This window comes from Leptodactylus fuscus, chromosome 8 (assembly GCF_031893055.1).
Source record: "Leptodactylus fuscus isolate aLepFus1 chromosome 8, aLepFus1.hap2, whole genome shotgun sequence".
NCBI classification, from domain to species: Eukaryota; Metazoa; Chordata; class Amphibia; order Anura; family Leptodactylidae; genus Leptodactylus; species Leptodactylus fuscus.
Window position 1 is genome coordinate 37,588,800 of NC_134272.1, and position 60,948 is coordinate 37,649,747.

A 60,948-nucleotide genomic window follows, 5' to 3' on the forward strand; every position below is an offset into this window, starting at 1 on the left:
GTGGGTGCACGTAACCCCAATATATTCTTTGAATTCCCAGTCAGAAACTGGCACTATATGGCAGTAGCAAGAAATGAGGGTATTTGTATTCCCAATATACTCTTTGAATTCCCAGTCAGACAATGGCACTGTATACCAGTAGTAAAAATTGTGGGTGCACGTAACCCCAATATATTCTTTGAATTCCCAGTCAGACACTGGCACTATATGGCAGTAGCAAGAAATGAGGGTATTTGTATTCCCAATATATTCTTTGAATTCCCAGTCAGACAATGGCACTGTATACCAGTAGTAAAAATTGTGGGTGCACGTAACCCCAATATATTCTTTGAATTACCAGTCAGAAACTGGCACTATATGGCAGTAGCAAGAAATGAGGGTATTTGTATTCCCAATATATTCTTTGAATTCCCAGTCAGACAATGGCACTGTATACCAGTAGTAAAAATTGTGGGTGCACGTAACCCCAATATATTCTTTGAATTACCAGTCAGAAACTGGCACTATATGGCAGTAGCAAGAAATGAGGGTATTTATAACCCCAATATATTCTTTGAATTCCCAGTCAGACAATGGCACTGTATACCAGTAGTAAAAATTGTGGGTGCACGTAACCCCAATATATTCTTTGAATTCCCAGTCAGAAACTGGCACTATATGGCAGTAGCAAGAAATGAGGGTATTTATAACCCCAATATATTCTTTGAATTCCCAGTCAGACAATGGCACTGTATACCAGTAGTAAAAATTGTGGGTGCACGTAACCCCAATATATTCTTTGAATTCCCAGTCAGAAACTGGCACTATATGGCAGTAGCAAGAAATGAGGGTATTTGTATTCCCAATATACTCTTTGAATTCCCAGTCAGACAATGGCACTGTATACCAGTAGTAAAAATTGTGGGTGCACGTAACCCCAATATATTCTTTGAATTCCCAGTCAGAAACTGGCACTATATGGCAGTAGCAAGAAATGAGGGTATTTGTATTCCCAATATACTCTTTGAATTCCCAGTCAGACAATGGCACTGTATACCAGTAGTAAAAATTGTGGGTGCACGTAACCCCAATATATTCTTTGAATTCCCAGTCAGACACTGGCACTATATGGCAGTAGCAAGAAATGAGGGTATTTGTATTCCCAATATACTCTTTGAATTCCCAGTCAGACAATGGCACTGTATACCAGTAGTAAAAATTGTGGGTGCACGTAACCCCAATATATTCTTTGAATTACCAGTCAGAAACTGGCACTATATGGCAGTAGCAAGAAATGAGGGTATTTATAACCCCAATATATTCTTTGAATTCCCAGTCAGACAATGGCACTGTATACCAGTAGTAAAAATTGTGGGTGCACGTAACCCCAATATATTCTTTGAATTCCCAGTCAGAAACTGGCACTATATGGCAGTAGCAAGAAATGAGGGTATTTGTATTCCCAATATACTCTTTGAATTCCCAGTCAGACAATGGCACTGTATACCAGTAGTAAAAATTGTGGGTGCACGTAACCCCAATATATTCTTTGAATTCCCAGTCAGACACTGGCACTATATGGCAGTAGCAAGAAATGAGGGTATTTGTATTCCCAATATATTCTTTGAATTCCCAGTCAGACAATGGCACTGTATACCAGTAGTAAAAATTGTGGGTGCACGTAACCCCAATATATTCTTTGAATTACCAGTCAGAAACTGGCACTATATGGCAGTAGCAAGAAATGAGGGTATTTGTATTCCCAATATATTCTTTGAATTCCCAGTCAGACAATGGCACTGTATACCAGTAGTAAAAATTGTGGGTGCACGTAACCCCAATATATTCTTTGAATTACCAGTCAGAAACTGGCACTATATGGCAGTAGCAAGAAATGAGGGTATTTATAACCCCAATATATTCTTTGAATTCCCAGTCAGACAATGGCACTGTATACCAGTAGTAAAAATTGTGGGTGCACGTAACCCCAATATATTCTTTGAATTCCCAGTCAGAAACTGGCACTATATGGCAGTAGCAAGAAATGAGGGTATTTATAACCCCAATATATTCTTTGAATTCCCAGTCAGACAATGGCACTGTATACCAGTAGTAAAAATTGTGGGTGCACGTAACCCCAATATATTCTTTGAATTCCCAGTCAGAAACTGGCACTATATGGCAGTAGCAAGAAATGAGGGTATTTGTATTCCCAATATACTCTTTGAATTCCCAGTCAGACAATGGCACTGTATACCAGTAGTAAAAATTGTGGGTGCACGTAACCCCAATATATTCTTTGAATTCCCAGTCAGAAACTGGCACTATATGGCAGTAGCAAGAAATGAGGGTATTTGTATTCCCAATATACTCTTTGAATTCCCAGTCAGACAATGGCACTGTATACCAGTAGTAAAAATTGTGGGTGCACGTAACCCCAATATATTCTTTGAATTCCCAGTCAGACACTGGCACTATATGGCAGTAGCAAGAAATGAGGGTATTTGTATTCCCAATATACTCTTTGAATTCCCAGTCAGACAATGGCACTGTATACCAGTAGTAAAAATTGTGGGTGCACGTAACCCCAATATATTCTTTGAATTACCAGTCAGAAACTGGCACTATATGGCAGTAGCAAGAAATGAGGGTATTTATAACCCCAATATATTCTTTGAATTCCCAGTCAGACAATGGCACTGTATACCAGTAGTAAAAATTGTGGGTGCACGTAACCCCAATATATTCTTTGAATTCCCAGTCAGAAACTGGCACTATATGGCAGTAGCAAGAAATGAGGGTATTTGTATTCCCAATATACTCTTTGAATTCCCAGTCAGACAATGGCACTGTATACCAGTAGTAAAAATTGTGGGTGCACGTAACCCCAATATATTCTTTGAATTCCCAGTCAGACACTGGCACTATATGGCAGTAGCAAGAAATGAGGGTATTTGTATTCCCAATATATTCTTTGAATTCCCAGTCAGACAATGGCACTGTATACCAGTAGTAAAAATTGTGGGTGCACGTAACCCCAATATATTCTTTGAATTACCAGTCAGAAACTGGCACTATATGGCAGTAGCAAGAAATGAGGGTATTTGTATTCCCAATATATTCTTTGAATTCCCAGTCAGACAATGGCACTGTATACCAGTAGTAAAAATTGTGGGTGCACGTAACCCCAATATATTCTTTGAATTACCAGTCAGAAACTGGCACTATATGGCAGTAGCAAGAAATGAGGGTATTTATAACCCCAATATATTCTTTGAATTCCCAGTCAGACAATGGCACTGTATACCAGTAGTAAAAATTGTGGGTGCACGTAACCCCAATATATTCTTTGAATTCCCAGTCAGAAACTGGCACTATATGGCAGTAGCAAGAAATGAGGGTATTTATAACCCCAATATATTCTTTGAATTCCCAGTCAGACAATGGCACTGTATACCAGTAGTAAAAATTGTGGGTGCACGTAACCCCAATATATTCTTTGAATTCCCAGTCAGAAACTGGCACTATATGGCAGTAGCAAGAAATGAGGGTATTTGTATTCCCAATATACTCTTTGAATTCCCAGTCAGACAATGGCACTGTATACCAGTAGTAAAAATTGTGGGTGCACGTAACCCCAATATATTCTTTGAATTCCCAGTCAGAAACTGGCACTATATGGCAGTAGCAAGAAATGAGGGTATTTGTATTCCCAATATACTCTTTGAATTCCCAGTCAGACAATGGCACTGTATACCAGTAGTAAAAATTGTGGGTGCACGTAACCCCAATATATTCTTTGAATTCCCAGTCAGACACTGGCACTATATGGCAGTAGCAAGAAATGAGGGTATTTGTATTCCCAATATACTCTTTGAATTCCCAGTCAGACAATGGCACTGTATACCAGTAGTAAAAATTGTGGGTGCACGTAACCCCAATATATTCTTTGAATTACCAGTCAGAAACTGGCACTATATGGCAGTAGCAAGAAATGAGGGTATTTATAACCCCAATATATTCTTTGAATTCCCAGTCAGACAATGGCACTGTATACCAGTAGTAAAAATTGTGGGTGCACGTAACCCCAATATATTCTTTGAATTCCCAGTCAGAAACTGGCACTATATGGCAGTAGCAAGAAATGAGGGTATTTGTATTCCCAATATACTCTTTGAATTCCCAGTCAGACAATGGCACTGTATACCAGTAGTAAAAATTGTGGGTGCACGTAACCCCAATATATTCTTTGAATTCCCAGTCAGACACTGGCACTATATGGCAGTAGCAAGAAATGAGGGTATTTGTATTCCCAATATATTCTTTGAATTCCCAGTCAGACAATGGCACTGTATACCAGTAGTAAAAATTGTGGGTGCACGTAACCCCAATATATTCTTTGAATTACCAGTCAGAAACTGGCACTATATGGCAGTAGCAAGAAATGAGGGTATTTGTATTCCCAATATATTCTTTGAATTCCCAGTGAGACAATGGCACTGTATACCAGTAGTAAAAATTGTGGGTGTATATAGCCCCAATTCTATTGCTAGGGGACTTGCAGGGTATTTCTGGGGTGAAGGTGGGGGGGCACACCGTTGGAACGGGTATCGGGGTATATATCGGGTATACGGGAATACACTGACAGTGTATTCCATTCAGGATCCTGGGAAAGCTGGGTTGCGGCGATTGAGCCCGTCAGTGCCACGTTACACTGACAAGCTTCTCCCTGGAATTTAGCTCTTACAAGAGCTGTTGGTTGTCTTCTCCTTCCTATCCTAGCCTGTCCCTGCCTACCCAGAATCTAAGCCCTAGCTAGCTGGACGGAAACCTCCGTCCTCGGTGAATTGCAAGCTCAGAATGACGCGAAGCTGGGCGTCGCTGTTCTTTTAAATTAGAGGTCACATGTTTTCGGCAGCCAATGGGTTTTGCCTACTTTTTTCAACGTCACCGGTGTCGTAGTTCCTGTCCCACCTACCCAGCGCTGTTATTGGAGCAAAAAAGGCGCCAGGGAAGGTGGGAGGGGAATCGAGTAATGGCGCACTTTACCACGCGGTGTTCGATTCGATTCGAACATGCCGAACAGCCTAATATCCGATCGAACATGAGTTCGATAGAACACTGTTCGCTCATCTCTATTTATGAGCCATCACTAGTGGTGTCCTTTATCATGTGGATGGAGCTTGGACCTATAAAGTTAGCCTGGCATCATATCATGTGGGCAAATGTGGGAGCGGGGACAGAGGAAGGTTAAATTTTGGGGATTCTAATTATAGTACGGAAGGATTTACGTTACAAATTGTGATAGGCCTGTCTGAAAAGATGTGTCTTTAGTTTGTGTTTGAAACTGTAGAAATTGGGAGTTAATCTGACATGCAGTTTGTGTGTGGCTAACTCCCAAACAACATACAGTTTGTGTGTAAGTGTGTGTGTGTGTATCTATCTATCTATCTATCTATCTATCTATCTGTCTGTCTGTCTGTCTGTCTGTCTGTCTGTCTATCTATCTATCTATCTATCTATCTATCTATCTATCTATACACACTGAATGTTGTTTGGGAGTTAGCCAAGTATAAGCAGTCGTGTGTACCCAACCAGTCAGAGACAGGGACAGGTTTATTTAAGAAAAACAGCAAAATAAATAAACCTTTGCGTCAGGCACAAAAGTGAGTAAAATAAAATACTGTCTTAACTTCGGGCAAAATAACGTCAAACAAAATCCTGCTCGTCTGAGTGCTAATTAAACAGAAAATACTAACTGTACATGTGGCTTACTACCAGCCACAGGAATCAACCAAAAATAAAAATGTACCGTATCACAAGGCTCTCAGTGTCAGGACAACCCCAGGAACTTCCTCTCCTCTCAAGATCTGCCCTGAATTGCAGACTCTGCAACTATTTATGGGCCAGTAACAAGCCTCATGACCCACACCTGGGGCTGAAACCTATTCCAGACCCACACTGGACCACAAATAGGTTAGGAATCTGTGGCTGATATAGCGAGACTCTAACACTTTGCCTGTCACAGTCTCACAATATATAAATATATGGTCACTATATGGGGCATCTTACTTTCTGGTGACCAAAACCTCATCTTGAGTTCAACCCTCAACTTCTCCACAGACTCTTCTACAACTCCTCAGAAAGCTCTCAGCAAATTACAGCAAAAACTCCATAACCTCTCCCTAGTGGATCTTTGGCATCTACACAACCCCTTTACCAAGGATTTCTCCCTTTTCTTCAAACCCACGACAGTCATATTGTCTGGCTGGATTACATGTTCTCTCAACTAACCTAGATCCCTATTCCTCCAGATCCTACATTGAACCTATCATGGTCTCAGATCTTTCCTCAAAATTGGATCTTCTTCACCTACAGGAGCAGCTAAAAATATTATCAATGCCAACACATCAACACAACCTGAACATTACCTCCTCATTTTCTGAAAGCGATAAAATTACTGCCTTCTTGCACTTTCTCCACCTTGGTCCATTAATTATTATCAATTGACCATTGTTAAAAATCAAATATGTTCCATTTTAATCAACAATGGTCCATTATCAATAATCAACAATGTTCTATTGTTGATCAACAATGGTCCATTGTCAATAATCAAAAATTTTCCATTGTCAATAATCAAAAATGGACCATTATTGATCAACAATTGTCCATTGTCAATAATTAACAATGGACCATTGTTGAACAAAAATTGTCCATTGTTGTCCAATGGTACAAGGACCGTTGTTGTTTTTTTGACAATGGACCTTTGACAATTGTTGATCAACAGTGGTCCATTGTTAATATTGAAGAACGGTCCATTGTTTATCAACAATGGTCCATTGTCAATAATAAACAATGGCCCATTGTTGATCAACAATGGTCTATTGTGAATAGTCAACAATTGTCCATTGTTGATCAACAATGGTCCATTGTTGATCAACAATGGGCCATTGTCAATAATCAAAAATTGTTCATTGTTGATCAAAAATGGTCCATTCTCAATAATTAATTTTTGATCAACAATGGTCTATTTATCAATAATCCACCATGGTCCATTGTTTATCAACAATGGTCCATTGTCAATATTGAACAATGGTCCATTGTCAATAGTGAACAATGGTCTATTGTTGATCAACAATTGTCCAATTACAATACTCAACAATGGTCCATTTTTGATCAACAATGGTCCATTGTTAGTAATCAACAATGGTCCATTGTTCATAAACATCAATGGTCCATTGTTAATCAGCAATGGTCCATTGTCAATAATCAACAATGGTTCATTGTTAATCAACAATGGTCCATTGTAATTAATTAACAATGGTAGATTGTTGATCAACAATTGTCCATTCTTGATCAACAATGGTCCATTGTCATTAATCAACAATGGTCCATTGTCAATAATCAACAGTGGTCCACTGTTGATCAACAATGGTCTATTGTCAATAATCAACAATGGTCAATTTTTGATCAACAATGGTCCAATGTCAATAATCAACAATGGTCTATTTTTGATCAACAATGGTCCATTGTACATATTGAACAATGGTCCATTGTTGATAATCTGCCAAACTGTCTTTTTTGCCTATTCTTCTCCCGTAAAAAATGTATAAAAAAATCATCAAAACAGCAAACATTTCCCAGAATAGTATAACTAAAATTTCATCTGGTCATGCAAAAAGGAATCCTTATGCATCATTGTACATAGAAATATTAGCGTATGTTCTAAACAGAGGTTTTTGCAGGCAAATTTTGACACTAAATCCGATGTGCTGCATGAAATGCTGATGCACAGAATGCCGATTCACCGTCACGGCTAGCCACGCCAAAAAACCACATGGCAGAAAAAGTTTCCACCGTGTGAACAAAGCCTCTAGAAGGCAGTACTGTTTTTTCATCACAGTAAAAGCAGTCACAATTTTCGAATTAGTATATGGAATCAAGTGGAGTGGAATTTAAGCAATGAAAATAATTGTAGGTATCTTTCCCCAAAACAGGCAAATTTATGGAGAAATTTTAATAAAGTCTAGAGAAAGATAATAGTGCTGCAGTGTGTGGTCAAACAAGTCCGTGTTACCCTAGACATACATACATAGAAACTGTCATATTCTATGTTTTAAGCCAATATAAAATCAGATTTGAAACCAATTTATTTGGACTGAGACACTGAGTAGTCAGAGATGTTGGAAATAAACCAAGAGATTGCAGAGGAATTCCCACCTGTCTCCCCCATAGGAAAGGTGCAGATTCATTATCTTGTTTAATTGAAGTGTTTTGGGAATAATAAACTCTGGTATACTGGAGTGAAATTGTAACTGGATTATATATATACAGAATACGTAGATATTTAACTGGGTCTTTAATAAGGGAGTGATTTTAATGGAGAGTGATTTTATAATATCTGTAATATCAGCTATGAATGTGGTTAGTTTAAATCCCATTTTCTTTTAGTTAACAATTTTGAGCTATATATATATATATATATATATATATGTGTGTGTGTGTGTGTGTGTGTGTGTGTGTGTGTGTGTGTGTGTGTGTGTGTGTGTGTAAAAGTGTGTATATATACACACTTTTACATTTTTTTTCTAGATGTATACAATTAATTCAGATAAAGATTAGCATGCAAATGAAATGCCCTGAATTGTGCCTATTTCCATATTAAACAACTGTTACTTATTTGCATGTATTTTAGAACATTAAACATCTAGAAATCTAATGTGTATGACCAGCCTATAGAAAATAATGGTGAAGAATATATACTGTACCTTGGTCATCTACATAAGGTCTTAAAGAAAACCTGTCAAGTGATTTATCTTACAGCAGGATATGATATAAGAACACAAGCCGGTCTTTTGATATACAAGTTTATGTAATTTTGGGCAGAATTGCTTAGTAAAAAGGACTATTAGGGTTCATGCACACATAGTTTTTGGGCGCGGATTCTGACACGGAATCAACATCAGAATCTGCGTGGAAAAAAAGCCTATTGAAGTCAATGGGATGCTTTTTTTTTCTTGTGGATTCTGACGCGGATTCTGCATCATAATCCGCGCCCGTAAACTATGTGTACATGGACCCTTAAGAAAAACAGTGAGATTTCTATGAATGTGGAACAGATGGTAAGAGCTGGAAAAGTTTGTGTATTATGCTGCACCATAGAAAAATTATTTGTAACTGCCCTTCCTGTCCTGTGTATTAATATTATTTAATAACCTCTATGATGCTGCTCTAATGTGCAAGATATTGATCGAATCCTGAACATTTAGATGTCATAGTAAATGCTAACTGTCAGAAATAGAAAAATGTAGCAAATTTCAGTAGAGGTGAACTTGTTTTTGAAGGCATCATAATATCATTCTTATAGTTTTCTTCTTTGAATTGTAAAATGGTACATTTCAGATTTTAATACTGTACAACAATTGTATACAAACCTTTTGTGGTATCCTTTTTGTGGTATCCGTCCACAGCAGTTTCCATTGTGGTCTGATATCAGATGTAGCAGTGCTGACACAACAGAGCTGTGCTGCATGGTTCTACACACACTCAGCACTGCTACATCAGATGCAGCAGAGCTGAGTGTGCAGCATGGTTCAACGCACACTCTGCACTGCTACATCAGATGCAGCAGAGGTGAGTGTGCATTGAACCATGCTGCACACTCAGCTCTGCTGCATCTGATGTAGCAGTGCTGAGTGTGTGCTGAACCATGCTGCACACACTCAGCTATGGTCCATCTCTGTGTGTGCTGAGCTCTGACGCTTCTCCGTGTAGCAGTGCTGTGTCAGCACTGCTACATCTGAGATCGGACCACAATGGAAACTGCTGTGGACGGATCTTAGACTCCACCTCCTCCGGCAGAACCAGCGTTGATTGGCCCGAATGCTGTACACTGGTCAATCAATGCTGGTCAATGCATTCCTATGCCGATATGTAGCAGAGCTGGCCGCGCGCTTAGCTCGACTACTCCGAAGATGCTGCATCAGAGATGAAGCAGTGCTGGCCGCGCGCTCAGCTCGACTACTCCGAAGATGCAGACGAGCTGAGCGCACGGCCAGCACTACGACATCTCCGCAGTGCTGAGTGTGCGTTGAACCATGCTGCACACTCAGCTCTGCTGCATCTGATGTAGCAGTGCTGACTGTGCGTTGAACCATGCTGCACACTCAGCTCTGGTGCATCTCTGTGTGTGCTGAGCTCTGCCGCTTCTCCGTGTAGCAGTGCTGTGTCAGCACTGCTACATCTCAGATCGGACCACAATGGAAACTGCTGTGGACGGATGTTAGACTCCGCCTCCTCCAGCAGAACCAGTGTCGATTGGCCAAATGCTGTACACTGGCCAATCAACACTGGTCAATGCATTCCTATGTGAAAAAGTCAGCTCACGCATATTGCAAGCTGACAGGGATCCCGAAGTAATACACTGACTTGGGCATGTTTGATGCCCCCAGACATGCTTCCCCTGCTGTCCCAGTTGCATTCCAGGGTGTTGGCATCATTTCCTGGGGTGTGATAATGGACTTGGTGACTCTCCTGAGTCAAATGGTGGGATCCCCTGAAACGAAGCATTTTTCCCCATAGACTATAATGGAGTTCGATATTCGTTCGAATAGTCGAATATTGAGCGGCTATTCGAAACCAATATCGAATATCGAATATTTTGCTGTTCACTCATCTCTATTTATTAACAGGTTTAACAGTTTATTTGTCGATAGTTTTTATTTATTTATTATTTATTTATTAGGAAAAATGAGGAAAAATGACACAATATTTTCAGAATTTATCCTTCTTGGGCTTTCCAGTAACCCAAGGACACAAACAATACTTTTTGGTATATTTCTGACGGCATATATATTTACCCTTCTTGGGAATGTTATGATCATTCTGGTGACTCTTACAGATAGCAGCCTTCAGACTCCTATGTATTTATTTATTACTAACCTGTCCTTTATTGACATATGTTATTCATCATCAATTACACCACGAATGCTAAAAAATATGCTGTCACTTAAAAAGACAATTTCATTTGCAGAGTGTTTCATTCAAATGTACATATCTCTTTCCTTAGGGGAATCTGAATGTATATTATTAGCTATAATGGCATATGATCGGTATATGGCAATCTGTTACCCTTTGCATTACACTGCAGTCATGCAAAGGTCAGTATGTATCAAGATAGCCATTGGTAACTGGGTCTGTGGCTTTCTTTTTTCTATTTCTCATGTTGTTCTAATATGGAATATGGATCTGTGTGACACTAACAAAATCGACCATTTCTTATGTGAAGCTCCAGAACTTTTGTCTTTGGGTTGTGGAGATATTTCTGTTGTTGAGTTTGCAATATTTGTTGTGGGTGTGCTGATTTTAATGATACCCATTGTGATAATAGTAACATCTTACATTCAAATAATAAGAGCTATCTTAAAGATCAAAACCTCTGAGGGACAGCGAAAAGCTTTTTCCACATGCAGTTCTCATATGTTGGTTGTAACATTATTTTATGGTTCTGCTATGGCGGTTTACATGAAGCCTAGGTCACACTCTTTACCAAATGTGGACAAGGCTCTTGCAGTAATTTATACAATTATAATTCCAATGTTGAATCCTTTAATATATACCCTTAGAAACAAAGAAGTTAAAAGAGCGATCGAAAAGATCTCAACTAATAGAAAAATAATGCATATTCTGTAAATGTAAGTAATGGAAATGTCTATGTTTTATCATTCAAAAAGTAATTTTCTGAATGCTTATTGCAGCAAATATTTCCTGGTTTGTAAAATTGTCCTATGGCAATCCAGGAAACAATTACACCTGATACCTGACTAAGGGTAAGTTCACACGATGTAACGTGTCGCGTGATCTGGCACGTATACGGCATGTGAGAGTTTGCGCGCTGTAAGCGCTCCCATTGATTTCAATGGGAGTTAGGATCGTATACGCGGTGTATACGATCCTAACTCCCATTGAAATGAATGGGAGCTTTTACGGCGTGCAAAGTCTCACACGCCGTATACGTGCCACATCATGCGGCACGTTACATCGTATGAATGCACCCTAACACTCACAGTTGACCTGATTCTGAGACCTGACTTTGACCTCTGATACTGACTTACAGCCCTGATATATGACTTTGACAACTGACACCTTAGGGTATGTTCACACGGGGGGTTTTTTGCATCGGATTTTGATGTGAGAATCTGCCTCAGAATCAGCTCCAAAAAATGACTCCCAACAGTCGCACTGTGGACGCCGAATTGCCGGCAAGGTAGGGCAGCTCGCTTTTGTTTTCTGCGAGTGGGAAAAAAACGCTCACGGAAAAATGAAGTGAACAGCTCCCATTGAAGTCAATGGGCGGCATTTACGAGCGCTCCCATTGAAGTGAATGGGAAGTGTTCGGCAGCCTGCCGTAGCACCGGCGTGTATGGCTGTAATACACGCTGGCGTTACTCCGTGTGAATGCCCCCTTACTGTGAAATTTGACCGACTAGTCACAGTCTAGAGTCAAAAGTTGGTACATTACTGTGGGGTATTATCTAGCTTTAGTTTGCTACTTAAGTGCCTACTGCAGTCGTTCAACCATCAGACAGTTCTATTGTTTAAGCAGCACATACAATATTATTATTATTATTATTATTATTATTTATCTATGTAGCACCATTAATTCCATGGTGCTGTACATTGGAGGGTAAATTAGGGTCATGTTTTTATGAGATGATACACTGTTAAAAAGAGACTTTTTATACCTGCATATATGATCGAATCATCTGACAAATGAGCATGTGCTTGCTGTTTACAAGAGGTAATGAGCAGGAACAAGTTTTATTGCAAATGATTCTCCGGCAAGCAACAGCCCATGTAAAAAGGAATTTAATAGAGATGTTTTGTTTGTTTTATTTTGGATATGGGTGGTTTAAGACTAGAGATGGGCGGACCTCTCAAGATTTATTTTGTTTAGGATTGGCTGGCGCTGGTGGCTCGGGTCCAAGATTTGTTTTGGGTCGAACAAGTTTGTTACAAACCACATCTTAAACTGGCTTAAAATATTGCAAAACTATCAGGACTTCTAGTAACCTATCTATTCCATTTCAAATCCTCTTATTGAAAATGACATATGTCTATGGAAAAATGGAGGGTAAGCAGTGGATACAAACTCCGAGTTTAATGGTTCACTGCACAGCCACTCGCTTTTATGTATTTTAACATTTAAAACACTCCAAACATTACTCTTTTTTGAGAAAGGTGCTTGCCCATGATTTTTAGACACACATGGCAGTTACACTCAGTGGCCAAAACTCATGGGAAGGTACCGAATGCGCTGTTAATAGCGGGTCACCCCTCCGCGAGCCCTGATAACTGCAGCAAGACGACAAGGCATGGACGCCACGAGTTGTTGGAAGAGTGGGAGACATTATAATCTATGGGGTCCGTGTGCTTTCACTGCTTGTCATTGCTCACCACTTCAAACATTTCATGTAATTATATGATATATGCTGTTTTGCAGGTTTATAGATTTCCCAAAAGTCATGAACACAACTGTAGTGCCAGATGCAAAAAAGAATGGCATCAAATCGGTGTTCAAGTGGATGCCAGCAGTTGATGTTTTTTATTACAAAACTGTATTGGAGATAAAATAATTTGTTATATGATTTCCAGTTTCATGTGCAATAGTAACTGTGCAGAAACATGTAATACATTAGGGCGGATCTGGAGTAGGCCTCAGCCCAGGTATAGATCCTTGGCTTATTATTGGGCCAGGAAAAAGGCTGCAGATCCTGCAATGCAGTGCAGTTCCAAGATGTGAAAGGAATTGTATGGTTCTGTCCTGTAACTCTGAGTCCAGTGAGATATTATTGCGCTCGTTTTGTTCGTATGGCTGGAAGTAAGCCACACATATGGTTAGGTTAACCTACTGTTTAGTTAGCTCAGACGAGCAGGTTTGTATTTTGATTTAGTTATTTTGTAAATGAAATCAAGGTTTATTTATTTTCCTGTTTTTTTCTAAATAAACCAATTTGCTGCATATTCCTTTGGCTTTATTAATAGTTCCTTTATAATTTAAAATAATAATGATGATAATAATAATAATAATAATAATAATAATAATAATAATAATAAGTGTGGAGTGATTAGTTCCCCCAGCCTTATTATTAATAATTATTCCTTCTAAATAGCTCTTCTTTATTAATGATGTTTGGTATCTGCTGACATTTGCATACAAGGTCTGTTTCTAGCTAACTCCAAGACAGATGACTGCAGAATCCTAAGAAACTACCAGCCCCAGGAAGAATCAATTCCCACCTAGCAAAGCACATATTACTTTCCAACCTCTTAGGAGGTCTAAAGAGATTGCTGTCTGTGAAATGGTCAGAAGTCTGAATAGACATATAGAAATCAATGGGTCCTTGTGCTATCACTGAAAACTTGTAAAGCACATGGATGAAGATCAGCCCTAATGTGAGATGTGAATGAGCTGTAATATCTCTGCATGGATTAAATATCATGAACATCTAGCCCTGGAACGCATTGTCTGGAAATTTTGAATAAAGCTTCATTGGATTTTACTTTCATTACTGGGTGATCACATCTCCTGCCGTTTTTGACCAGAGTGGGGTCTTTTTCGTGGTCCTTGTTGTCTCTAGAAGTGACGCCCTCGGGTGCTGGTGGGACATTGCTGCTTATCAACCCAGAGAGTAACCCTCTTGTAATCGGTTCCAGTGTAATACATGGTGGTTGTGGCTAAGCTCAGGACAAAGGAGTCTTATCTCTTGTATTGATTGAATATTTGGTCTAAAGGTAGTACTACACTATGTGCTGCTCGGTGCTTTGTTTGTGTTTTCTCTGAGCTCAAATATATATATACAGTCCTATGAAAAAGTTTGGGCACCCCTATTAATCTTAATCATTTTTAGTTCTAAATATTTTGGTGTTTGCAGCAGCCATTTCAGTTTGATATATCTAATAACTGATGGACACAGTAATATTTCAGGATTGAAATGAGGTTTATTGTACTAACAGAAAATGTGCAATATGCATTAAACCAAAATTTGACCGGTGCAAAAGTATGGGCACCTCAACAGAAAAGTGACATTAATATTTAGTAGATCCTCCTTTTGCACAGATAACAGCCTCTAGTCACTTCCTGTAGCTTTTAAAAGCTACAGGAAGTGACTAGAGGCTGTTATCTTTGCAAAAGCAGGATCTACTAAATATTAATGTCACTTTTCTGTTGAGGTGCCCATACTTTTGCACTGGTCAAATTTTGGTTTAATGCATATTGCACATTTTCTGTTAGTACAATAAACCTCATTTCAATCCTGAAATATTACTGTGTTGACTGTTTTTAGATATATTAAACTGAAATGACTGCTGCAAACACCAAAATATTTAGAACTAAAAATGATTAAGATTAATAGGGGTGCCCAAACTTTTTCATAGGACTATATATATATATATATATATATATATATATATATATATATATATATATATATATATATGGGAGAGCTATTTATAAAGAATAACTATAATATTAATGCTGGGGGAACTATTATTAAGTGTTGGGGGAATAGTTCCCCCAGTCTTATTATTAATAATTATTCCTTATAAATAGCTATTCCTTATTAAAGGGGCTCTATCAGCAAAATCATGCTGATAGAGCCCCACATATGCATGAATAGCCTTTAAAAAGGCTATTCAGGCACCGTAAATGTTATATTAAACTACCCCCCCTCCCCCGTTAAAACATAAAACCCTAAAAAAGAATGTGATCAACTTACCCATTGTGCACAGTGGGCGGGCATTCAGGGTCCGCCGTCTTCTTCAACCACGCCTCCTCTTCCTGCGATGCCCTCGGGTCCCGTCTTACTCGTGAACTGACATTGATAAAAAATGGCGTGGGCGCATGCGCAGTAGCATGCTGCTTCTACTACGGCTACTGCGCATGTGCCCACGCCATTTTTTTTATCAATGTCAGTTCGCGAGTAAGACGGGACCTGAGGGCATCGCAGGAAGAGGAGGCGTGGTTGAAGAAGACGACGGACCCTGAATGCCCGCCCACCATGCATGATGGGTAAGTTTTATAGTTCATTTCCAATGCCATACAAAATATAGAAATTTATGGAACACCTGAAAGAAAGAGGACCATACGTCTGGCGAGAATGTGGTCCCTAAAACCCTCTCCCAAGCATTTTATAAGATAAGATAAGATAATCCTTTAATAGTCCCACATTGGGGAAATTTCAGCGTGTTACAGCAGCATAGTAATACAGATACAGGATAATACAGAGTAATATATTACAGACGTAGACACAGATAAGCTGAGAAGAGAAGATATACTTGGAGTCCATGGCAGCTAAGGAAAAACAGAAGAGAAAGAGGAAGACTTCATGGTCATCCTCATAATTAGAGATGAGCGAACAGTGTTCTATCGAACTCATGTTCGATCGGATATTAGGCTGTTCGGCATGTTCGAATCGAATCGAACACCGCGTGGTAAAGTGCGCCATTACTCGATTCCCCTCCCACCTTCCCTGGCGCCTTTTTTGCTCCAATAACAGCGCTGGGTAGGTGGGACAGGAACTACGACACCGGTGACGTTGAAAAAAGTAGGCAAAACCCATTGGCTGCCGAAAACATGTGACCTCTAATTTAAAAGAACAGCGACGCCCAGCTTCGCGTCATTCTGAGCTTGCAATTCACCGAGGACGGAGGTTTCCGTCCAGCTAGCTAGGGCTTAGATTCTGGGTAGGCAGGGACAGGCTAGGATAGGAAGGAGAAGACAACCAACAGCTCTTGTAAGAGCTAAATTCCAGGGAGAAGCTTGTCAGTGTAACGTGGCACTGACGGGCTCAATCGCCGCAACCCAGCTTTCCCAGGATCCTGAATGGAATACACTGTCAGTGTATTCCCGTATACCCGATATATACCCCGATACCCGTTCCAACGGTGTGCCCCCCCACCTTCACCCCAGAAATACCCTGCAAGTCCCCTAGCAATAGAATTGGGGCTATATACACCCACAATTTTTACTACTGGTATACAGTGCCATTGTCTGACTGGGAATTCAAAGAATATATTGGGAATACAAATACCCTCATTTCTTGCTACTGCCATATAGTGCCAGTTTCTGACTGGTAATTCAAAGAATATATTGGGGTTACGTGCACCCACAATTTTTACTACTGGTATACAGTGCCATTGTCTGACTGGGAATTCAAAGAATATATTGGGAATACAAATACCCTCATTTCTTGCTACTGCCATATAGTGCCAGTGTCTGACTGGGAATTCAAAGAATATATTGGGGTTACGTGCACCCACAATTTTTACTACTGGTATACAGTGCCATTGTCTGACTGGGAATTCAAAGAGTATATTGGGAATACAAATACCCTCATTTCTTGCTACTGCCATATAGTGCCAGTTTCTGACTGGGAATTCAAAGAATATATTGGGGTTACGTGCACCCACAATTTTTACTACTGGTATACAGTGCCATTGTCTGACTGGGAATTCAAAGAATATATTGGGGTTATAAATACCCTCATTTCTTGCTACTGCCATATAGTGCCAGTTTCTGACTGGGAATTCAAAGAATATATTGGGGTTACGTGCACCCACAATTTTTACTACTGGTATACAGTGCCATTGTCTGACTGGGAATTCAAAGAGTATATTGGGAATACAAATACCCTCATTTCTTGCTACTGCCATATAGTGCCAGTTTCTGACTGGGAATTCAAAGAATATATTGGGGTTACGTGCACCCACAATTTTTACTACTGGTATACAGTGCCATTGTCTGACTGGGAATTCAAAGAGTATATTGGGAATACAAATACCCTCATTTCTTGCTACTGCCATATAGTGCCAGTTTCTGACTGGGAATTCAAAGAATATATTGGGGTTACGTGCACCCACAATTTTTACTACTGGTATACAGTGCCATTGTCTGACTGGGAATTCAAAGAATATATTGGGGTTATAAATACCCTCATTTCTTGCTACTGCCATATAGTGCCAGTGTCTGACTGGGAATTCAAAGAATATATTGGGGTTACGTGCACCCACAATTTTTACTACTGGTATACAGTGCCATTGTCTGACTGGGAATTCAAAGAATATATTGGGGTTATAAATACCCTCATTTCTTGCTACTGCCATATAGTGCCAGTTTCTGACTGGTAATTCAAAGAATATATTGGGGTTACGTGCACCCACAATTTTTACTACTGGTATACAGTGCCATTGTCTGACTGGGAATTCAAAGAGTATATTGGGAATACAAATACCCTCATTTCTTGCTACTGCCATATAGTGCCAGTGTCTGACTGGGAATTCAAAGAATATATTGGGGTTACGTGCACCCACAATTTTTACTACTGGTATACAGTGCCATTGTCTGACTGGGAATTCAAAGAGTATATTGGGAATACAAATACCCTCATTTCTTGCTACTGCCATATAGTGCCAGTTTCTGACTGGGAATTCAAAGAATATATTGGGGTTACGTGCACCCACAATTTTTACTACTGGTATACAGTGCCATTGTCTGACTGGGAATTCAAAGAGTATATTGGGAATACAAATACCCTCATTTCTTGCTACTGCCATATAGTGCCAGTTTCTGACTGGGAATTCAAAGAATATATTGGGGTTACGTGCACCCACAATTTTTACTACTGGTATACAGTGCCATTGTCTGACTGGGAATTCAAAGAATATATTGGGGTTATAAATACCCTCATTTCTTGCTACTGCCATATAGTGCCAGTTTCTGACTGGGAATTCAAAGAATATATTGGGGTTACGTGCACCCACAATTTTTACTACTGGTATACAGTGCCATTGTCTGACTGGGAATTCAAAGAATATATTGGGGTTATAAATACCCTCATTTCTTGCTACTGCCATATAGTGCCAGTTTCTGACTGGTAATTCAAAGAATATATTGGGGTTACGTGCACCCACAATTTTTACTACTGGTATACAGTGCCATTGTCTGACTGGGAATTCAAAGAGTATATTGGGAATACAAATACCCTCATTTCTTGCTACTGCCATATAGTGCCAGTGTCTGACTGGGAATTCAAAGAATATATTGGGGTTACGTGCACCCACAATTTTTACTACTGGTATACAGTGCCATTGTCTGACTGGGAATTCAAAGAGTATATTGGGAATACAAATACCCTCATTTCTTGCTACTGCCATATAGTGCCAGTTTCTGACTGGGAATTCAAAGAATATATTGGGGTTACGTGCACCCACAATTTTTACTACTGGTATACAGTGCCATTGTCTGACTGGGAATTCAAAGAGTATATTGGGAATACAAATACCCTCATTTCTTGCTACTGCCATATAGTGCCAGTGTCTGACTGGGAATTCAAAGAATATATTGGGGTTACGTGCACCCACAATTTTTACTACTGGTATACAGTGCCAATTTCTAACTAGGAATTCAAAATGCGCAAGGCTCCCGGAAAGGGACGTGGACGAGGCCGTGGGCGAGGTCGGGGGAATGGTTCTGGGGAGCAAGGTAGCAGTGAAGCCACAGGGCGTCCCGTGCCTACTCCTGTGGGGCAGCAAGCATTGCGCCACTCCACAGTGCCAGGGTTGCTTGCCACATTAACTAAACTGCAGGGTACAAACCTTAGTAGGCCCGAGAACCAGGAACAGGTCTTGCAATGGCTGTCAGAGAACGCTTACAGCACATTGTCCAGCAGCCAGTCAGACTCTGCCTCCTCTCCTCCTATTACCCAACAGTCTTGTCTTCCTTCCTCCCAAAATTCCGAAGCTTTACAGAACAATAACCCAAACTGTCCCTGCTCCCCAGAGCTGTTCTCCGCTCCTTTCATTGTCCCTCAACCTGCCTCTCCACGTCACGATTCCACGAACCTAACAGAGGAGCATCTGTATCCAGATGCTCAAACACTAGAGTCTCCTCCATCTCCGTTCGATTTGGTGGTGGATGACCAGCAACCCACCCTCATCGACGATGATGTGACGCAGTTGCCGTCAGGGCATCCAGTTGACCGGCGCATTGTGCGGGAGGAGGAGATGAGACAGGAGTTGGAAGAGGAAGTGGTGGATGATGAGGACACTGACCCGACCTGGACAGGGGGGATGTCAAGCGGGGAAAGTAGTGTGGATGTTGAGGCAGGTGCAGCACCAAAAAGGGTAGCTAGAGGCAGAGGCAGAGGTCAGCAGCTTAGGCGAAGCCAGGCCACACCCGGAATCTCCCAAGATGTTCCAGTTCGTACCCAGCCCCGAAAAACTCCCACCTCGAGGGCACGTTTCTCGAAGGTGTGGAGTTTTTTCAAGGAATGCGCCGAGGACAGATATAGTGTTGTCTGCACAATTTGCCTCTCGAAATTGATTAGGGGCTCTGAGAAGAGCAACCTGTCCACCACTTCAATGCGCCGTCATTTGGAATCCAAGCACTGGAATCAGTGGCAGGCAGCAACGGCAGGACAAAGGCCGACTGCCGTTCACGCCACTGCCACTGCCTCTGCCTCTGCCTCTGCCACTGCCACTGCTGACTGTGCTGGCGATGCACTCCAGAGGACGAGCCAGGACACCACTTCATCTGCCTCCGCCACTTTGTTGACTTCTACCTCATCCTCCCCTGGTCCTGTCTTATCTCCTTCTCCTGCACCATCAAAGGCACCATCAGGCGTTTCTTTACAACAACCCACCATCTCTCAGACATTGGAGCGGCGGCAGAAATACACTGCTAACCACCCACACGCGCAAGCCTTGAACGCCAACATCGCTAAACTGCTGGCCCAGGAGATGTTGGCGTTCCGGCTTGTTGAAACTCCCGCCTTCCTGGACCTGATGGCAACTGCGGCACCTCGCTATGCCGTCCCTAGCCGTCACTACTTCTCCCGGTGTGCCGTCCCCGCCTTGCACCAGCACGTGTCACTCAACATCAGGCGGGCCCTTAGTTCCGCGCTTTGCACAAAGGTCCACTTGACCACCGACGCGTGGACAAGTGCATGCGGACAGGGACGCTACATTTCACTGACGGCACACTGGGTGAATGTAGTTGAGGCTGGGACTGCTTCCCAAACTGGCCCGGTGTACCTCGTCTCCCCGCCTAACATTCCTGGCAGGGACACGAGAAGAACACCCCCCTCCTCCTCCTCCTCCTCTACCGCCTCCTCCTCCGCCACCGCCTCCTCCTCCGCCACCGCCTCCTCCTCCGCTGTTAGATTGACCCCAGCTACGAGTTGGAAACGTTGCAGCACTGGCGTTGGTAGACGTCAGCAGGCTGTGCTGAAGCTGATCAGCTTGGGGGACAGACAGCACACTGCCTACGAGGTGAGGGATGCCCTCCTCGATGAGACGGCAATATGGTTTGAGCCGCTGCACCTGGGCCCAGGCATGGTCGTTTGTGATAACGGCCGGAACCTGGTAGCAGCTCTGGAGCTTGCCGGACTCCAACATGTTCCATGCCTGGCCCACGTCTTCAACCTAGTGGTGCAACGTTTCCTAAAGAGCTACCCCAATGTTCCAGAGCTACTGGTGAAAGTGCGGCGCATGTGCGCCCACTTTCGCAAGTCGACAGTAGCCGCTGCTAGCTTAAAATCTCTCCAGCAACGCCTGCATGTGCCACAACACCGGCTTTTGTGCGACGTCCCCACACGCTGGAACTCAACGTTTCAGATGTTGAATAGAGTGGTTGAGCAGCAGAGACCTTTGATGGAATACCAGCTACAAAACCCTAGGGTGCCACAAAGTCAGCTGCCTCAGTTTCACATCCATGAGTGGCCATGGATGAGAGACCTTTGTGACATCCTACGGGTCTTTGAGGAGTCCACAAGGAGGGTGAGCTCTGAGGATGCGATGGTGAGCCTTACAATCCCGCTCTTGTGTGTTCTGAGAGAATCCCTGATTGACATCAGGGATAACTCAGATCACACAGAGGAGTTAGGGATAGCATCCGATCCGTCACAGCTGGAGAGTAGGTCCACACATCTGTCCGCTTCACTGCGTTTAATGGAGGAGGAGGAGGAGGAGGAGGAGGAAGAAGAGTTGTCCGATGATGTGATGGTGATACAGGAGGCTTCCGGGCAACTTCGAATCGTCCCATTGTTGCAGCGCGGATGGGTAGACATGGAGGATGAGGAGGAAATGGAGATTGAACTTTCCGGTGGGGCCAGAGGAGTCATGCCAACTAACACTGTGGCAGACATGGCTGAGTTCATGTTGGGGTGCTTTACAACCGACAAGCGTATTGTCAAAATCATGGAGGACAACCAGTACTGGATCTTTGCTATCCTTGACCCCCGGTATAAAAACAACATCTCGTCTTTTATTCCGGTAGAGGGGAGGGCCAATCGCATCAATGCTTGCCACAGGCAATTGGTGCAGAATATGATGGAGATGTTTCCAGCATGTGACGTTGGCGGCAGGGAGGGCAGTTCCTCCAGTAGGCAACCAAGTTCTCACCGGTCCACACAAACGAGGGGCACACTGTCTAAGGTCTGGGACACCTTGATGGCACCCCCTCGCCAAAGTGCCGCCACGGAGGGTCCTAGTGTCACCAGGCGTGAGAAGTATAGGCGCATGTTGCGGGAATACCTTTCCGACCACAGCCCTGTCCTCTCCGACCCCTCTGCGCCCTACACGTATTGGGTGTCGAAGTTGGACCTGTGGCTTGAACTTGCCCTATATGCCTTGGAGGTGCTGTCCTGTCCTGCCGCCAGCGTCCTATCTGAGAGGGTGTTCAGTGCAGCCGGTGGCATCATCACTGACAAGCGCACCCGTCTGTCAGCTGAGAGTGCCGACCGGCTCACTTTGATAAAAATGAACCACCACTGGGTAGAGCCGTCATTTTTGTGCCCACCTGTGTAAAGCACCCCAACATGAAACTCCATGTCTGTACTCAACCTCTCCAATTCCTCCGCATCCTCATACTCATCCACCATAAGCGTTGCACAATTCTGCTAATACTAGGCTCCCTCCACCCTGATTTCCCCCAACTCTGCTGGTTAGAGGCTCCCTCCACCATGAATTTGCCCAAACTGGGCTGTTTAGAGGCTCCCTCCACCATGAATTGGTCCAAACTGGGTTTTTTAGAGGCTCCCTCCACCATGAATTTGCCCAAACTGGGCTGTTTAGAGGCTCCCTCCACCATGAATTGGTCCAAACTGGGCTGGTTAGAGGCTCCCTCCACCATGAATTTCCCAAAACTTGGCTGTTTAGAGGCTCCCTCCACCATGAATTTGCCCAAACTGGGCTGTTTAGAGGCTCCCTCCACCATTAATTGGTCCAAACTGGGCTGGTTAGAGGCTCCCTCCACCATGAATTTGCCCAAACTGGGGTGGTTAGAGGCTCCCTCCACCATTAATTGGTCCAAACTGGGCTGGTTAGAGGCTCCCTCCACCATGAATTTCCCAAAACTTGGCTGTTTAGAGGCTCCCTCCACCATTAATTGGTCCAAACTGGGCTGGTTAGAGGCTCCCTCCACCATGAATTTGCCCAAACTGGGCTGTTTAGAGGCTCCCTCCACCATTAATTGGTCCAAACTGGGCTGGTTAGAGGCTCCCTCCACCATGAATTTGCCCAAACTGGGCTGTTTAGAGGCTCCCTCCACCATGAATTGGTCCAAACTGGGGTGGTTAGAGGCTCCCTCCACCATGAATTGGTCCAAACTGGGGTGGTTAGAGGCTCCCTCCACCATTAATTGGTCCAAACTGGGCTGGTTAGAGGCTCCCTCCACAATTAATTGGTCCAAACTGGGCTAATTAGAGGCTCCCTCCACCATGAATTGGTCCAAACTGGGTTTTTTAGAGGCTCCCTCCACCATTAATTGGTCCAAACTGGGCTGGTTAGAGGCTCCCTCCACAATTAATTGGTCCAAACTGGGCTAATTAGAGGCTCCCTCCACCATGAATTGGTCCAAACTGGGTTTTTTAGAGGCTCCCTCCACCATGAATTTGCCCAAACTGGGCTGTTTAGAGGCTCCCTCCACCATGAATTGGTCCAAACTGGGCTGGTTAGAGGCTCCCTCCACCATGAATTGGTCCAAACTGGGGTGGTTAGAGGCTCCCTCCACCATTAATTGGTCCAAACTGGGCTGGTTAGAGGCTCCCTCCACAATTAATTGGTCCAAACTGGGCTAATTAGAGGCTCCCTCCACCATGAATTGGTCCAAACTGGGTTTTTTAGAGGCTCCCTCCACCATGAATTTGCCCAAACTGGGCTGTTTAGAGGCTCCCTCCACCATGAATTGGTCCAAACTGGGCTGGTTAGAGGCTCCCTCCACCATGAATTTCCCAAAACTTGGCTGTTTAGAGGCTCCCTCCACCATTAATTGGTCCAAACTGGGCTGGTTAGAGGCTCCCTCCACCATTAATTGGTCCAAACTGGGCTGGTTAGAGGCTCCCTCCACCATTAATTGGTCCAAACTGGGCTGGTTAGAGGCTCCCTCCACCATGAATTTCCCAAAACTTGGCTGTTTAGAGGCTCCCTCCACCATTAATTGGTCCAAACTGGGCTGGTTAGAGGCTCCCTCCACCATGAATTTGCCCAAACTGGGCTGTTTAGAGGCTCCCTCCACCATGAATTGGTCCAAACTGGGTTTTTTAGAGGCTCCCTCCACCATTAATTGGTCCAAACTGGGCTGGTTAGAGGCTCCCTCCACAATTAATTGGTCCAAACTGGGCTAATTAGAGGCTCCCTCCACCATGAATTGGTCCAAACTGGGTTTTTTAGAGGCTCCCTCCACCATGAATTTGCCCAAACTGGGCTGTTTAGAGGCTCCCTCCACCATGAATTGGTCCAAACTGGGCTGGTTAGAGGCTCCCTCCACCATGAATTGGTCCAAACTGGGGTGGTTAGAGGCTCCCTCCACCATTAATTGGTCCAAACTGGGCTGGTTAGAGGCTCCCTCCACCATTAATTGGTCCAAACTGGGCTGGTTAGAGGCTCCCTCCACCATGAATTTGCCCAAACTGGGGTGGTTAGAGGCTCCCTCCACCATTAATTGGTCCAAACTGGGCTGGTTAGAGGCTCCCTCCACAATTAATTGGTCCAAACTGGGCTAATTAGAGGCTCCCTCCACCATGAATTGGTCCAAACTGGGTTTTTTAGAGGCTCCCTCCACCATGAATTTGCCCAAACTGGGCTGTTTAGAGGCTCCCTCCACCATGAATTGGTCCAAACTGGGCTGGTTAGAGGCTCCCTCCACCATGAATTTCCCAAAACTTGGCTGTTTAGAGGCTCCCTCCACCATGAATTTGCCCAAACTGGGCTGTTTAGAGGCTCCCTCCACCATTAATTGGTCCAAACTGGGCTGGTTAGAGGCTCCCTCCACCATGAATTTGCCCAAACTGGGGTGGTTAGAGGCTCCCTCCACCATTAATTGGTCCAAACTGGGCTGGTTAGAGGCTCCCTCCACCATGAATTTCCCAAAACTTGGCTGTTTAGAGGCTCCCTCCACCATTAATTGGTCCAAACTGGGCTGGTTAGAGGCTCCCTCCACCATGAATTTGCCCAAACTGGGCTGTTTAGAGGCTCCCTCCACCATTAATTGGTCCAAACTGGGCTGGTTAGAGGCTCCCTCCACCATGAATTTGCCCAAACTGGGCTGTTTAGAGGCTCCCTCCACCATGAATTGGTCCAAACTGGGGTGGTTAGAGGCTCCCTCCACCATGAATTGGTCCAAACTGGGGTGGTTAGAGGCTCCCTCCACCATTAATTGGTCCAAACTGGGCTGGTTAGAGGCTCCCTCCACAATTAATTGGTCCAAACTGGGCTAATTAGAGGCTCCCTCCACCATGAATTGGTCCAAACTGGGTTTTTTAGAGGCTCCCTCCACCATTAATTGGTCCAAACTGGGCTGGTTAGAGGCTCCCTCCACAATTAATTGGTCCAAACTGGGCTAATTAGAGGCTCCCTCCACCATGAATTGGTCCAAACTGGGTTTTTTAGAGGCTCCCTCCACCATGAATTTGCCCAAACTGGGCTGTTTAGAGGCTCCCTCCACCATGAATTGGTCCAAACTGGGCTGGTTAGAGGCTCCCTCCACCATGAATTTCCCAAAACTTGGCTGTTTAGAGGCTCCCTCCACCATTAATTGGTCCAAACTGGGCTGGTTAGAGGCTCCCTCCACCATTAATTGGTCCAAACTGGGCTGGTTAGAGGCTCCCTCCACCATTAATTGGTCCAAACTGGGCTGGTTAGAGGCTCCCTCCACCATGAATTTCCCAAAACTTGGCTGTTTAGAGGCTCCCTCCACCATTAATTGGTCCAAACTGGGCTGGTTAGAGGCTCCCTCCACCATGAATTTGCCCAAACTGGGCTGTTTAGAGGCTCCCTCCACCATGAATTGGTCCAAACTGGGTTTTTTAGAGGCTCCCTCCACCATTAATTGGTCCAAACTGGGCTGGTTAGAGGCTCCCTCCACAATTAATTGGTCCAAACTGGGCTAATTAGAGGCTCCCTCCACCATGAATTGGTCCAAACTGGGTTTTTTAGAGGCTCCCTCCACCATGAATTTGCCCAAACTGGGCTGTTTAGAGGCTCCCTCCACCATGAATTGGTCCAAACTGGGCTGGTTAGAGGCTCCCTCCACCATGAATTGGTCCAAACTGGGGTGGTTAGAGGCTCCCTCCACCATTAATTGGTCCAAACTGGGCTGGTTAGAGGCTCCCTCCACCATTAATTGGTCCAAACTGGGCTGGTTAGAGGCTCCCTCCACCATGAATTTGCCCAAACTGGGGTGGTTAGAGGCTCCCTCCACCATTAATTGGTCCAAACTGGGCTGGTTAGAGGCTCCCTCCACAATTAATTGGTCCAAACTGGGCTAATTAGAGGCTCCCTCCACCATGAATTGGTCCAAACTGGGTTTTTTAGAGGCTCCCTCCACCATGAATTTGCCCAAACTGGGCTGTTTAGAGGCTCCCTCCACCATGAATTGGTCCAAACTGGGCTGGTTAGAGGCTCCCTCCACCATGAATTTCCCAAAACTTGGCTGTTTAGAGGCTCCCTCCACCATGAATTTGCCCAAACTGGGCTGTTTAGAGGCTCCCTCCACCATTAATTGGTCCAAACTGGGCTGGTTAGAGGCTCCCTCCACCATGAATTTGCCCAAACTGGGGTGGTTAGAGGCTCCCTCCACCATTAATTGGTCCAAACTGGGCTGGTTAGAGGCTCCCTCCACCATGAATTTCCCAAAACTTGGCTGTTTAGAGGCTCCCTCCACCATTAATTGGTCCAAACTGGGCTGGTTAGAGGCTCCCTCCACCATGAATTTGCCCAAACTGGGCTGTTTAGAGGCTACCTCCACCATTAATTGGTCCAAACTGGGCTGGTTAGAGGCTCCCTCCACCATGAATTTGCCCAAACTGGGCTGTTTAGAGGCTCCCTCCACCATGAATTGGTCCAAACTGGGGTGGTTAGAGGCTCCCTCCACCATGAATTGGTCCAAACTGGGGTGGTTAGAGGCTCCCTCCACCATTAATTGGTCCAAACTGGGCTGGTTAGAGGCTCCCTCCACAATTAATTGGTCCAAACTGGGCTAATTAGAGGCTCCCTCCACCATGAATTGGTCCAAACTGGGTTTTTTAGAGGCTCCCTCCACCATTAATTGGTCCAAACTGGGCTGGTTAGAGGCTCCCTCCACAATTAATTGGTCCAAACTGGGCTAATTAGAGGCTCCCTCCACCATGAATTGGTCCAAACTGGGTTTTTTAGAGGCTCCCTCCACCATGAATTTGCCCAAACTGGGCTGTTTAGAGGCTCCCTCCACCATGAATTGGTCCAAACTGGGCTGGTTAGAGGCTCCCTCCACCATGAATTTCCCAAAACTTGGCTGTTTAGAGGCTCCCTCCACCATTAATTGGTCCAAACTGGGCTGGTTAGAGGCTCCCTCCACCATTAATTGGTCCAAACTGGGCTGGTTAGAGGCTCCCTCCACCATTAATTGGTCCAAACTGGGCTGGTTAGAGGCTCCCTCCACCATGAATTTCCCAAAACTTGGCTGTTTAGAGGCTCCCTCCACCATTAATTGGTCCAAACTGGGCTGGTTAGAGGCTCCCTCCACCATGAATTTGCCCAAACTGGGCTGTTTAGAGGCTCCCTCCACCATGAATTGGTCCAAACTGGGTTTTTTAGAGGCTCCCTCCACCATTAATTGGTCCAAACTGGGCTGGTTAGAGGCTCCCTCCACAATTAATTGGTCCAAACTGGGCTAATTAGAGGCTCCCTCCACCATGAATTGGTCCAAACTGGGTTTTTTAGAGGCTCCCTCCACCATGAATTTGCCCAAACTGGGCTGTTTAGAGGCTCCCTCCACCATGAATTGGTCCAAACTGGGCTGGTTAGAGGCTCCCTCCACCATGAATTGGTCCAAACTGGGGTGGTTAGAGGCTCCCTCCACCATTAATTGGTCCAAACTGGGCTGGTTAGAGGCTCCCTCCACCATTAATTGGTCCAAACTGGGCTGGTTAGAGGCTCCCTCCACCATGAATTTGCCCAAACTGGGGTGGTTAGAGGCTCCCTCCACCATTAATTGGTCCAAACTGGGCTGGTTAGAGGCTCCCTCCACAATTAATTGGTCCAAACTGGGCTAATTAGAGGCTCCCTCCACCATGAATTGGTCCAAACTGGGTTTTTTAGAGGCTCCCTCCACCATGAATTTGCCCAAACTGGGCTGTTTAGAGGCTCCCTCCACCATGAATTGGTCCAAACTGGGCTGGTTAGAGGCTCCCTCCACCATGAATTTCCCAAAACTTGGCTGTTTAGAGGCTCCCTCCACCATGAATTTGCCCAAACTGGGCTGTTTAGAGGCTCCCTCCACCATTAATTGGTCCAAACTGGGCTGGTTAGAGGCTCCCTCCACCATGAATTTGCCCAAACTGGGGTGGTTAGAGGCTCCCTCCACCATTAATTGGTCCAAACTGGGCTGGTTAGAGGCTCCCTCCACCATGAATTTCCCAAAACTTGGCTGTTTAGAGGCTCCCTCCACCATTAATTGGTCCAAACTGGGCTGGTTAGAGGCTCCCTCCACCATGAATTTGCCCAAACTGGGCTGTTTAGAGGCTCCCTCCACCATTAATTGGTCCAAACTGGGCTGGTTAGAGGCTCCCTCCACCATGAATTTGCCCAAACTGGGCTGTTTAGAGGCTCCCTCCACCATGAATTGGTCCAAACTGGGGTGGTTAGAGGCTCCCTCCACCATGAATTGGTCCAAACTGGGGTGGTTAGAGGCTCCCTCCACCATTAATTGGTCCAAACTGGGCTGGTTAGAGGCTCCCTCCACAATTAATTGGTCCAAACTGGGCTAATTAGAGGCTCCCTCCACCATGAATTGGTCCAAACTGGGTTTTTTAGAGGCTCCCTCCACCATTAATTGGTCCAAACTGGGCTGGTTAGAGGCTCCCTCCACAATTAATTGGTCCAAACTGGGCTAATTAGAGGCTCCCTCCACCATGAATTGGTCCAAACTGGGTTTTTTAGAGGCTCCCTCCACCATGAATTTGCCCAAACTGGGCTGTTTAGAGGCTCCCTCCACCATGAATTGGTCCAAACTGGGCTGGTTAGAGGCTCCCTCCACCATGAATTTCCCAAAACTTGGCTGTTTAGAGGCTCCCTCCACCATTAATTGGTCCAAACTGGGCTGGTTAGAGGCTCCCTCCACCATTAATTGGTCCAAACTGGGCTGGTTAGAGGCTCCCTCCACCATTAATTGGTCCAAACTGGGCTGGTTAGAGGCTCCCTCCACCATGAATTTCCCAAAACTTGGCTGTTTAGAGGCTCCCTCCACCATTAATTGGTCCAAACTGGGCTGGTTAGAGGCTCCCTCCACCATGAATTTGCCCAAACTGGGCTGTTTAGAGGCTCCCTCCACCATGAATTGGTCCAAACTGGGCTGGTTAGAGGCTCCCTCCACCATGAATTTCCCAAAACTTGGCTGTTTAGAGGCTCCCTCCACCATGAATTGGTCCAAACTGGGCTGGTTAGAGGCTCCCTCCACCATGAATTGGTCCAAACTGGGGTGGTTAGAGGCTCCCTCCACCATTAATTGGTCCAAACTGGGCTGGTTAGAGGCTCCCTCCACAATTAATTGGTCCAAACTGGGCTAATTAGAGGCTCCCTCCACCATGAATTGGTCCAAACTGGGTTTTTTAGAGGCTCCCTCCACCATGAATTTGCCCAAACTGGGCTGTTTAGAGGCTCCCTCCACCATGAATTGGTCCAAACTGGGCTGGTTAGAGGCTCCCTCCACCATGAATTTCCCAAAACTTGGCTGTTTAGAGGCTCCCTCCACCATTAATTGGTCCAAACTGGGCTGGTTAGAGGCTCCCTCCACCATTAATTGGTCCAAACTGGGCTGGTTAGAGGCTCCCTCCACCATTAATTGGTCCAAACTGGGCTGGTTAGAGGCTCCCTCCACAATTAATTGGTCCAAACTGGGCTAATTAGAGGCTCCCTCCACCTTGAATTGGTCCAAACTGGGTTTTTTAGAGGCTCCCTCCACCATTAATTGGTCCAAACTGGGCTGGTTAGAGGCTCCCTCCACAATTAATTGGTCCAAACTGGGCTAATTAGAGGCTCCCTCCACCATGAATTGGTCCAAACTGGGTTTTTTAGAGGCTCCCTCCACCATGAATTTGCCCAAACTGGGCTGTTTAGAGGCTCCCTCCACCATGAATTGGTCCAAACTGGGCTGGTTAGAGGCTCCCTCCACCATGAATTTCCCAAAACTTGGCTGTTTAGAGGCTCCCTCCACCATTAATTGGTCCAAACTGGGCTGGTTAGAGGCTCCCTCCACCATTAATTGGTCCAAACTGGGCTGGTTAGAGGCTCCCTCCACCATTAATTGGTCCAAACTGGGCTGGTTAGAGGCTCCCTCCACCATGAATTTCCCAAAACTTGGCTGTTTAGAGGCTCCCTCCACCATTAATTGGTCCAAACTGGGCTGGTTAGAGGCTCCCTCCACCATGAATTTGCCCAAACTGGGCTGTTTAGAGGCTCCCTCCACCATGAATTGGTCCAAACTGGGCTGGTTAGAGGCTCCCTCCACCATGAATTTCCCAAAACTTGGCTGTTTAGAGGCTCCCTCCACCATGAATTGGTCCAAACTGGGCTGGTTAGAGGCTCCCTCCACCATGAATTGGTCCAAACTGGGGTGGTTAGAGGCTCCCTCCACCATTAATTGGTCCAAACTGGGCTGGTTAGAGGCTCCCTCCACAATTAATTGGTCCAAACTGGGCTAATTAGAGGCTCCCTCCACCATGAATTGGTCCAAACTGGGTTTTTTAGAGGCTCCCTCCACCATGAATTTGCCCAAACTGGGCTGTTTAGAGGCTCCCTCCACCATGAATTGGTCCAAACTGGGCTGGTTAGAGGCTCCCTCCACCATGAATTTCCCAAAACTTGGCTGTTTAGAGGCTCCCTCCACCATTAATTGGTCCAAACTGGGCTGGTTAGAGGCTCCCTCCACCATTAATTGGTCCAAACTGGGCTGGTTAGAGGCTCCCTCCACCATTAATTGGTCCAAACTGGGCTGGTTAGAGGCTCCCTCCACCATTAATTGGTCCAAACTGGGCTGGTTAGAGGCTCCCTCCACCATGAATTGGTCCAAACTGGGCTGGTTAGAGGCTCCCTCCACCATGAATTTGCCCAAACTGGGCTGTTTAGAGGCTCCCTCCACCATGAATTGGTCCAAACTGGGCTGGTTAGAGGCTCCCTCCACCATGAATTTCCCAAAACTTGGCTGTTTAGAGGCTCCCTCCACCATTAATTGGTCCAAACTGGGCTGGTTAGAGGCTCCCTCCACCATGAATTGGTCCAAACTGGGGTTTTTAGAGGCTCCCTCCACCATGAATTGGTCCAAACTGGGGTTTTTAGAGTCTCCCTCCACCATGAATTGGTCCAAACTGGGGTTTTTAGAGTCTCCCTCCACCATGAATTGGTCCAAACTGGGGTTTTTAGAGGCTCCCTCCACCATGAATTTGCCCAAACTCTGCTGGTTAGAGGCTCAATCCACCCTGATTTTCAAAACAAATGTTGGTGCCAACCTCAACTTACTACAAGGGCCAAATTCACTGCTGGTGACAAGCTCTCCTCACTGCAAGTGCCAAATACACATGTTTCAAGGTGTTTTCCTACTGTCAGAGAGGTGGTATTGAGTGTGTAAAGTGTGTAGTTGTTAGGCTGTGATGTTGGGGTAATAGAGGGTCTTTGGTGTGTTAGATGCCCCCAGACATGCTTCCCCTGCTGTCCCAGTGTCATTCCAGAGGTGTTGGCATCATTTCCTGGGGTGTCATAGTGGACTTGGTGACCCTCCAGACACGGATTTGGGTTTCCCCCTTAACGAGTATCTGTTCCCCATAGACTATAATGGGGTTCGAAACCCGTTCGAACACACGAACATTGAGCGGCTGTTCGAATCGAATTTCGAACCTCGAACATTTTAGTGTTCGCTCATCTCTACTCATAATCATTAGTTCTCTGTGCAGAGTGATCTTCGTTTGGTCTGATGTAGGTTATACAGCCTGGTCGCGGTCGGAAGGAAGGACCTGTGATAGCGCTCCTTCTCACACTTGGGGTGAAGCAGACGGTTGCTTACAGTGCTGCCAAGTCCCATCAGGGTCCCATACATGGGGTGGGATTTGTTCTCCCGCATGGAGGTCACCACAGACAGTATCCTTCTGTCACCCACCACCTGTACTGGGTCCAAGGGGCTCCCCAGGACAGAGCTGGCCCTCCTGATCAGCCTGTCAAGTCTATTTCTGTCCCTGGTTGATATACTGCTTCCCCAGCAGGCCACACCGAAAAAGATGGCTGAGGCAACCACAGAGTTGAAGAAGGCCCTAAGAAGTGTCCCCCGGACTCCGAAGGCCCTCAGCCCCCTGAGCAGGTAGAGTCTGCTGTGGCCCTTTCTGTGCAGCGCCTCCAGGTGATCAGCCCAGTCTAGTTTATTATTGAGGAGCACGCCCAGGTACTTATAGGTCCTGACTATCTCAATACATGTTCCTTGGATCTCCACCGGGGTCGGAGCACCTCTCCGTTTACTAAAGTCCACCCCCATCTCCTTGGTCTTCCCAGCATTAATCCTGAGCTGGTTCTGCTGGCACCATTCAACAAAATCCCGGTTTAAGTCTCTGTATTCCCTATCGTCGCCATCAGTGATAAGGCCGACTATAGCAGAGTCATCGGAGTACTTCTGTAAGTAACAGCTGGATGAGTTGTGCCTGAAGTCAGCAGTGTACAGTGTAAAGAGGAATGGGGCAAGAACTGTACCTTGTGGTGCCCCCGTACTACAGATCACAGTGTCAGACACACAGTCCTGGGCTCTCACATACTGAGGGCGGTTTGTCAGGTAGTCTAGGATCCAGTTGGACAGGTGATGGTCCACACCACCAAGGTTCAGCTTCTCCCTCAGTAGCCCTGGCTGAATGGTGTTGAACGCACTGGAGAAATCAAAGAACATTATTCTCACAGTGTTTTATCACTTTTTTAATGAGTTTTTTTATTGTTCTATTTAATAAAGAACTTTCATTACTTTATTTATTTATTTATTTTTACTAAAAATGTTGCAATCATTTTTTATAATCATTAGATCACTTGTATAACACACTCTATTTCTGTATAACATGCCTATATTATACCTATGATGTATTCACACAATCTTGGACTGGGCCACTGGTGAACAGGTGGCTCTCCCAGTGGGCTCTATAAGACAAATTAATCTAAAAGTTCTATTAGTTAAAATTATAGTAATATTTAAAAAATAATCATTTTATCAACATTGATTAACCAAGTTCATTAGTGGAAATACCATAACTGCGTTTGTTTGGAATATATTCCCTGTACAGGAGTTGAAACATCTGTCAAAATACAATGTCTAATTATTGGAAAGTAATAAAGCCCTTGAGACATTTATTCTTGGGGACTACGACTAACACAAAACAAATAAAAGGCTGCGTTATCTGTAAGTTCCATATCTTCCATTAACTAGGGGATAGATCTTTCTTTCCATTTACTTCCTGGAATTGGTACGTGTTTGTGTTATATCAATTACTGTACTTCGGCAATGCTGTCTTTTATGATGTTTCTTAAATCAGTTCAGCTTTTCCTTTAAATCAACTTCTCTAATTTACTTCGCTACAAAATCCCGTTTTAAAAAAATGTCTTTTCTTTACAAAGAAAACTGCATGCAACTTATTGCTCAGTGGATAATTCATGTACCATACTTATAATCTCTAGTTTATAAGCATTCAGATTTACGCTTGTATTATATTCACGCAGAGGTTTATTATTGTATTGGGTAAACTTTAGAGATGAGCGAGTAGTATTCGATCGAGTAGGTATTTGATCGAATACTACGGTATTCAAAATACTCGTAATCGATCGAGTACCACTCGCTGTTCGAATGTAAAAGTTAGATGCAGAACCAGCATTGATTGGCCGAATGCTATACAGTCGGCCAATCAACGCTGGTTCTTCTCCTACCTTTAGAGGTCTTCTTCGTGCAGCTTCCCCGCGCCGTCTTCCGGCTCTTCATTCACTTTGCCAGGCAACAGTAGGTAGTGCGGGCATGCGCAGTCGGCTCTGCCCAGGCCCGATGCCTGGCAGAGTGAATGAAGAGCCAGAAGACACCACGGGGATGCTGCAAAGAGAAGACTGCTCAGAGGATCCAGCCCGACCCTCACTCATGGACTTGGTAAGTATAATTTGATCGAACGTTGCCTACCCCTGAAACGAGCATTTCCCCCCATAGACTATAATAGGGTTCGATATTCGATTCGAGTAGTTGAATATTGAGGAGCTACTCGAAACGAATATCGAACCTCGAACATTTTACTGTTCGCTCATCTCTAGTAAACTTCCAATCATGACATAGAAACAAGAACAGAAAAACAGAAGCAGCACTTGCCACTCATGAACCTGCAAGTATATTTCCACCCAGCATAATGTTTTTATTTTACAAATTCATTGTTATTATTTTTCCTAAAATGGGAGGGATCAGGGATAGATGTGAGCAAGGCCACCATATTCATCATCATATATGCCACAAAAATGGCATAAATGATGGCAAAATCTAAAGGCTGCTGTTGACTGACACAAAGATCTACACAAGACGGATTGACACCCAACTTCTAAATCATAATTTACTTGTTGCTAATCCTTGTTTTAGGGGATTTTAAGATGCCCCTATGTGAATTGCCATTTAAAAAATAGTTTTTTTGCCAATATAATGTATTTAGGTAAATAATGTACAACCTTAATCCCAAAAAGTTGTGATGCCTCGTAAAATGTAAAAAAGTGCAATAATTTGGAAATTCACAAACAGAGATGGTGAGTTTGACCCAAGGTGAGTTTGACCCAAATAATGAAAATTTAGTTTGTTAAAAAGCAATTTGTCTCAGAGAAACTAAAATGACCACTGCTACATGTAGAAGACACACGTGTCTGTGAGTCATTGTGATTGTTCTGGTGACATCTGACATCACTTCACAACCAATAGCCTGTGGTAGTTGGACACCTTGTAGTATTGCTGTCATTTAACCACTTCCAGACCGCCCATAGACTATAAACGTCTGGGAAGTGGTTGCCTAGTTCTGACAGGACGTACCGGTACGTCCAGTCAGAACACAGCAGCTGCACGGAGATTGTGCAGCTACTGAAGCTGGGAACCGGCTGTAACTTCAGCCGGAGCTCCTAGAGAGATGGCAGGGAAGGTTTATTTCCTTCCCTGCCATCTCGATCGCTGTGTATACACGGCTATGGGCGCCGCCATGATGTGGCCACCCTCTAACCCATTGGTCACGTGATCTGCTGGGAGCAGCATCTTGCAAGAGCTGCTGGGTCCTACAGGACCCAGATCAGCTCTGTATACTGTGTATACAGCGTGTAGGAGGCTGTATTCCTCCTGCAACTGAGGCTAAATGTACCAGCCTCAGTTGCAGGGGAAATCAGCCCCCAATACAAAAAAAGTACAAAAATATAAAAAGTGATCAGATGTCCCCAAAGGTCTCTTATCTCCTTTTGGGACACAATCTGAAAAAAAAATGAAATAAAAATATAATTAAAAAGTTTTTAAAAAAGTAAATGTAAATAAAATAATAATAAAAAAATAATAATACGCTAATAAAACGCCGTTATTAAAGGTTATAGCCCCACCCCCAACGACACCATACAAAATAAAAATTACAGTAAAGGAGAGGAAATACTATTTTATAAAATTTTTGAGTGACATTTGTGTTATTAAATAAAATAAAAATAAGAAATTGAAAACCAGACACAATTTCCCTCCTATTATGTTTATATTTTCCCGGATACAAAAAAATGAAAACACATTTGAAAATAAAAACAACATAAAAATAAAGCCCTATGTGTCCCCGAAAAAAGACGCAAAAATTAGTTGACTAAGACATACGAGAAAAATGTTAGAGAGTCGACCTCAACCGCACATACAAAATAAACCTAAAATGTGTCTGGTCCTGGAACACAAGTTGGCCCGGTACTGAAGTGGTTAAAGAATATAAGGAGGTGTTTGGAATGGATTTGTTATCAATCACTGCTTGATCCATTTTCTTGAAGTTAGTTTGTCAAGACAAAGTTGAGATAGAAACTAATCACAGTACCTTGTAGGGCTGTCAGCACAGTTTACAATGATGTTTTCTTATTCGGGACTGTTGCTCTATTCTTCCTCCTACGCAAATGAGCAGAAAAGGGCTTTAGGGAAGTTGCTTTGCATCACTCGGCTTCACTATCTGCTGCTGCTAACTTCTGCTCAGCTTTGTGCCCACTAGTTGATTGGCATCAGTAGCACAGTACACAGTACTATCTGTACTGTGCATGTATGATGATGACACACTGCACCTAGAAATGAAGGAAGTCGGCTTCTAGCCTGGGCCTGCAGGCAGAGATGTAGGAATTGCGTACTATGAACATCAAACAGTGTCACCAGCTCATTAGGAAAAATGAGAATGGATGTGGCAACAAGTGAGTAAGACCATTTTATTCCTTCTCCCCGTGATCATCTTTGTAGGTAGGCCACATCTTCACTTAGCACCTGGTCTTCATCATTATTATCTGCATCTGCTTTTCTTCCTCATCATCAATCAGTCCTCATCCATAAAGGAATGAATTTCCAGTACACTCTGTGCCCAGTCATTCTGCTGTTCTGCAAATGTATCACACCTGGCCAAGTCACTGGCGGTGCAATCACTGATGTGACAATTAGTTGAATCTACTGTGTTTCGCCAACTGATAGCATGTGTACAGTCTCCAAGGAGATTGTCTGACTGTCATAGATTTTTTTTAGTAAAGCTTTCCCTGCTTCAACTCACCATGTGGACCTCCCCTTGTTAATTTCCATGTGAGAAAGGTGCATGCCACATGGAGAAGCAATTATGGGAGGAACATTAAATATCTTTCATGGCCCATGGTCAATGTTTTGAACATCAGTGGCCACAGTCTAGAAAAGAAGCAAGACAAGCTTCTTTTGAGTGCTATCACCTCATGGGTGCAGGGCAGCCACAATTTAAACACCAGGCAGGACCCCTATGCCTCCTTCAGTTATTCCACACTGGAACATACCTTCCTATCCCCAACTTCATCAGGGCATGCCACTGCTTACCTTCCCTCGTTTCATGGCTATAATGAGAAACACACATTGAATGGCACTGTGGCAGATGCTGCAGAACGGCAGTGTTGCATGGTGTCAGTTTCAGCAACACTACTGTATACTTACTTATTTATTTTTCTTACATTATTTTTATATGGCACATTTATAATTTCACAGCGCCGTCATATTTTACATATGTTGTCAATCACAGCTTCATATAGGGCTCACAATCTACATTCCCTATCAGTATGTCTTTGGAGTATGGGAGAAAACCAACACAAACACAGGGAGAACTTACAGACTTCTTACAAATGTTGTGTTTGGTCAGATTCAAATCTAGGACTCCATCACTGCAAGGCAACTGAGCAACCATGCTGCCCCAACTATATGGTAAATGCATGGAATTACTGCATGCAGCAAATCACAGACACAATGGAGTAGATAACTGTTAAAGGAAGAAGTAGAACAAATTGTTCCTCATGGTCATCTTTGAAAGAAAGTCTATCTATGCGGCTTTTTAAATGGCAGGCACAAAAATTATTCTTGAAATTCTGCATGTGCACCCATAAAAAGGAGTCATTTTTGGTGCTTTTTTTCTAGACTAACTTCTTTATTAAGTTTCATATGTCATGCGCATTGATGATCTTCCACAATTTTTTTTAAATTATGTAAATTGTCACTTACAATTGCCAGATGTTGATATGGTTATACATTTGCTCCCATTCAGGTATAACCAGAAAGATAATCCAGGTTCTTTTGTGGCAACCAAGTGCTGTTCTCACAGTCATTAAAATAGCCATTTCAGAAGATATTCTAGCTTTTTCAACTGGCAGGCCAGGCACCCTGATAGAATGCCATTAATTGTTTTTGAAATTCTTTAAATTGTCAATCTACCAACACGATGTGGCCTCTTCCTGTTCCTCCACATTGGACCATTTCATGCCCCAACTTCAACAGGGCAAGTCATTGTTACTCACCCTCCCTTATTTCATGGCAGTAAAGTGATGCATACATTATGTGACACTGTAGTACATGCTTGAACATCAGTTTGAGCAACAATGATGAATTATTATTGCATAGAGCAAACCACAGAAACAGTGAAATAGAGAACTATGAGAGGAATAAGAACAACTTTTGGAAGAAAGTCTGGCTTTTTCAGCTGGCAAGCTATGCAAGAAAGCACAATGCTTTGTCATGTCACAATGCCCCATTTTTTTCTTGAAATTCTGTAAATTGTCACTCGGCTAACACAATGTTGATGTGGCATTTGCTCCCATAGATGGATAATCCAGGTTCTTTTCTGCCTCCCTAGTCCCTTTTCTCATGGTCATATAATCCTTTCCATTTTAGGAGAGATGTTTTTTTAGCTGGCAGGCCAGGAACACTGATAGTCTGTCCCAAATATTTCTTGAAATTCTGTAAACGGTCTCTCTGCTAACATGATGTTAGTGTGGCATGTGTTCTCATACAGGGATAACTGGCAGGGAAATAAAGGTTCTTTTCTGCTTCCCAGGTGTTGTTTTCATGGTCATAAAATCCTTTCTAAAATCTTTTTGTAAAAAGAGGGGCTGCTACATAATGGTAGACATGGCCCTGTCCTATCTTTCTGACGTATTGCTGTCATCAATTTAATTTATTAATTTATTTATTTTAATGAAATGGAAAATGTCTAGCTTTTATGTTCTGTGTGCTATTGTGATTGGGTGAGGTTGTATTTTATAGTCATGTTCATATTGTTTAGTTTTTTTGTTTTCTGTTATCCTTTTGTTACAATGTAATTTTATGTAAGCTAACATTCTAAGCACTAACATGAACTATAATTGTTACATTTTATAGGATGGCTTGGAACAATGACTCTTTGGTCACAGAATTTATTCTCCGTGGACTCACTGATAACCCAATGTTACAAATCATCCTTTTTATTATATTTTTAATTATATTCCTCATTATATTTTCAGGGAACTTTCTTATCATTCTGGTAACTATCACAGATATCACCCTTCACAACCCAATGTACTTTTTTCTTGCCAACCTTTCTTTTCTGGATATCTTCTACTCATCATCAGTTATACCACGGATGCTGAGAGACTTTTTGTCTTCCAAGAAAAACATCCCTGTGACAGAATGCGTAACCCAGATGTACATTTCACTAGTTCTGGGAGAAGCTGAATGCATTCTCTTAGCTGTAATGGCATATGACCGCTACATAGCGATTTGCTATCCCTTGCATTACACTACCATTATTCGCAAGTCCGTGTGCATCAGAATAGCCTCTGGAACATGGATTTGTGGATTTTTATTGGCTATTCCAAGTGTTGTTGTTACATGGCGTGTGGATCGCTGTGGTCGAAATGAAATAAATCACTTTGAATGTGAAATTCCAGAACTCCTCTCAATAGCATGTGGCAATATTGCCACGATGGAACTTTTGAACTATACTATAGGAACAGCCATGTTAATTATACCAATTATTTTTATTATTGCAACTTATGTTAAAATTATAAGATCTATATTAAGAATTGCCTCATCTGCAGGGCAGAAGAAAGCTTTCTCCACATGTGGCTCCCACATGATGGTTGTAACAATATTTTATGGATCAGCAATGGTTTCATATTTGAAGCCAAGGTCTAGCTCTGTAGCAGGCACTGACAAATTGTTGGCAGTGCTTTATACTGCTATTACACCGATGTTAAATCCTTTAATTTACACGCTTAGGAATAAAGAAGTCAAAACAGCTCTAAGGAAGACCACCAAAAAGTTTACTAAAATATAAAGAGTTTGTGAACTCTTTAAGGACCAGATTGCTTTACAATTTAAAGTGGCACTGTTACCATTATTGACAATAATATTTTAGTAACTAATAGAGATGAGCAAACAGTAAAATGTTCGAGATTCGAGATTCGTTTTGAGTAGGCCCTCAATATTCGACTATTTGAATCGAATATCGAACCCTATTATACTCTATGGGGGGAAAATGCTCATTTCAGGGGTAGGCAACATTCGATCAAATTATACTTACCAAGTCCACGAGTGAGGGTCGGGCTGGATCCTCCGAGAAGTCTTCTTTGTGCAGCGTCCCCGCGGCATCTTCCGGCTCTGAATTCACTCTGCCAGGCATCAGGCCTGGGCAGAGCCGACTGCGCATGCCAGCACTACAAGCAGGCATGCACAGTCGGCTCTGCCCAGGCCCGATGCCTGGCAGAGTGAATTCAGAGCCGGAAGACGCCGCGGGGAAGCTGCACGGAGAAGACTTCTAAAGGTAGGAGAAGAACCAGCGTTGATTGGCCGACTGTATAGCATTCAGCCAATCAATGCTGGTTCTGCATTGAACTTTTCCATTCGAATAGCGAGTGGTACTCGATCGAGTACGAGTATTTTGAATACTACTCGATCGAAAACTACTCGCTCATCTCTAGTAACTAACTGTAATCTCCATAACATTATAAATCTTGTTTTTATGAGTAAATGTTTTCTTAAATTTGCTTTGTGTCCTCTGTTATTCAATCCATAAATTTATGGATAACTGATAACTGGGTGTCATTAGTTGTAGTATTCCCACACAATCTAACATTACGCAATCAGTGCAAACAGTGCCAGACTGTGTGTAAGCACACATCTTTTACAAGGTATACGGTATACCCATTTGTCAGTTTACATTAGTCACAAATAAATAACAGAGGGACAGCACAGTGGAAACTTACTAGAATTATTACACGGGTTGAGCAATTGGGATGGGAAAAAATCGGATTCTGATCGTCGATTAAGTAAATTTTGCGATCAGAATTCCGATCCCGATCTTGTCCGGTGGGACTGAGGTCGGAGGTTATCTCAAGATCAGCTGAACCCTATTCATGTACATATCATTAATAGGGTTGAGCGATTGGGATTGGGAAAGATCGATCCCGATTATTTGGTTGAATAACCTTCATTGATTTAGATCACTGTTTACTATTCCTTCAAAAGCAACAAAAATTAGTTTTTGTTTTTTTTTAAAAAAATAAATAAAATTCCATGAGTTCAAAAAATATAACTTTTCAAATAAAATATGATTTAAAAAATAAGACTGTCAATGGCTCCAGGAATTCCTTCTCATTAGGAGGATGGAAGCAATTGTAGCGGAGGATCTGGTGGATTCATCTAAATTCGAGACCCTCTGGCGGCCGTGGATCGCGTTTCAGGATTCGACTGAGTTCTCTTCACTTTTCCCTTAATCTTTCTTCTGGTGTTTCCCTTTTTGGAGTTCATGGGCGTTTTTCGTCCTCCTTCTCTTTCCTTTCTTACCCTGCTCTTCACTTCTATGTTGGCTGTTGTTTTCCTCTCCCCCCTTTTGTCTCCTGTCCTCGTGGTGTTTTGTCCTCCCCTAGTTCTGTGTTGTTTTGGTATCATTCTCGGGGCCGTGCTGTGTCTGCTGATGCTCCTTTTGACTTGTTTTGACTTGCATACTGCTGGCACGTGTGCCTCTTGTTTAGCCCGTCCTGGGCACTGTTTTGCTTTTGCCATTTTGTAATGCTTTGTGATTCTGTTTCTTTATTTTGGAAATTTCAATAAAATTCAGTTTACACTTAAAAAATAAGACTGTCAAAGTATTATTTAATTTTTCCTGATAATTATCTGGATGCCATGTTGTTTTTGCCGAGCCCTACCCTTCTGTGTCTGGCTGTGTGGAAAACAATACTTTATACCCACATAGAACATTAAGTATGTTATCCTGGGTACAGCAGTGTCATACATGTGGGATAAGACTGCTGTTTGGGTACACAGCTATGCACAGACGTAAAAGAGCGCTACATGGCTTTTGGAAAGCAGATTTATAGGTTTGGTATCTGGATGCCATGTTATGTTTGCACACTAAAGTCCAATAGTTTTATTTAACACAACACAGCAGCAGCTGATGTGAAGCTGCACCTGCGCAGATAAGACCATACGCTTACTGCTTGCTTATCGCAGCTGTGGCGGAACCAGGCTCGGACTGGCCCACCGGTGTACTGGGGAATCCCCCGGTGGGCCCCCGAGCCCTGACTTAAAGTTTTGATTTTTACCAATGCAGATGCATTGGTCGGGGCCCGATCGGGATGGCCAGGGGCCCCAACCGGGCACCTGGCCAATGCATCTGCCTCCACACACAGGGGCCCCCATTAGCTGATGCTGAAGAAGTACACATCGGAGGACAACGTGTCTTTCTTCAGCATCAGCTAACGGTCGCTCCCTTCACTTACCTGCAGCTGCTTTGCTGCTCTCCTGTGAGGTCTCCCCTGCTGCCCGCAGCACTTCCTCCCCCCCCTCCTCCTCCTCACACTGAGTCCTCTTACATCGCAGCGTGTGGGGAGGACAGGAGCCGTCTGCTGAGTTCACTACTGCTGGAATAGGTGAGTAAACTCTTTTTGTAAAATCTGTATGTTTAATATGTATGTATGTACATTTGTGTAAAGTATGTGACTTGTATACTGTGTGAGTACTGTATGTTTGTATACAGGTATGTGTGAGTATATACAGTATGCTATAATAATGTGTATGTATATACTGTATGTGTGTGTGTGTGTATATATGTATTCATACAAGTATATATATGACTTATATGGTATATGAATGTATATAAATGTATATGTGCTATAGTATTGTATGTGTATATTGTATATTGTATTGTATATGTGTGAGTATATATGGTATATGTATAAGGCCTGGTTCACATCTGCGTTCGGTGATCTGTTTGGGGAGTCTGCATGGGAACCCCCTCCCCCCCGAACGGATTACCAAACGCATTAGCAAGCGGTGTGCAGTGAAAGTACGCGGACCCCATAGACTATAATGGGGTGCGTGTGCTTTCCACGCGGTGTCCGCATGAGTCATGTGGACAGGAACGTAGATTGTAAAGTACTTTTCTGTCTGCATGTTCTATGCGGACACCGCACGGAAAGCACATGGACCCCATTATAGTCTATGTGTGCTTTCACTGCACACCGTCTGCTAATGCGTTCGGTAGTTTGTTTGGGAGGGTCCCCATGCGGACTCCCCGAATGCATTACTGAACGCAGTGAGTGCAATCCCATCTACACATTGCAGAAAAACACACACGGCGGACACACTGCAATTTCCAAAACTGTTGCGGTTTTGGAAATTGCAGCATGTCACTTATAGCTACAGAAACACCCGCAGTTTCCCTATAGGTATAAGGCTAAGTTCACACGGGGTTTTTTGGTCCGGAACCTGAGGCGGAGGCTGCCTCAGGTTCCGGACCAAAAATCGGGTAGCCGCGACTGAATGCCGGTGCACTGCACCGGCATCCAATCACGCACTCTGCTCCAGATTAGGCCCAATAAATGGGCCTAGATGGGAGGAGGGAGTGTCTTCAGGCTGAATCGCGAGGCGAAACGACCTGAAGAATGAGCACCTCGCTTCTTTTTCTGGGAGCTGGAACAAACCGGCTCCCGGAAAAAAAAGAACTGACCGGCTCCCATTGATTTCAATGGGAGCCATCTTTTTGGTCAGGATTTTGAGGCAGATACAGCCTCAAAATCCTGACCAAAAATCCCAGCGTGAACTTACCCTAAAGGAAACAAAGTCCTCAGAGGAAACCTCTGCGGAGTTTCTGCAATAAGCGCTGCAGGAAAAACTGATGTGTTGCCGCTGGGGTTTTTCCCGCAGCGCTTTTTGCTTTGTCTTGCTACATGGGGCTTTAGGCTGACGCTAGGTTCACACTAGCGTTCGGCAGTCCGTTCTCAGCTTTCCGACTTCTGCATGTAGAAGACAGAAAGCTGTCAGACCGGATGCGGCGGTGTGCGTTTTATGCTCTCCGCCGCAAAACCGTTTTTTTTTTAAATCGGACACAGAGTACTGCGTGTTCGACTCTGTGTCCGATTTTAAAAAATCGGTTTAATGGCGGAGAGCATAAAACGCTCACCGCCGCTCACAGCCGGACATCTTTCTCACCCATTCAAATGAAAGAGTCCTGCAGGTTTCCATCTCCTGCCTCTGTTTTGTGCAGGAAATGGAAACCTGCAGAACGGAGACCGGGCGCAGATGTGAACGAGCCCTAAGGCTGAGTTCACACGGAGTTGTTTGGTCAGGAATCCACCTCAAAATCATCCTCCAAAAAAGCCTCCCAATAGAACTCTAACCCAATAGAACCAAATTTCTGGCCAGAAAACTCTGTGTTAACTCAGCCTTATAGTATGATGCTCAGTCTATTGAGATAATAAGGATGAGGCCCAACAGTGAGACGCAGCTAAAAAAATAGCTGTGGAAAAAAATAGCGGCGAATCTCAATGTATTTTTTCCACAGTGTTTTTTTCCCCGCACTTTCTCCCAATTGCACAGCTGAAAGTAACCGGCCATGTTTTTAGAAGCGCTCACATTTTAGAGTTTGTGGCTGTTCCACATCTTTTTCCTGCAGTGTGCGGATGAGGTAAATTTGATTATATTTCATTCACTTTGCTGTTTTTTTCTGTAGTAGCCAAAGACGTTGTGTTTCTGCAATGTGAGGTTTGAGGTATTTATGGCCTATCCAGAGTATAGGCCATAAAAAAAGTTTAACCCTGGAAACCCCTTTAATATGCCCCACACATTTTAACATCCCCCTTCTGCACAATATGTTAGCCCCATCACTGCTCCCACACAGTATAATGGCCCCATCACTGTATCCCATACATTATGGGGGACCAGTGAAGTGGCCATAAAATATTTGGCCCAGGCAACCCCTTAAAACAGGTTGTCTATAAACTGGAGTGATCACTGTGGCGGCCGCCAGGGAGGTGTAAAAATTATATATATATATATATATATATATATATATATATATATTTTTTTTTAAAAAAAAGAGCCTTCTCACCTGTCCCCAGCCCCCCGTTGTCCCCGCCTGTGTTTGGGCTCATGGCCTCATTTCTGGAGTTCCTGTACCTAATTGGTCTCAGCGATCACATGAGGTGCAGGACTCCCAGCAAGTAGTGCCAGTACGAGACTGAATGGACACTGGCGGCAGACAATGGAGCGCCAAGGACAGATGAGTATTCTTTTTTTATTTATTTGTTTTTTATTTTACACCTCCCGCCCACCACAGGAGTTGCTCCAATTCCTGGACAACCACTTTAAAGGATTTATCCATCTTTCTAATATTGATGGTCTGTCCTTAGGATAGGCCATCAATATTACATCTGCAATGATACAACAGCCAGGACCTCTGCAGATCAGCTTTTCCAGGACACTTCAGCTACGGGTAATGGTAACATTTCTAGGAGCCGCACTGTTCACTTGCCATACAGGCTGTAGCAGTAGGTATATGTAGTGCACATGGTATAGTGCGTGAGTAGCATGGCTCCCAACATGTTATTACCTTTAACCACCCTGTCTCGATACCACTGATCTGCAGGGTCCTGGCGGTGGGCCCCTAGAAACAATTCCACTGATGGGCCCTAGACATCCCAGTCCGACCCTGGGCGGAACCATAGACTGCGCATGTGTAGTAGTGATTTTAAGATGCTGAATCCTTGAGATAGCGTCTTCCCTTTTCATACCAGCTATTAATTGTTTCTAAATATTCGCTAATGATGTAATAACACTCTCTAAGCATTCTATTTCTGTTTATAGTGCTTGTATTTACTTTTAATGTGTTTCATAATTGGTAAACCTGCCCCTCCCCTTGTGGGGGACTCCATGTTCATTTTAATCCTTTAAATTCCACCATGTATTCATATGTTTTATGTTCTGTTTCATGTACAGTTGAAAAAGGGATGTGGAGTTCTCGAAATGAGTTGTGTGATTTGAGCTATTAATAAAGTGCTTTTTATTGGAAAGCGCAGATTTTTCACCTCAATTTTTGTTTTGGAGTATCTACTCTATTTTTTAAGAGATTTCTACCCACCTGGATTTGCTATATCTTGCTATATCCCTGCACACAGTATTATGCCCCATAGTGGCCCCATTACACACTAGTATGCCCCATATTGACCCCTACACACAGTATTATGCCCCATAATGAACACCCATGAACAATTATTATACCATGGGGTCTTTTCAGACCCCAGAGTATAATAATCGGAGACCGAGGGGGGATGCAAACATAAAAAACACTGTCGCTTACCAATCTCCGTCTCCGCTGTAGTCCTTGGTGGTGTCGGCCATCTTTAATGATGTCTGAACTTCACATGACTCAGGGACCAGGTCCCGGTCAAGTGACGTTAGAGACGCCACACAACTAGGCCCGATGCCTGTATGGAGAATGAAGTGGTAGGTAACACTGTTTTTTATGTTCCTTACCTCTCCCGGGCCTCCGATTCTAAATTCAGGTGTGTGAAAAGACCCCGAGTATAATAATATTGCTTGTGCGACCCATGGCGTCTGTTACCGACCCCGGCTCCTGTCAGGATTGGTAAGTAAATAGGGCCTGTTACCGGCTGGAGTAACTCAAACCGGTAACGGCCTATTAACAAAAAAACCCAAAAAAACTCCTAATGTCACGGGCCCTGTGGCAGCTGCTTCTCCTGCTACCCCGGTGGTTACGCCACTGTTCACAACCCTTTAAGGTGAGGGTAAGCCACTGCCATGTACAATTTCTTATGTATTTCTGTAACTAGATGTCACTCTAGCTATTGAGGTCACTCTTCACCTGCTGAGTGCGAATACACTTAGATCACCGATTTATACACCAATCTGTGTGAGTGTACACCCACTACCACACTGGCGGTCAGGACATACAATAACATCCTGTGTTGCTAAGGGGTTAATGGATTGCATGGACTATTTCCCTGACTAATCCATAATCATTTAAGCAGGTAAAAGGTCTGGAGTTGATTTCAAAAGTGGCATATTCTGTTGCTTTGAACCCACAACATGCAGTCAAAGGAGCTCTCAGTGAAAATGAAACAGAACATAAACTGAAAAGAAGAAATCCATGAGAGAGATAGCAGAAATGTTAGAATTTTCTGGTTAAAAAAAATAAAAAATAAAAATAAAGTGCACTCTTGAACTCAAAAAGGCTGGGACGTCAGAAGACAACAGTGGTGGGTGATCACAAAATTGTTTCCATGGTGAAGCAAAACCCCTTGACAACACCCACCAAATTGACACTCTTCAGGAACTTGGTTTATCAGTATCCAATTATACCATAGAGCATGATGAGAGCAAATACAGAGTGTTTATCACAAAGCAAAAACCATTAGTCAGCCCCAAAAATAGAAAGGCCATACTAGACTTACCAGTTCTGGCACAGCATTCTTTGGACTGATCAACTAAGATCAACCTGTACCAGAATAATGGGAAGAAGGAAATATGGAGAAAGCTTGGAACAGCTCATGATCCAAAGCACACCACATCCTCAGTAATTCCTAAGAATGTTGGTGTAATGATCTTTGTTGCCATCACATATAACAGTCGGTCACCCCAAGCAGTGATAAGAGAGATATCAACAGCTCAGTGTTGTTATGTGCAGAGTACGCTGCAACCACATGTGTTGTCTTTCACAACAGAGCTTGCAAACTATAAAACTATCCAAGTTGATCCAGAGAAAGGGGCCTTTGGGGGCTGATGTGAATTGCCCCATCAGAGGAAAAATTCCTTCCCAACTACAAATATGGCAATTAGACTAAGTCTCTGTATCAATATCCAGTCCCAAAAATGTAAAGGACCCATAACCTATGATATTCATCCTTTCAATAAAGGCACCCAGGCTTCTCTTGTTATCAGCCATCACCACATCTTGTAGCAGTGACTTCCATAGTCTCACTATAAAGTTCTATAGTTTTACTATAAAGAAGCTATGTATATGACTATGGAAAAAAAATCCTCTAAGTGTAGAGGAAACACAGTAACAGGTCTAGGAATAAAGAAATCATTGGAAAGATGTTAGTACTGTCAATTATGGTATCGTCCCTGGAGCAAACATAATAAGATAGCAGGATCTGGTTAATAACAAAGAGCAGTAGAACTAGCTGTTAAAATCCTATACAGAGCTGAGAAAAAAGCCCAGGAAACTAGAACGCTTTCAAAAGTGCCAGCCGCAAGAGCAGATGGACTTTGTTGAACTTGGAGTTCAAGTAAACATCACAGAAACCATATGAGAAATAAATATACACTATCAGAGATCAAAACACAACCCACAATAAACTTACAGCACCAATCAGGATCAGAAGGACAAATCAGGAGAGTGAAAGTACAGGCCAAGAGGAAACATATGTGCCAGGGTCAGTTGACAAACCAAAGGTCAGTTCCTAGGGATCATGTCATAGACAGAATCAGGAGACGGTATAAAGTTATGTAGCACAAAGAATCAAATATGAAAGCCAGACATGGTGTAATCAATTGTAGACACCTGTCTGAGGAGGAAGGGAGTTTAAAGAGGACCTTTCACCATATCTGGGCACATGCAGTGTTATATACTGCTGGAAAGCTGACAGTGCGCTGAATTCAGCGCACTGTCGGCTTTCCCGATCTGTGCCCGGTGTGAAGAGCTTACGGTCTGGTACCGTAGCTCTTCTATGGTCAGAAGGGCGTTTCTGACCATTAGCCAGAGACGTCCTTCTGCCTCGCGGCGCCTATCGCGCTGTGCTGTGGAGCGGGGAGGAACGCCCCCTCCCTCTCCTGATAATGCTCGTCTATGGACGAGCTGTGGGAGCAGAGGGAGGGGGCGTTTCTCCTCGCTCCACAGCACAGCGCGATAGGCGCCGCGAGGCAGAAGGACGTCTCTGGCTAATGGTCAGAAACGCCCTTCTGACCATAGAAGAGCTACGGTACCAGACCGTAAGCTCTTCACACCGGGCACAGATCGGGAAAGCCGACAGTGCGCTGAACTCAGCGCACTGTCAGCTTTCCGGCAGTATATAACACTGCATGTGCCCAGATATGGTGAAAGGTCCTCTTTAAATATGCTTCCATAGCTGCTAATTGGACACACCTAGATAACTCTAACACTGCAGAAGCTTCCCAGGTCGCATGGTAACCTGAAAGCAATTGTGGCTGAACTGATATTCCTTACAATATATAATAAGTTGACCCTAAGTTGACGCTTTTTTCCAAACTGAACAACACCATCCTACACCCAGAAAGGATTTCCCAGGAATGTCTCTGCCAGATTGCAACAATTTCTTAGCTTACCAGGTTTATCACAAACCAAGCATTTATAGGTTCAGCTGGGATGCCAGCTTCAACAACTTATGAGTGTGCAAGATATACAGGCCTAGCTGCAAAATCTGTGAGCCCTTTATCACATAAAATATACATTGACTCTAAAGTTACAAAGTAAGTAGGGGGGGGGCTTTACAGATTTTGCAATAGGGACCAGACGCTTCTAATTATACTCTATGTAAAATTTCATTAGATTCCAATAACTCCTTGCTGCATTAGTTGGTATTCTCTGAGTATATTATTCTAGGTTCAAACGCTCTTGTCAGTTCAATGGTTAAGGGAGCAGGTGTGACTATTTTCAATGGAATTATAAATACTTGTGCGATTTCATGACTATATTAATCTAAATTAATAAGGTATCAGAGGATACGTTGTACCCTAGGGTATATATTTTAAATCATGGTATATTGTGGCATGTACAAGTTATTTATAAAAGGTCTGATGAAAAGTGAAAAACAAATTTCTTCTTTCATCATTTATGCAATTCTACTTGAATGTAGGTTGTCTTATTTTTCTTATTTAATATTACTTTTTACTCCCCATAATGTGATGATATTAGACTAAAACATTCATGAATATTTCTTGCTTCTGTATTTGTTCAACAATAGCTTACAATATTGAAACTTTGAAACAGATATAAAGAGAGAAAGCATTTCTTCTCCCGCTTTTTGAGTTGCTACAAAAAAATCAGTTGTTAAGAAACGAAAATGTTGTTTTTGGTCTAACATATTCCAAAGATGAATATTTCTTATTATGTAGTAAGAAGCACTCGGCACTGCAAAGTTAAATGATAGTGACAGTGTATTGTATTAGACCTTCCAGTCAGTTACAACCTTCTTCTGACAAATTGCTGTCACTGCCACAGTTCTAATAAAATATAGAAAAATAGTTTAACCTTTAAGAGTGAAGAGTGCTTCTTACTATATGTGGATTAAGAACGAGACTCTACTTTTGCACCACAACGCCAGCTGAGGGATATCTAAATACATTTTTCTTTATACTTTATTTAACTTCTACTTTCATTCCTTTATAACTTCTCCTTGCTTCATGAAGCATGGTCTATGTATAAATGCAGAATAATCACACCCCTCCTGAGCCACGCCTGAGGGAATGACTTCAACACAGCTTTGGAGAATGGGGCCCTCTTCCTTTTGGAGGAGTTATTCTGACATGCCCATTATTCCCAAAATAACTTGTTTTAAGGTTCAATGTGTTCATTTTTTGCTACAAGATTTGTGTCCCTGTCTCTAACTGGTTGTATCCACACCACTGCTTCTACCGAGCTACCTTCTCCACAACCCCTAGTGGGTCATTTTTAATATGTATTTGCCTTTCAAATTAGAGTTTAGGTACATTTTAGTGTAACCAACAAACATGTTATATATTCTTCCTATGTTTTACCCAAACAATGCTGTAATTTAGAAAAGAAAAGAATTATTTTGTCTTTAAAAATGCTGCCAAATCGCCATTATTCAAATACTGTATATTTTTTTCAGAATGCTATTGAAAAATGACACGGTACTCTCAGAATTTGTTCTCCTTGGACTTTCCAGTCAACCTAAGATACAATTGGCACTTTTCATTGTCTTTACATTAGTGTATGCAGTTATTTTGATTGGAAACATTCTAATTATTGTTCTAGTTTTGACAGATGTTAGTCTTCATTCACCAATGTATTTCTTCCTTTCCAACCTCTCTTTTCTGGATCTCTGTTATTCTACCTCAACCGTACCAAGAATGTTGAAAGATTTGTTGTCAGTAAAAAAAATCATTTCTTACGGTGAGTGTGCAGCACAAATGTACATTTCTCTGTCTTTAGGTGAAAGTGAATGTGTTTTGCTCGCTATTATGGCCTATGATCGCTATGTGGCTATATGTTTTCCATTGCATTACACTACCATTATGAATAAGATGGTGTGCGTTAGACTTGCAGTTGGTACATGGGTATGTGGGTTCCTTTTATCTATTTCCCATGTAGCCCTGACACTTAAAGTTGACCTGTGTGGACACAATGAGATAAATCACTTTTTATGTGAAGTGCCAGAAATATTGTCACTGGGGTGTGAAAACATTATGCTTGTGGAATCAATCATTTTTATTGTTGGTGTAATAATTCTTATGACGCCTGTAACATTTATTGTAATATCTTATATTAATATTATTATGAGTATCTTAAAAATTGCATCATCATCTGGACAGAGGAAGGCTTTCTCTACGTGTGGATCTCATATGATGGTTGTGACAATCTTCTATGGATCAGCAATGGCAGCCTACATGAAACCTAGGTCGAGTTCACTACCTGGAACTGACAAAATGATAGCTATATTTTATTTCATTGTCACACCGATGTTAAACCCCTTGATTTACTCACTGAGAAACAATGATGTGAAAGCGGCATTTCAAAGAGTAATAAAAATAAAACATTTCTGCTAATACAGGATCTGGAAATATTTTATGATTAATAAATTATTATTATTATTATTATTATTATTATTAAAATGACACCTGAATTCTATGGCTCGTGCGACTTTCTTACGGGCTTTCTTTTCCGGCATTCATTTTGGAGTCAAAATGACATGTCACCTGTGTTCTAGGAGTCAGTATGATTCTGGAGATAGCAAATTTATATAGATTTGTTCTGTTATAAAAATAAAAATTCTGTTTTAACCTCTTTAAAAAAAATCTAAAACTTTGCATATATAAATATATTATATTCTTATTTTGACATTTGTAACATTTGTAACTTGTAATATTTCCATATTTTTGATATCTGGTGTCTATTAGGGGTTTATTATGAATTGTGTAACTCTTTTTTAGTGCTTATAACCATCTTATACTTACCTTTCATATATGTGGTAGCGCGCCGTTTCCTGGGACAGTACTTTTGCCATTGTGCATCTGTACTGACATTGCAGGTCTCATAGATGTAGCGGAGCTTTTTCAGGAGCATGCGTTGTTCATTCCACACTTGCCCTCAATGCACATGACTCTCGCGTAGTTATCGTATCATCACACATGCGCAGTAAGGTCTCCGGCAACCGCTGCCACCAGTGATTAGTGATACAAACAACTTCCTCTGGCCAATAATAAGTGGGTTCACACACTATTTAAAGCCTAACAACGGGGTTAATATCTGTCCCCTGACGAAGCCAGTGGTTGGCGAAACGCGCGTCGGGCGCACCAGTACAGTGGGTAGGCACGCTACTATTTTTGTTATTATCTGCTACATTACAATCTAGTTCTTTCTTTTTTTCTTTTTCTTCACACTGTGTGTTCAAAACTGTATATTGCGAGCTAATACTTGTTCACTATGGCGGTTACTATTAATGTTATTTATTATTAACCTTGTTATTCACCTTTTGTTGGAGAGTTTTTCTCCTCTTGTTTCACTTTTTAATCTAGCATATGATATGTATTATTGACTTGTTACAAATCTGTGCCTCCCACTTTCTGGTCAATATTGGTTTCATTGGTTTCATTTGCCAACCATTCCAGGAGGAGCAATGGAGGAACTGACAGGAGGTACGCATTCGAGTCTAGCTTCCAGGTAACCAGATCCCTGTGAGCAACTCCCCTGCTAGATTCCTCATCTCACTAAATTGGGAGTGGAACGAGAGGAGGAGTAGTGGAGGACTTTTATCTAAGAGCCTGCAACATCCCTGGGCACCCCCCATCTGCAAAGTTGCTGATTGTAAGATAAGATAAGATAAGATAAGATAAGATAATCCTTTAATAGTCCCACAATGGGGAAATTTCAGTGATACAGTTTCATAGATGGTACAGTAGTATATAACAAGAGAGAAAACACATACAAGCTCATGGCAGATAGAGAAATCCTAGGAATCATAGCAACTAAAAAAGAAAGAAACACAGACACACTGCAGGATCATTTAGTTCTCTGTGTGAAGTGATGTTAATAATACAGCCGAATGCAGTTGGAGGACATGAGGAGGGGAGTCACAGCATGTAGATATAACAGGCAAAAAACCATTTTTTTGCAGAGGTGGGGGACATATGCAGCATATGCATCATGATAACATGTGGCAGTTCCTTTGGTAGGTAGTGAGATCTCATGCTCACACCTGATAGTTCGGTATCTTGTATCAGCACTATTGTCCATTAACCACAAAAAAAAAAAAAAAAAAAAAAAAAAAGCCCCAAATGTCCTTCATCACAAGCCCTCCTCCTTTCTTCTTACCACTGTGTTCTACTGCCCAGAGAGGTCTGAAGCCATCCAGGTAGACAGGGTGCTGCTCTCTTGCCAAGCTTTCATAAACACATGGGGTAGGTGGGTGATGGTAGGTTCCCAGGCTGTAACAGAGTCCCACGTGTCCACAGTAATAGAGAGAAATACCAGTCAGTTGTAGCATCTTCACACATCAGCAATAGACTCCAAAAATCATCTCCTTGAAAAGAAGAAGTCCACATTTCCATGTAGATTTCTCCTCCATGCCACATGGTGTCCATGCTGTCCTTAGCTCCTGGGGAGATGGTAACAGGCACATATGCACAGGAAAAACTCCAGGTCTCGAGTCATTGTCCATGCTTAACAATAGAAACAAAAGGAACAAAATACTCCACAGGATCTTCCATTCGATTTATAGTTGCTAATTCATAGTGCTAGTTTGCTTAGTTAGAGGATTCTTGAAGATACAGAGAAAAAGAGTGAAAAAGGAAAGATAAAGGTTGCTCCCAGCTTGGAGCACTGTATCAAAGCAGCTACACAAGGCAACGCCAGGAAGTACATATGTACATATGTAGTACCAAACGGTTCCCATTGAATAAACAGTTTCTTGGTTTTACTGCAGCTCTGGATTCCTGAGTTGTTTGCCTGCATCACCATCAGGGCCCTCCTGAACACCAAAACATTGGCTCAGAGTAGAGGTCCCCTCTACAACTAGGAGTGCCCCGGGGGAAACAAAATCACTACCACCTCCATCAGGTAGTGCTGCAGGAGCCCCCTTGACTGTGTCCAGCCCTGGAGTGGGATTGGAGTGTGTGAGCAGCGTCCCCAGCCTAGCAAGTAGCACAGCCAGTGATATTATTACCTTCACTCTCCGGTCTCCTCCACTGAATTGCATACACAGAAATATAAAAAAGTTATGGTTGTCAAAATATGGCGACATTTAGAAAATATATTAAAACTATATAAATTCGGTATCCCTGTAATTGTATCAAAACATAAAATACAGGTGGCATGTCACTGTGGCTGCAGAGCGAACGCCATAAAAATGAAGCCCATAAGAAAGTTGCACAAATGCACTTTTTCTCCAATTCTACCCCAGTTTGAATTTTTTCCATCTTCCCAGCACATCACATGGAATATTAAATGGTACCATTACAATGCACAATTTGTCCCGCAAACATTAAGCTCTTACATGGCTCTGTAAACAAAAAGCAAAATAACTGTGACACCCCTTTGGGCCGACCTCTGTAGGCAGGGTGTGTTGTAGTTCTCACCTCACTATAGCACAGTGCCTCCACCTGAAGCTTGTTACGCGCTCTGTAGGAATTCAGGATGTCTTCCTCTTCTGCTACGGTTCGATTCGGGAAACCCCCATCTAAGCTCAGTAGACACTCACAAATGTTGAGAGTGATGGGAAGGGTAAACAGGGCAAACTTAATAAAATATGAATAGAGAAATGTTTCAATGATTCAAATGGCAATGCACAGGTACATCCTATAGTATTAAACCCTCTAGTGGTGAGAATGGTCCAAGTGCCAGGCCTGGCAGGTATAATACACTATAGGGAATAGCACAGGGTAAAATTAGTGACCCACAGATGATAGTCATCGCACACATACAATCATTATCTCTCTCTCATGACTCATAGGAATGAAAATAAATGAAAAGCCAATGCAGAAATAGACAATGATAGAAAGATTAATACTTTGACTTAAAGGGATTTGTCTCCCTCCCTCTTGCTCATGCTGAATAGAACAAACAACACTTCTGCAGGTTAGATAATCTGCAGATTCTTGTACAGAACAGACTCTGTGTTATCTATGTGTTTACTTAGAGAGATAACAGACCATATTTTATCAGCAAAGTGCAATTATCTGAACTGACTGTCCTATCAGTACTAAGTAAGTGACGTCACTTGTCCTATCTACCAGGTCCGTGGTTATAGCAACGCAGTGTAAACAATGGGAGGAATAAGGTCACATACCAGACAAACAAAGCAGAATTTCTAAAGCAATATATTTTTTTAAAAAGGCTTCAATTCACATAAGCAACCAGTATAGATAGAATCCTTGAGATGGGACAACCCGTTTAATTAAGTGGAAGATAAGGGACTGGAGTCTGACTGTCTACTGTCTGTCACAAATCTAGCAAACTTAACTGCATCACATGTGACTGTATACACTCTACGACACAGAAGTTGCACCAATCAATCACAAATCTGTTCATAACAGGTGGCCACATGGTGGCTCAGTGGTTAGCACTGCAGCCTTGCAGCACTGGAGTTCTGGTGTTCAAATGCCACCAAGGGCAAAAAACCATCTGCAAGGAGTTTGTATGTTCTCCCTGTGTTTGCATGGATTTCCATCCTATTAGGATCACATCCTCCATCTTGTATTTTGGCATCCATCTTTCTCTATCAAAGATAAGTTGTTTGTCTCAAAAAGGAATTGGTTAGACTGATGAATATGGAGATGCTATGGGCTACAAGGAAATGGAATGCTAATGAATGCTTATCTAGCTTCAGAGCTGCACCTTTGTGTCAATGTAAAGTGTGTAAACAAGGATGTCTATTGTCTTTAGAATACCATGAGATAAACATCTAGGGTGTGTATTTGAGACATGTGCTGATGGCTGCCATTTTGTGAGACCATGCGTTCACCATACCATGAGCTCACAGACTCCATTTTAGACTTGAGCTAGCCCTTCGGGGGGGTGACCTCTCTCCAGTTTCTTATCCAATAGATATGCATCAGGGCTATTGCTACAAACTTCTCCACCAATGGATGTTATGCTAATTATACTAGCCAATCCTGTTCTAGCCACCATTAAACAGAATCCATTTTGATACAAAACCATCTGTGTCTTCGTGATTCTCCAGGTCAAAGATGGCTGTAGCCGATCTTGGCCTGTTATTTAATTTGAAACTACAACAATATAAGCTCTGGGGGTCTTGTGACCCCAACAATCCCATATTCCAAAGACATGCTGATAGGGAATAATCTACATTGTGAGCTCTATGTGAGGCTCACAATCTACATAAAAAAAAAAAAAAAATCTGTTTATAACTGCTAGTAGACTAATAAATGTGTGTTAGGCTGGGTCCCCACCTGGCAAAATATCATGGCGTTTTACAGTTAGAACAAAGCGGATAGTATTTTAGCAAATTCCATGCCCACTTTGTGGAATAAGCCACGGTGTGGACATGCAGCAATTTTGTAAACTGGCGTGGTTTTAGAAATCGCTGCATGTAAATTATACCTATGGAAATGCTGGCGGTTCCCCATAGGTATAATTGTATCATAAAGTCCACAAAGGAAACCTCTACGAATGTTCTGTCTAAAGCGCTATGCGTTGCCGCTGCGGGACGCCACATTGGGCATTAGCCTTAAAATCATAAGGCAAAGGATGGTTTAATGTAGTAATGAAGGTAACACCTATGCCTTGTCATCTGCTACTTCTAGTAAGGATGTGAAGGGCAAATGTCTGGCAAATAGCAGCAGTGGACTACACTTGCCTCAATTAGGCCTAATGTAATGAAAGAAGCAGATAAGATTGTGGCGTATATGGCACACTCATCATCTCAGTCACAGCAGGAAGATGATGAGTGATACCCAGGCTAAAAAATCTGTCACGTGGCGGAACTGAACTAACCTGAAACATTTGCTCATTTATGCTGATTACCATCTTTGTCTTATAAAAAAAAAATAATATGCCAGAAGCCTATGCTTAATTCCGTCTCCAATTAACAACTGACATTGACCTTCTAGGGGTATTTCCAACATACAACTTAACTTTAAAAAAATCTTTAAGTAACCATGTGGATAAGCCAACTGACTGTAATTGTGTCTCTAACCCACCTTCTATAAGCCCTCCAAGATCTCCACCCCCATGGTTTCATTATATTTTCAACCTACAATGTCCAGAGTAGGTGGTCCTTATTATGGAGCATATGACTGTTTGCCTCACCAGTGAAAATGGCATTTCTCAGGAGCACCTTAGTCTGCATCAGGGTTGCTTTAATCATAGGGCCAATGGTGCACTTGCACAGGACCCTATGGTAGCAGAGGCCCCTTGGGACAGGAGGAAAGTCCTGCATTTAGAGTGCCAGGGTGCTCTATACTTCACTGCTCCAACTCATCTACGTCCTCTGTGTGCAGATGGATGTAGACAATAATGATGCAGGAAGCCATCCACTCCCTGCATCACCATTCAGCAGCTTTACTGATTGTACTCCCAGTGTACTGCTTGAAAGCAGGAGGTGCAATGCAGTGTTGCTCTCTGAAGCTGGTGTCAGCAGAGACAGAATACTACATGGGAATGGGGGAAGGTGAGTATACGGTGATTTTTTTTTCTTTATTTGATTGATGCTGGAATTGGGCCTATACTCTGGGGGCAACCTGGAAAGGGGAAATTATACTGTGAGGGCAAAATGAAAAATAGACATTGTACTGTGGAGGCAAAGTGGAGGGGGACATTACAATATAATGTCTGAGGGGCCGGGCACACCTTCAATGAGGTGACATGAGGCGGCTGCGTCAGGCGGCGCTACTTATGGAAACTTAGGGCACGGCATTTTGGTACACTTTCCTTAACCTAAACCAAGACAGGCTTTAAAAACTCGCTAAGCAGGACCTGTCCTTTGGCTGGTGGTAGTGGTATAGACACCAGCGGAGGAGACTGACATGAAGGGATACCCCTGAAGCACACTGACACATCAGCAGCTCCTGCAGCTCACAGTGACCTCCATTAGGGTTGCTCCTGGATGGTGACTCCTCCCTGCTCCCATGGCTCCGCCCACTCTGTGCTTCACTCTGCTGCCTCCATCAGCCAGGTCATCTCATCAGTGGAGTGACCTGACACAAGTACAGTGGGCAAACTCCTCCTGTCTACCCAGACTGCTTCTGAAGTCCCTCCTCTCACCCCCAAGTACTGTACATCTGCTTTAGTCCTGAAGCCTGCATGGATTCCTTCCTGTGCCCTCTGGTTCACCAATTTACACCACAAGTAAGCATTAATACTATGTAACTATGAGTCCAAGTAATGCTATGAAATGTATTTATCTTCTAGGTTTAGGATAGAGGAAAAATACCTGATTGGTCGGGGTCTGACAGTTTAGACCCTCACTGATCCTGAGGATGGGGGTCTTTTTCTCTATGCTATGAGCTCAGCCTCACTACAGCCAGCCTGAATATAGAAGTGTTACCCATGCTCCTATTCTCTTCAATGGGAATGCCACAGATAGCTGAGTAGCATGGGTTTGTATATCCACCAAGTGATACATCTATATTCAGGCTGGCTGCAGTCAGGCTGAATTCAAATTGGGGATAATTACCATAACCCCTACCGGTCCTTAGAATCGGTGGGGGTCTCAGCAGTCAAACCCCCATCAATCAAGTGTTTATCCTTTATCGTAAGGGTAGAGGATAAATATTTTTCATGGCATAAACTCTCTAAGGCTAAGGTCCTATGTAGCGGGCCGCAGTGAAAAAGCATTGCAGGTAAAACTGTGGTGGAAATGCATCACGGATTGTCCTACAGCACTTTTCACAGAAAGTCAGCAGAGTTTTCCTCTGCGGACTTTTTGCATCAATTATACCTATAGAGAAACAATTTCCATAGGTATAACTGACATGCTGCAATTTCCAAAACCACAATGCTTTTGGTTTTGGAAATCATAGCATTTCCACTTTGGGTATTTTTCTGCAATATATGGCTAGAATTCGCTAGAATCCCATCCACTTACAGTACAGATGAAAAGTTTGGACGCACCTTCTCATTCAAAGAGTTTTCTGTATTTTCATGACTGCTGTGACTGATCCCCGTTAACATATACTTTAAACGCCGCTTGGTGAACTAAACCAACCAATAACTTACAAGACTCCAGGCATGGATTTAACGTGGGTTGGCCACAGCTTTATTTAACATATTTTCTAAACAAGTTCAACTAGGATGAGAAAAACATGACTTCCGTGACAGCTCCCATACGACCCGCTGGTAGACAGCGGGCCCCTCGTCCTGGATCATCTCACCACGAGACGTGGCACACTCCCGCCACGGAGGGGACATCGTAACCAAAAACTACGACTGGCACTGACCAACCCCACCAGTAAAAAGGAGGGCCCTTTCCAGGCCGTCCTGCAGCCTGGCCAGAAAAATGTCAAGGCCAATGGGGTTCAAATGAACCCCATCCTAAAGCAAGAGATCCCCATTGTCCCCGTCCAATTCCGAATGGCGGATCGCCACTCCCCCAAGAGCACGCACATGTTTGGCCCTGCGCACGATCAAGAGCTTGTGGGAGCGCTCCAGAGCACTATGCGAGCGAGCGCCCTGCCACCAAGACCTTGGAATGACCTCGGACCAGACTGGAACAACACGACCAAAAAACTCCACAACACGCGTAAAGTCCTGCTTAATGACAGAGATCAACTCACCCAGCTTTACCTTGCCGAGATCATTACTGCCAGCATGGATGATCAAAATAAGCGTGCCCGAGACTGACCTGCTAAGCTTGGTTACCTCCGCCAGGACTCTGATCCACCTGAGGCCCCTGATGCTCAACCAATTAACTGAGAGACCGGATACGGACGAAGAGACCGGAGAGAGACCGACCGGACGAACCGCAGCCCTGCGCTCAGCCCAATAGACAAAAGAATGTCCTAGTATCCAGACAGAAATCGGGGCACCTGTAAGCAAACAAAAGACGGGAATTAAAACAACATCACAGAGGCAAAAGATCAGGATGAACGTAACGTCTGAAACAGTCCGACTTCCAATGACCTAACTTCTTAATGTACTCAGAGTCCAAACCGTATAGGTCGGCCGTGGTGGCTGCCCTGATGCAGAAGGAATGAGTACCAAAATCACTGGGGTCCAGACCCAACGCCTGCAAAGCAGATTTAAAAAACGAAGAAAATTGAAAACGTGTAAGAGGCAAGTCAGAACCATGCACAAGGAACGAGGAAGAGAGAACACGGTGTGTCGAAAACTCACTAACCAACAACACCGGACAAAAAGGAGACCCTGTAGGATGGATGGAAATCCACATCCCCTGGTCGTACACATCTGTTTTGGACCGTCT

At 43.3% G+C, this 60,948-nt stretch overlaps 3 protein-coding genes across 3 annotated transcripts; all 3 read left to right on the plus strand.

The window, feature by feature from the left end:
- Positions 1 to 10,728: 10,728 nt before the first annotated feature.
- LOC142217237 (olfactory receptor 2B8-like) lies at positions 10,729 to 11,670 on the plus strand. Its single transcript, XM_075285431.1, has one exon. It carries the CDS (start codon positions 10,729 to 10,731, stop codon positions 11,668 to 11,670), a length of 942 nt encoding a protein of 313 aa, XP_075141532.1.
- Positions 11,671 to 36,889: 25,219 nt separating this feature from the next.
- LOC142217238 (olfactory receptor 5AR1-like) lies at positions 36,890 to 40,346 on the plus strand. The gene is made up of 2 exons (XM_075285432.1): positions 36,890 to 36,948; positions 39,410 to 40,346. The coding sequence occupies exons 1-2, from the start codon at positions 36,890 to 36,892 to the stop codon at positions 40,344 to 40,346; spliced, it is 996 nt and encodes a 331-aa protein (XP_075141533.1).
- A 10,835-nt stretch (positions 40,347 to 51,181) lies between these two features.
- Positions 51,182 to 52,117, plus strand: LOC142217239 (olfactory receptor 2B2-like). Its single transcript, XM_075285433.1, has one exon. It carries the CDS (start codon positions 51,182 to 51,184, stop codon positions 52,115 to 52,117), a length of 936 nt encoding a protein of 311 aa, XP_075141534.1.
- The last annotated feature ends 8,831 nt before the right edge of the window (positions 52,118 to 60,948 follow it).

What these genes read in the sequence shown, in the direction of transcription:
- LOC142217239 (XM_075285433.1), top strand. Translation starts at nt 51,182, where the DNA reads ATGCTATTGAAAAATGACACGGTACTCTCAGAATTTGTTCTCCTTGGA.
- LOC142217237 (XM_075285431.1), top strand. Translation starts at nt 10,729, where the DNA reads ATGAGGAAAAATGACACAATATTTTCAGAATTTATCCTTCTTGGGCTT.
- LOC142217238 (XM_075285432.1), top strand. Translation starts at nt 36,890, where the DNA reads ATGAACATCAAACAGTGTCACCAGCTCATTAGGAAAAATGAGAATGGA. An exon ending in GAGAATGGATGTGGCAACAA is followed by an intron (nt 36,949 to 39,409) that starts GTGAGTAAGACC and finishes TACATTTTATAG; the next exon opens with GATGGCTTGGAACAATGACT.